This window comes from Scomber japonicus, chromosome 1 (assembly GCF_027409825.1).
Source record: "Scomber japonicus isolate fScoJap1 chromosome 1, fScoJap1.pri, whole genome shotgun sequence".
NCBI lineage: Eukaryota > Metazoa > Chordata > Actinopteri > Scombriformes > Scombridae > Scomber > Scomber japonicus.
The window spans coordinates 17,392,303-17,450,737 of NC_070578.1; the positions used below are offsets into that span (position 1 = coordinate 17,392,303).

Genomic DNA, 58,435 nt, shown 5'->3' on the forward strand with positions numbered 1-58,435 from the left:
CTGCACACACACACACACACACACACACACTGATGTAGGTATATACAAAAATATACACGTTTACATGTGTGCCCCCTCACAGCATAATCACCCCCGCCCTCCCATCCCCACCTCAATGAAGCCACATTCCTCTTATAAAACACATTTATGTCCCTCAACTTTTGTAATTAATCATTATTGGTTGATAAGACTTATTTAGTATATTGTGTATGTGTATGTTAGGCCCCTCTCATGCCCTAGCTCACACATACACTGTTACAGTCCCTCAAGCTGAGCTTAAACAGTCCTGAGCTGGATGTCTTAGCAGAGCTTTTCACATATCTGAGAGGGTCCTCTTTTGTTGATCCAAAGGAGATTTGAGGTGGGCTGAGAGGGGGAAATGTCCCTCATTAGGACAAAACATGACATAACTCTTCACCCTGTTTAAGAGAAAAGATGAGAGAACACAATTCTTGACATTTTACGTCTCCTCTCTTAAGCTCCATCAAATAAAGCTGATAGTTTCCCTCCAAAACACAGTGAATATGAATGAAGTCCTACTGGCACAGTATGGAAGATGCTCTTGTTCACTGACTGGTTTTCAGTTATACACTCCTATTTAATACTAATTATGATGACTGTCTGCTATTAATTTTCCTCCTTTTGAATGATGTGTTAAGCTACTTCCACAGTGTAACACACACCCAGAGTTGTTTCTGCATCCTATATTTTGTCTGAACAGGCACATTTTGCAAATAACATTAGGATGTGTTACATTCTGTAAAAACATTAAATTAGGAGGCTGGGGGCCTTTCACCCCTGGTCCATTGTAAAACTGACACCAGATCAGCAGCTAAGAGCCGCCCTCCACTTGGGCTGTCCTACAGGTTGAACAGAGACTAGAGGGAACAATGAAATACACAACATACTGTACGCCATGTGCACCCAACACTGAACGAGTCCTGCGTGACTTGAATTGTATTTCCGAAGACTTTTACCCCTTCTCATTCTTCTTCGTAGAGAAAAAGCAGGAAGGGACTTTGGCACATTGTGCTAAAGATGTAAACATTTAATCATCCAATCAAAATCAGGTGCTGGACTACTTAATTATTACAGTCATTATCATCTGTGTATAACATAAAAATAAAATAAAATAAAATAGCAAACTTTTCATTTTCACAAGAATAAGACTGGTTCAAAAAGAAAAGGCTTTAAACATATCTGAACCACAGTAGCAGACAGTGTTGCCATGGTCACTCAGTTGTGTGCAGTTTGGTTCAAATGCCTGTGCTGTGGCATAAAAAGGCTCTTTTTCCCTGCCTGGCCACATTAGCAGGGCTGAACGAAAAGTTTATCAAACAAAAGAAAGAACCAAACACTAAGAAAATGTGAATAAGAAAAAAGTTGGGAACAAAAGCTATGCCGGGGTGCATCATTAGTTTAATACTCGCTCCTTTTTCATATCCTTTTCTGGTTCCCGAATTGTTACCCACAAAATATGTGACAGTAGAGGGAGCTATACACCATTGCAAACCTTTACTGACATGTCTAGTGGATCAGATGCTTTGAATGAACATTACATTTGAAAAAGAAGAGTTTCAGGAATTTAAGGACATACATTAATACTTAAGAATTGCTGTGGCCATGGCACATGGTTAGATGCCAGTATAATGACACCAAATTGTGAGTCTTCTATATATATTTATCTAGCCCATGAAATAAAGACTTGACACACCCTTCTTGGACTAGTGGTGGAGATGTGAAGGAATAGCTATTAAAAACAATACTACCTGCACCCAAACTAAACCAGTTAATACTAAAATACTTCATGTGTGAAAAGATGGAAGCATGTCTCCAAAGACATGTCAAATACACTTGTTGCTTTTATTTTTAAAGTTTTCATTTCTTTCAGTCAGTTTGAAGGATCCGGCAGGAGTGTAGTGGTCCGGGAGGAAATGATGTGAATCAGGAGTCTGCCATCTTCACATACTTGGTCCACTAGAATGAGGGATTGAGCGTCTGCCTTTTAGTGTTGTGTACCCTACCTCGGAATTTGACCGTTTGCCCACACTGGCTGCACAATTGAGGAAAATTAACTTAAATTCCAACCAACTCTCCAACATTTACAATTACTGTATTGCAGCATTGATTAATTAGTAATTAAGACAACTAAAAACAAGCTTTCATTTTCTTTAGCACTTTTCAAACACCTTTTCCAGTATTTGAGTCTGAAATCAGATTTGGGCCTTTGTGTCTGGTCACCATGGCAACACACAACTTTCCTCACACCTATGCTTGCCCGTGGGTGAGTCTCACCCAGGCCTCATACCTGCGGGTCCTGTGCCTCACAGCACAATGCTGCAACCTATCAAGTCACAGGATAGGCTTTTCAACCAGCTGAAATTTCAGCTCCCCAAATCCTTTCACTTTGCTTACAGTTGGATGAATGTATAAGACAAGGCATACAAAGGAAAAAAACAAAGGCAGAAAACAAGAAAACTGACAACACAGCAAACATGAGCAGCTGTCTTTGTCAGATTTGGTAGCTTAGTAAAAGTGAAAAAAAAACAACAAAAAAACTATTTATGGAGCATTTATAAGTAAGAATGTGAGTGCATGTGTGTGTGCAGAGATAGTGAGAGAGAGAGGAGGGGGGGGCAGAATATTTGACATTAAAATACACTCGAGGCAGTAAATTCTTTAGTCTACTAGGAAATAGATGATGTGATTTTTAGGCGATTTGTCATACACAGTATATCTGTGCAAAGATGTTTGTGTTAATGTAGTTGCCTCAAAGCTGCCAAGTGATGAGTCACCTCAAATTTAATCAAAATCAATTTCCCCAAACTGCACCATTATTACTTGTCAATGATGAACAGAACGATTGATAATATCAGTGAATATGAACTGATGATGAACCCCAGGAGAGGCTGGTGCTGCTTAAGTTACACAACAAGGATCAAGTAGATTTGAAAACAGATACAGGTACTGTAAATGGTATCAGTAACACTGTCAAGTAACATGAAACTATGAAGTGGCACAATGCTGTTTGGTGACATCCAGTTTGAAGAGTACATTACAAAACATATGAGAGTGTTGTTTTGCTGAATAAAGTTGCTCGCCAAAATAACAAAAGAAAAGTGTTCATATTTTTACTTTGTATCAGCAAAAGTGGAACAGTCCTGCTTGTGTAAACAGAAAAGTCTGCATACCTCAAGCAGAAACAGTATGAACTCTAAAACCTTGTTTATTGCAGTTTAAGACTTCTGAACAGATGTCTCCTCTAAAAGGCACAATGAACAAAGAAAATGTGTTCATACAAAAGACCACTGGCTGCGTGAAACTGTAGGAACTTGTTGGTGATGTGTGTGCATACACATTTCAAACAGTTTGACTTGTCAGGACTGTTTAAAAGCTTTTCTGCATTAGATCTCTTTAATATCCCCACTGATACTGGATTTATAATGATGGATTTATCAGTCTGACTGATAGTATTTATTTCATAAGTAACTACAATTCTCTTATATTTGTTTTTTTTTTTAAATAATCAAATAAGTGTGACTGATATATGGTATGGAAATCAATCCATCAATTCATCATCAATCATTGTCATTGCTGTCTGACATATATAATAGTAACCGCTTCTAAATTTCCTTAAACTTTTTGGGCATTTCTGTACTCACATGGATATATTTGCGATAAGCTAATATCAGTCTAGCTCCGATCTGTTCACGGGCTGAAATAAGCAAGGTTTTACTGTGTCAACAAAAAGAGGGATCTGTAAGGTCTCTATAAACAAATACTCCAACTTGACTTTATCACAGATCCTTATCCTTATTATTACTCACATGTGAACACTGGTATAAACTTCTACTGCCATCCAAGTGTAGGCAGCGGGTGTTAAAATGTGGGAAAACAACCATCTCACTGATGTATAAGGTAGTAGATCTGTAAAATATAGGGCATCTAATGGTGGTGTTATAATGAATGTCACTATTATCTATCTGCAGCAAACACCTGTTAGCTCAAGAGAAGAAGCTGCAACATGAAATTCCTTGAATCCAGTTTGGGTGTGATTATAAGACAGTAACCAATAACGCCAATACAGACAGAGAAGATGTATGAACTAAACCAGTAAAGAAAATACATCTAATCGCTCCTCTGGTATTCCTGAAACACAAAAAGAGTCCTTTTGAAATTTGGTTAATTTTTCCTTTCTTTTTTTTCTTTCTGTGTATTGTTTCTTTAGAGACATGATGGTGTGGAAGCGAGGATGCTGCAGCAGCCAGTGCTACAGCCTGAAGACAAACAGTCAATCCTCAGGGTGGGCTTCGAGACACTCCTGGAGTTCCTCAGGAACTCCGCTTCCCAGGTCAAACTGAAGTCGATGCCGAACGACAGCAGGGAAATCTCCTCCCTATTAACCCCTTCCCCTCCCCAAGTACAGAGACTTCACACACAATTTGTAGGAAAAAAAAAACTGTAAAGAAAATCAGGCAGACCACATCTTTCTCTCCACCCCTCTCTCTTCTCCTGTAAACCAATGAGATTAAACGAGATGAAAAGCTCAGGGAACAGAGTCCTTTCCTTCCGTTTATGACACTCTACAACCAAAACCTCACAAAAACCACAACCTGAAGCCTGTCTGCTGTTACAGGCTCTTGCTCAGTGTGGAAAAACAACAATGAGAGAGCAACGGAGAGGTGCAACAACATCCGATTCTTTCAAGAAAAAACAAACAGAAAAAGCTCCTGCATATTCCAGAGAAAATTAACAGTAAGAAATAAAAAATATTAATAATAAAATAAAATAATTATAAAGTAAAAACATCAAAGAGTTCTATTTCACCAGCATTGAAGAAAGTATAAGAGAGAGAAAAATAAAGAATTCACACATCATATGCCTCTGGAACCATCAATGAAAAAACACTGAGGTATGTAGTTTGGATGGAAAGCCTCTTCATCGCTTTTATCCTCATCATGATCATCACCATCACCATCCAGCCACCAAATAGTGAGTTTCCTGTTTACTCCATTGTGGTCTACAAACCCCTCCCCCAGTGGGCGTGGCTCTTTGTTTTAGTTTGGGAGGGGTGAGGTGGGGGAGAGGGGTGTAGACATGACTGGCTTCACCTCTGTCTGAGGAGGAGGAGGAGGAGGCGCAAGAAGGATCGATTTATCCGTCAAGTTTGTCTTTCTCCTCGAGTCTACATCCATCTTCTTATCCGCGTCTCAGAGTCTGTTTGTGTCTCTATCCATTGTCCAACTCTTCCCGGGATGTGTAGCATCCCCCTATGATTGTAAATTGAGGGTGAACTTCCACTGTTGGTTGAGGCTGGGGCTGCAGACCTCCACAGTGAGTCCGCCCATCCTAGCACTGCGGCTGTCCAGACAAAGGTTACTGCCCACGTGACGAAGTTTCGAGTTGGACTCAATCTGCTCCCATTTCTGGTGAGACACGAGATAAACATGTTAAGAAGTTTGTGAAGGCAAAAAACTACAATGTGCACTTACTGCTGTGTCTTGTTATATAATTTGCTCTCATTTACAGCTAACAGTGTACAACCAGTCTCAGAGTATCACCTGTCTGCTGTCATTCTCTCGACAGCCTTGTAGTTTGATGAGGGAGCCGGCTGTTCTGTCCACTACAGTCAGACACAAGTCCATGTGTTTGACTGATTTATCCTTGGTCAGGGCCCATTCCTTCACAAAAAGAAATGCAGGTAAAATATGAGTCTAAACATACAGCATCACCGATTTCATTTGTTTTTTAATAACTATATACACAAACTAAAGAAATCAAAAGTAGTTAAGTTCTGTTACAGTACATGTGCAACTTACATTCAGAGTGCAACTTCTCAAAAAGGATAATAGCAGTGTAGTTAAATGACTTCATATCAATATCTCTATTGCATTATATCATACTTCACTCTATAATAACTCAATACCCACAGAAAGAAATGTGATCATCCACCAAATGTTATGGCTTTCCAAAACATATTGTCACTTTCATATCTTCTTAACATCTTTGTTTATATTAACATCTTTCTGTTAGTTTAAACAAATAAATAAAATTACATAATTGAAAACACAAAGTATGTGTCGAACATTGTAAAATGATAAACCAGACATGTAAAGCCAATGATCCATAGCACAGTGACCCAGGTTTTCTCCTGTTAAACATCTACACCTGTTGTTCTATTTCAGGAATGAACTATTTGAGAACCTGCAGGCATCAACACACTGCTGCTGCATTCCTATGAACTCACATACACACTCATATATTTACATACATCCTCCACATTCAGAGTGCTCCCAGAAACATTCACTTCCTCTAAGGAGATCTTTTCATTCTGTATGTAAATCGAGACTGTAATACACATCTAAGTTTGCAGCTGCTGACCCTAATAAAAAGGCTATTCAGCTATGTAAAAACCAGAGTCCACTTATTCTTAATAAACTCGGTTAGAGTTAAAAATGTGAAGTCTGACTATCTGTAAAGAGTGTAGCTCCCTTTAAAGCAAAGTAGATATGTAGGCATATGTAGGCACACTAACTGTAAAGATAAGTGTTTACATGTAAATCTAATTCTAAATGTCACTTACTATCAGATATTAGACAATAGTAGGCTACTAGGCTTTAAGTTCTACCTGATCTTTGCTGAAACACTTTGTTCCCATTTGTGTGTAACATCCAACCTAAAATGAGTTCAATCCTTTGATGTACCCTGTGTGCACTCACCACAAGTGCCACCACTTGCCACCCAGGTGTCTCTAGTCTAGAGCAATGATTAGACAAGCTGACCTGTGTGTATCGTCGTGGTAACGCTACCTGGTTTCCCCCTGCATTGTGGCATTCATAGACGCCAACCACCCCATCAGCAAAATGACCCAGCGTGTCCAGACAGTTTCCTCCCTGCTGCAATGCTCCGAATGCTATATCCTGGTGATCTGGGACCCTGAACACATACATGCGCGCACACACACACACACACACGCACACACGCACAAACACAAACACACACACAGAGAGAATCATATAGTAAAGCCTTTATGTCATCATGTCATAATTATTACAATGCAGATCTACATTTACATCATATAAGTGACAAATTACTAACCTGCCAAAGTTTAATAATGTGCTTGAGTCATAATTGCTACTGAGAGTTTGTCATTATTGTCACCACAGTTGCAGTCCAGGTTTTCATAAATGAACGTGTCATTACATAATATTATGTATTTTGTCATACCATGATACCTCATATTACATGAAATGCTCTCATTTCCTTACCGCAGTTCAGGGTAGACATTCTCCAGGTACCATTTGAACGGCTTACAGCCTAATCTCTTCTTCATCTCCAAACGACTCTGAATACTAAGGGAGAGAGAGTTAGACAGTCAGAGAAGGAGAGAATAACAGGGCTGATCTTGTGGTTCTCAATGTGTTTGATTTGATTGAATTATAGCCCTACACAAGGATTACGTAAGGGCAGGGAATAGATGCCCAAGGCATGTCTGAGACAGCATCCTTTGGGGAAAATAACTGCTGAGGCTGGCACAGGAGGCAGATGCCAGGAGTGATCCCACAAGGTCACACAACAAGCATTTCATCTCGAGCTACAGTGTACGAGTATGAGAAGGCTTCTTGTTGTGCAAAAAAGGAAAAGTATGAAAAGCACGAAGACACAAAAAGCTATTATATACATTTCAGAAAGTAATGGATAAAACACCAAACTAATACATGGATCAAATAATACATTAGAAACAAAAGACAATTAAATAAAACCAATAGGCTACATACAGTCACACAGATTATTTAGAAAAGCTTTGCTGCTCCTCACAGTGACTTAAATTCAACTCAAACAACTCGTACAACTATTGGCGATCAATCCAAGAGTTGGCTGGATGTCTCATTCCACAACCTCTTGATGTCACCATAGTCAAGTACTGTAATGTAAAAATACTCTATTAACATGTACAAGTTTTTCTTGAAAAATTCTATAAAGTGCCAAAATATTCACTGCAAAATGTACTTCAAGCTTTAAAGTAAAAGTACTCGTTTTGTCTATAGTATGACATGCATCAGCATCATTTAACTGTTGTAGCTGCTGGAGGTGGAGCTAGTTTGAACTACTTTATGTACAGTTAGCTAGTTTAGTCCAGTGGTTCCCAACCTTTGGAGTTGTGCCCCTCCAAAAGGTCACCAGATAGATCTGAGGGGTTGTGAGATGATTAATGGGAGAGGAAAAAAGAAAAACAAAGCTCTCATACACAAATCTATTTTCAGTTTTAGGACTTTTTCTCTCATCTTTGACCAGAGAGAGAAAAATCACAATTTTTTTTGGAGCTGTTAACAACTTAAAACATCTGAAATGTGACCCTGACTACAAGTAAAAAAAAATAAGGTAATGAAAAAACAAAAAAAAATATTTCCAGGTGAATATACACTAATGAATACATACATTTAATCATTATTTTCGATTTCTGATTTTCTCTGATTTTCTGATTTCTCATTAAATTCTCCACATTCCACTGTTAAATCTTTTGGAAAAGTACAAAACCTGCCAAATAAATGTAGTGGCGTGGAAGTATAAAGTAGCATAAAATAGGAATACTCAAGTAAACTACAAGTTCCTTAAAATTCTGTGCTGTATTTAAGTAAATGTACTTAGTTACTTTCCACCACCAGATGTCATAAGAGGAAAAGTCAGAGGATCACTGAAGTCACTTGGTATTCATTCTTTGTGGTCTAATAGCAGTTGAGATATAAGTCAACAGTAACTGACCAACATCTATAGAGTATAAAGACTAAAAGCTGTAAAACTATTCTGTTAAATATCCATCCTCACTTTTCATGGATCTTTGCAGTTAACTGGTGTTCACAATGTTCCTTTGTTTTGGGAAGTGCTGTCATATTTTAACACTATTCCCCTCAGCTCATCAAATCATATGGCAGTCTTTTGATCAGTGCAAATCAGGCACAGACATTCTGGCCTCTTTTGAGCCACATTAACTGCCTCATGTCACTTCAATAAAAGGGATAAATGGCTCCTTTTACAGCTGACATTCTGCTAATTGACAATCCAATTAATATGCCTATTCATGTGGCTGCCTTTGTAGTTTCCTTTTTTAGCCTCATCAGACTGCCTAACTCCTAGAGGGCTCACACTTAAGGGTACTTACTTTCCGTAGGGTACATTTCTCGCTGAGGGGACAGCAGCGTAGTAGAAGTTTTTGTACTCATCCATCCACACTTCTGCTGCTCTCCGTGTGTTCCTGAAGAAGAGGCAAGAGAAGTAAAAATGTGTGTGTGACTAGACAGACAGAAACACACACTCTATCCTGCGGTCATATTTCATATATTTGTTTTTTCACACATCTCTGCAGCCATAAGAGGGCAGAGTTCCACTTGGCAGAAAGACAAATCTGAACGCGTGTTTATTTGTCCAGTGTTACCGACCAAAGTGAAGTGTTGACATGACGACCAGAGAAATTTTGACAGATCTGTTTCTTCTCATTATGTAACTTGTTTATGTTTTCTGGATTACTGAATTCAAAATGGTTTATATTGGTTGTACTGTGTATTTTGTCTGTTGCCACCTATAGTACGGGCACTGTTTTATACAACTAGAGTTTGTCTCATTAAGTAGGATTTGGCTGCATGGTTCACTCCAGAATAACTTAATACATGATGTGTTTCTATTTCTGTCAGAGGTCTGAAGTGAACAGATACAATCAACCTGACCCGTGCAGAAATATCTGTAGTGATGCCATCAAGGCGTGACAAGGCACAGATGGAACTTTATACTGTCTAAACGGATTTTCCTCACACTGTAAGTTGGTCCTGTCTCAACACGTCCAGTATAAGTTGGATATCTGGGAAATGGAGCTCTCAGAGGAACAACTGTAATGTCATCCAAGCAGACAAAACATGCGCTATCTCTTCACTCTCCGGAGAGACCACCTTCAGACATGGAGAGAGTGCCTGGAGCTTTCTTCAGACTGAAGGGTATGGTAATGAACTGAAGCGGCCCCAAAGCATAGACGAAACTGTTCTGCTGTGTTGAGACTGATACATGAGAACACCACTAAGACCATGAATTAATAAATGATATCTTAAATTATTGGAGAGGATTATGACACACTATAGTGTGTGTTTAGAAAAAAAAAAAAAAAACATACTGGGAATGTAGTCCACAGGAGGCGCCTCAGATAAAAATATTCATATACAGAGCAACATATAATACGCTTTTAAACTGTTTGATATAATGTTGAATAGTATGTTTTCACAGGGGTCTATTTATTTAAATTCCACATGACTCGGGGTCTATTCTGGAAGATCTAATTCAATCTAATTCAATTATTAACCATTAAAGAGAACTTTCTTTGTTCGCTGTTGGATTAATTTGTTCTTGAAGAACATCCTGCTGATCACAACCTTTCTGCCACATTGTGCAGCTATTGGAACAACCTAGTAATAGTAGACTGCATTTATCATTGAAAAGACATCATAACCTCAGAACAATGGTTTCAGATACTAAAAATAGTGATGAGCTGACACCATATATATATATATTGGTGTAATATTCCCTTTGTTTCTTGTTTCTCTTGTTTTCTCTGTGCTACGTACATCACTGGGAGAAACCACAGCCATTTTAAAATCTCTGTTATCTGTTTGTTGATCCACCCATCCGTTCTTAATCAGGGCTATGAGGGTTTGTCAGGTTTTTTTTCCAGGGGTGGGTTACTTGTGGTTGAAGCGCTTCAAAGCGGAGATCCATATCTTTCCGTGTATCACTTTCCATATTTACTGATGTTCAGTGATTATGATGTCCCATTTATCAGCTCTCAAAACTGATCTTCCATATTTAACATTGTTTTTAATTGTCTGCGCTTGGCTTTAATCATGTAGCTCTAATTTAATTGTCAGAGCTGTAGTAAAACTCAATAATGTATGTTCCAGTGTTTATAACAGTGATTGATGCAAGTGGCTATAGTAATAAAAATAACAGAAATCATTTCAGTATGAAGAGAAGTCTGAAGAGTGTTGCAGGGAGGGTGAGTAACTAACCCAAATTAAAAAAAGATTACTTTAAGAAAAGAAAATCATTATTACAATAAAAACAATAGCAAAAGCAATATTATAAATACTGATATTATATATGATATTAGATAGATGTCATGTGCTAAAATGTTGAGACAAGGTGCAATTAGTAGCTGTTCTGTAGTTTTTTTTATCATAACATGATCTTCACCAGCAGATGGAGCTTCACCTATTGTCATGGAATTTTAGGAAATAAGCGTGTGTGGTTAGAAGATTGCCATCACTCTGTTTGTTCATTAGCCAGCAGCCGGTTAGTGTAGTTTAGAACTAAAACTGGAAAAGTGAGAAAGGTGGGGCTGTCTGACTCTCTTCAAAAGGTGACAAACTGTCTGATCATCTCATTATCAACTTTTTGTTCCAGGACCACTCATCCATGTTGGCTAAAAAGATGGGACTCAAAGTTCATTTTTGACCTTGAAAATGGACAAAAACAGTCTTTTAGTAGCTGTTGTGGAGCTTTCAATCATCAATCATATCACATGATTTAAAAAAAAAAAAGGAAGGAAATTTCAACATGTAAAATTGCTGAACAACTGGGCAAACTCCATCTGCAGTTAAAGATCATGTGACAGCTACTACATAGACCTTTTCCCACTTTAAAGATCAAACGTCTTGTTAACCTGGTCTTAAAGATTAAACTGTAATGAAGTCACAGTGCTCAATTTAACTACCAGATCATCACAGCCGACAATGATTGATTCTCAAAATAGTGTAAAGATGTTCATGTTGAATTTTGTAGTCTATTTTGAGCCAAATGAGAATTTTGCAAAATTGGTATTTGCTTCCCAAACATTAAGAACTAATAATGTCCTTAATATCAATGTTGTTGATGACATTAAGGGAGGAGGTGCAAGAGGGACCACGCAAATAACAGGTACGGGAATGAACAGGAATTCTGACTAAATAAATGAAAGAATGAGTGTGATGGGTGGAGCCTTTGATTAATGAATGTTCAAATGTTTGTGTTTGTGGGTGTGTGTGTGTGTGTGTGTGTGTGTGTGTGTGTGTGTGTGTGTGTGTGTGTGTGTGTGTGTTACCTTGCAAACACAGTCCCGCTGCCTCCAGGGAAGGTGTATGGATGTTGCTTTCTGAAGACGTGACCAACTCTGCTGCATGGAATGATCTCCAGACTGCCACTGCACTGCCACACACGGAACGAGATTTCTGAAACACACACACACACACACACACACACACACACACACACAAGTCATAAATACTTTCTTCCAACAAGCTGTTTCCATAACAATATCACAGTTGACTACTGTAAGCAGTAAGAGGTAAATGTTGACATTGTTAGGTTCCCTCTCCAACATTGACTGAATAAGTGTTTGAAAATGAGCACAAAAGTAAACCAATATCTGTATTGTCAATCCAGTTCTGAATCATTACACCTCCTGAAGAGAAGCATGAATCATTCAGTCCACTGTTTATTCATAACGATTTCCCAACTGATTTCAAACAAAGACAACGGGGAGACACAGCTGTTATTATATTACTGTAGTGTTTGCAAATTATCTCTATTTTCACTCAATACAGACTCATTATCACATTAACACTCTAATTTCTCTAAGATCAACTACACTCTGGAGGAATCTTTCACCCAGATATGACCAGCTCATTACAGGAGGATTTTCTGTTATTTATCATATTCTTGGCATGGAAACGCAGATGATCTCATTACTTCGAGAGCGAGAGGCATCCTCGTTGCTACTTTAGTACCAAATCTCATGGTATAATACGTGTGTAAGTGAGCAGAAATGTGTGGCTTTCTGAGTCACATAACACAAAAATATTATGAAACAAAGACATTTCATAGTGTGCTTTTTTGAGACTAAAAGTATCTGTAAAAAAAAAAAAAAAAAAAGCTATCACCATTTCACCTTCCGAGGCTGATAATCAGAGGGAAGGCAGGAAGGGTTCAGCTCACCACAGCAGCCAAACATAATAATTATTAGTGTGTGCAGTAGCTTTAGTATCATTTTAATTTGTGCTTTCCACAGGTAGAGAATTTACTCGTGGTGGTGGGTGCCGTCCTTGGAAGTTTTAAAAAATAAAACCTCCAAGGATCTCTTTATTGTGGACATTTTAGGGCTTTCATTCACATCTTTTGGCCTTCATGGGTGAATGGGGTTTGTTCATACAGCTGATGTCTGTTTCTGGTATTCATTCAGCTTCTTCTTCAGGATCTCCACAGCTGTCACTTGTGATGTCATGATGATGTCATACTCCAGGAGGATTTTGTTTTTAGAGCACCAGCAGAAGATGTTATGGTGTTGAATGGGGGGAGTACTTTCCTTTATTTCTGATTGTTTCATGGTGGTTACATTTAAAAGCAAAAGCACTCAACAAATGATTTACTGTGGAAACAGACACTCCTCGTTTCCTTTTCATTCATTGATTAAATCCAACTAATGCAGTGGTAAACTCAAAGACAACGGGACAAATCTGTGCTGTTTTGAATTTGGATTTTATCTAACTGTGTGGGCTGCTCAAGTAGAGCCATGTATGGGAAATGCTGGTCTTCCATTCCTGTCTAATACTTAAATCTCCTAAACACCATCATCAGTCTGGTGTGATTCTACTGAATTTGCATCAGCACAATAGCAGCACTCACCCAGGTTTTCTCCACCCCATACATCCATCATCATGTCATACTTCCCCAGCAGCTCAAAGTATTCCTTATCCATGACAAATAAACCCCCTGCTATCATCGGAGTCCTGGAGGGGCAGAGAGAGAAGAGGGAGATTAGTGTTTGGTGATGTGTCAGCTGTGTATGAGCATGTGTGTGAACATGGCTTTGTCTTAAGAGTGTGCATGTCTTACTTTATTGGGGCAATGGGGTTTCCTTGTCTAGCACGTCTCTGGTCCAGAGTCATATAGTCCCATTTAAAGACCAAATTCCAGTCAAAACCTGCACACACACATACACATATGCACGCGCACACACACACACACACACACACACACAGTACAAAAAACCCATCATCATGACCATTAGTTGGGATTAAGAACACTCTTTACATAATTACATACAGCAGGATTACAGTATATTAGTGAACTGCATATATCTGCAGTTGCCTGATGATACATGTCAGTATGAGTTTGTGTGTCAGCAGAGAGAGGATTGTTCACATGTGGAAGGCAGTTTTGCATCTCTGCAATAAAACCTACAGCAATTCTAAATGATACTAATACTATAACACATAGGATAGGATATTAATCTTTGAATTCTCAGTGTTCATGTCCTCAGATCCATAAAAATGTTCTGTAATCCATCCAAATATTGTCCATTGCACAGTTAGTGTTAGGGTTAGGGTTATGGTTAGAAAGTGGCATTATGTGCAATACTGCCAGATGGTGAGTGCATATATTTATTTAAATTGGATATCTAATATCCATATATCTGTTATATGTAATTTATGGACATTGCCTCTATTGTGCATCTGTTTTTAAGCACTTTTATTGTTTTAATTGTTTTAAATATGCTCTGCCACTTTACTGACCACTGGTCATTGTGTCCTGTTTTTTAGAAATAGATTAAACTCTGAGTACAACAGCAGAGGTAAAGTATAAATGACTCAGCCATGCATGAATGAAAGTGCGGCATATCAGATACTATTATGTAAATTAAAGCAAATTAAAAGACTGTATGGAAAACTTCTCCAACTAGCATATCATTAATATACTTAACAGGTTTGTGCTAACAGGAACAGATACTAGACGTTCCAGCAGATGTCAATCTGTAAAACGCAGCTGCCGGGAAACCAAATCAAAATGAGGGTCAGGTTTATTTTCAAGAGGGTTTTCATATGTGAGGAAAGTGCCTCGGTGTGGTTGCGCATAACAACCAAATATGCAAGGTAAGAGAAAATACAAGTACCACAAGTCAAGTAATCATAAATAAAGTTAATCAGTTAAAATATGTAAATTATAATCTGTTAGATTTTAAAATGAAGAGAATTTACATATTAGTCGGTAGTGTTCAAATGTTCATAGTATGAACAGTACATGCAATATGCAAATGCACAAATAATACATACAGAAGCTCATTAATATAACATGTTGTCTCAGATTAAATGAAATTGAATGAAATTAAAGAGAAAGTAAAATGTTAATCCAAAGATTTAATAAATTCTTTTCAGACAGGCTGCTGGGAGCCATCTGACTTCAGTCCACAATTTGTTTCAATTCTTTCCAGATGTGAGTAGCTCCGTCATTTCCGCATAACACTTAACAATTGAAAAAGTTAATTTACAACACATGGTACACTGATATATTATAGTGTACTTGTACTTGTCAGTCAGAAAATACAAAAGCCGAATTAAAACCAAGTTAGAGTGTATATGTGAGAGACATGCTTACATCCAGTCAGCTGACAGTGCTCAATGTTTAATAACCAGGATTGGGTGCCTTGTGTGTGTAAAAACACTCAAGTGAAAGCTGTTTATGAAGCAAAGCAATTTGGAAGCTGAAACAACAGGTTTCATTTCTGCTGGAAGAACAGCATAAACCTGTTATTGAAAGCATTACACACAGCCTTGGGTGTGTGTCATGTCCTTCTCTGCTTGTGAACCATACCTCCTTTCAGATCAGCCGAGGCTCCTACGTACTGGAAGTTGTCCATGTTGATGACATCAATTATAGGAGACACTACTCTGGTCTTATCCTGGAAAACAAAAAATAATTCATTAGAGCTTTTTCAAAAATGACCAGAAATAATCATTAAAAATATTGACTACAAGTTGTGTCAAAAAGGATGAAAATAAGCAGAGCTACACACCACTCTTGAGCATGTTTTGTGAAAAATCAGAGTGAAGTAATTATCCCCCTTAAAGCCAGTGATTCATACAATTCAGTTTAAATTCTTTATTTAGTTTATCACTGTGTTTATCAAGTAAATGAGATTTTTTTCCAAATCAAACCCTCATCTGAAACACAAAGACACACAGGACCTCATCACAGTTTAGAGAAAGGATTGCTCAAGTGACCACCAAGACAATTACAGAATCAAACTTCCAGACACTGAAAGAGTTTATTTATCTGAGACGTTTAGATATGACACACACTGATCTTTTATGTAGAGGGCGTTTCATTATTTAGCAGTGTAACCAAAGCAGAGAAAAGTCAACTAATCTGACGGCAAAATGTTTTAGATTTGGCTCCAGGCATTTATTAACTTGGGAATGGTGCGCACACACACACACACACACACACACAAAAAAAAAACATTTTTTGGAGGATCAAATGCAGAACCAGGGTATTTTCAGTCAGATCAGATAAATATTTAAAGCACAACCTCCATTTTACACGCAGTGTTCCACTTCAGATCAAGATTTTATTCAACCAAGAAGTTCCTTTTGAAGTCATTACTAAAAGGCTTCTCTCTAAATACAAACAGACAGCAAATCTATGATGGAGCTGTTTATGTTTATTCTGTTTAAGGGTTTTCTTTTTGCAGCTTGCTGAGGTAAATAAACACATAAACATAAACCGTTGAAAAGTTTGACTTGTTAGGAATGAATAAAAATTGTGTCTTAGATTGAGCATTGTGCCTTGTCAAAGACCCAAAACATCTCATCAATGAACAAAGTGATCCTTATTTCTTTCTAGAAATTAAGAAATGCCATATATGGATAAGTAGTGATTTTCCATATACTGGTTTATAATCCTACATTTCCATTTTGATACATACATTTCCAACTACAGAGTATTCATTTCTACATTTATCACAATGTGCTTCTACTGAGGGTCAGAGTGCAAACATTCCTGTGTTATTGAAGTTGTGTCATGTGCTCCTTGTTTTTCATATTCGTGTTAACTAGACACTGACTGCCAGCCAGCTCCAGGGGTGCCTCGCTGACCTTTGATTCTGAGTGAAGGAGGGCAGGGCAAAAACATTTCTACAGATATAAATCACCAAACTGTATCTCTTTAATGAGGCTATTTTCAGTGCTGTGATGCAGTAGATTTTTTTAAAAATACAGCAATACAGTAAGAGAACAATCCACCAGGACACTATTTTTGGCATTTCTAGGGCATGGTTGTGTCTGTGTATTTTTCTTACTGTTGCAGATAACTCAAGAGCAGTTGAAGACTGTTAGCATTCATTTTTCCCTTAAGCGTCACTTTTAAAAGAAGCCATGCTACTTTTATTTATTTCTAACACTCCTTAAAGAACAAAAGAGGTCAAACCAGAGTAACTTCACTGACTGGAGAGCTGCTCTTCAGGGTGTGTGTTGGCTTTTTAGACTTACAGTAATATGCTGTTAAACCTTCGAGCAACATCAATGTCTTTAGTGTCTCTCTTTACACCCTAATGATGCACTAAGCCTGAATTTGGCTTCTTCTTTGGAACGGTTGAGACTTATTCCTTCTCGGCCATGACAATATATTGTATTAATATATGAAGGTGTGTTTGTGCACTGTCTGTAGTCTGTCATAGGCTACTTTTGGGGACAAATTTCAAACTGGTTAATTGACCAGTTAATTGGCGATGGCTTGTCCAAATGGGGACAGAAGCCTTGTACCCAATTGGGAAAAGGCACATTTTTGGCAGTCTATGTATGTATGTGTGTGTGTGTGTGTGTGTGTATACCTCAGCCACTCTCTCCAGTAGCGGCTCTAGCCAGTGGTCATTACATTCACAGTGGGAGTCCAGGAAGGTGAGCACTGGTGCCGTGGCAGCGTCTGCACCACGAACCCTTGAACGCATCAGACCTGAGGAAAACATCAGTTACAAAAACCACAAAATCACCATCCAATACAAATTGATTTCACCCCGTATCAGAAACAAATGATAACATGAAACAAAACTTTCTTGTTCTTATTCCTTTAATTACCTTCCCTGCGGTCATTTCTCAACACGCGCACTTTCTCAATCTTCCCAAGCAGCGCTCCGTCTTCCGCTAGAATGCACACATGAAACAGGCGTCACACTAATCATACATACATCATATGAACATTTATTTTTGTATATATGTAGTATACATTGTGCTAAACTCACGGTTATCACTGTAGTCGTCAACCAAAATGATCTCTTTGACCAAGTTTGGAGGACTTTTCTTCAAGACACTGAAACGAGAGAAAGACGAAAGGTGCACAAATAAATAAATAAACAAAACATGAAAAAAGCCAATGGTGAGGTCAAAGTAGAAAAGGTCTTTAGGTGGACAGAACACACCATTCACCTACCTGACCACAGTCCGCAGCAGAGCAGAGCGGGCTTCATTATGGAAGGTGATGACCACACTGGAGGCTGGCAGTTCCGATTTCCACTGCTTGTGTCTACAACTATACAACACACACACGCAAATTATGAATAAATGCCAGGAAATATACATAAATGCATACAGACTCCTCCATATGTAAGCACACAGCTGGACATGCCAGCCAAGCTGCAAGCTGGAACCGCTCCCTGAACAGATTCTGAATACATGAACAGTGTGTGTCTCCAACAGAGACAAATCCTGTCAGACTCAAAAGTCAGGAGCATGGGTGATAGGACACGGGGAAAAAGTGACAAGACAAGGAGGAGAGGAGGAGGAGGTGGAGAAGAATAAGAAGAAAATGGAGCATTCACACTGTCACATCTGACCTCAACACTACAATCTGTTAGATCCTGTATATGAGATGAACTGCTGTATGTATCAAACAGAGCGGCAACAATTCAACCTGACATGCCAGATGTTGTTACAACAGAACCATCTGAGAAGTCGGCAGAGAAGGGGCAGCTACTTTCACAAAATACTTGGCTGTTGATTGGATCAAATTATCTGTCCATCACCATCTATTCCTGTCTTACTGTACAAGGCAGCTGGGTTCAGAGGATCACAAGATCGCGTGATATTTCTCATAGAACAATGATTGGTCCAAACTACTAGTGCATATCTTGAAGCCTGGCCAGATAGATTCTTGCGTGATTTCGTGAATCCAGCTGACTCACAGGGTAAGCAACAGTTTGTTGATTCACTAATTGACTAATTCATTTTTGAATAATAATTGAATGTTAAGAGTCATTTTTTAAGAAGAATTGCTAACATTTTTTTGTTCCAGCTTCTTAAATGTGAATCATTTCTGGTTTCTTCAGTCTTTTATGATAATAAACAAAAAAATTGGGATTGATTGACACTTTCAACTTTCTGACATTTTATAGACCAAAAAATGACTAATTGATTAATTGAGAAAATTACAGACATATTAATTGTTGCCAAAAATAATTGTCAGTTGCAGTTCTAGTACTAAATGTGTGTGTAGTCAAATTCTGTGTATACAAATGAACATTTATCAAACTTTAAGAGAATCTGCCAATTGATTTTTCCAGTTTGTCTGTTATGGTTTACACACACTGGATGTGGATGTACAGCATGTGAAGTACAAACTGAAGTTGCAGTTCAAACTGTCTGTGTGCTTCATGTAGGAGGTATTTTTCACTGGCCTCTCAAACCCTGGAAAAAGTAATGAATCTTCATTTGACATCTTCCTGTACGTTTATTGTGCAGTCAAAATTAATAAATGTGTGCATTATACAGCTGAAGAATAAGCCTACAAGTTCTTTTGATCCTGCGTTGAAAACACTGGTGAAGGGGGCCTCGGCCTGAAGAAACCCAACCAGTCTCTTTTTTCCCTCCACAATCAGCACCACTTCACTCTGAGCAAATGACACATATCTACCACATCAATAGGAGACACATCCATGCTCTGTTAGCAGGCTAATGGCTCTAGCTGACCAAGTTAGGTCAATACGTCAGTGAGGCCAGACCACTGTCTTTATGAAAACAGTCTTTGATTCACACAGTATGCGAGACATATTCTGTAGGAACAAAACCACAGAATGAATGGAGCCATTGTTATAAGATGGTAGTGGTTTCTTTTTGTGTTGAATCTCAGAATAGGTTATGAAAGCAAGTTCACCATCACCATCACAAAAATGCTCACACATGTATTACAATGTGTTAGATACTACAAACACTGAAGTGATTAGCATTTATTTTCCAAAAAGACCACAAAAGCCATTACAATCAATGTGATGATAACAAGTGTTTAAATTCTTTAAATATAAAATATTATATCTTATCAAAACAATAATTCAATTGAATAAAGAAATACAGTAAAACCTAGAAAAACAATAAAAAACACTCCACGATGTTCTCGTCTGTCTCTAAAGCAGGTTGAGGCTTAGCTGAAAATACAATGAGGATGTGTGCCTTTCACTTGAGGTATGAAAATAGGATCACTCTGTTCTCTGAGAACAGGTTCAGTGTGTTTTGAGCCTCCTTGTTGGCTCGACAGGCAAGAACAATCATCACAATCTCTCACTTGAAACCAGTCAGCAGTCGAACAGACAATAAACTGCAGGAATCACTCTGAGAGACAGTTTGACAAAGACGAGACACACACGTGAACCCTTTAACACTTCCCATTGTTTAGCTGTAGGCCTCAACGTCATAACATTTGTCCAAAATAGTTCTTTAAAAGGTATTTCTGCCTTGTTAAAAGATAACAGTGCAGAGTGACAAGAGACAAGTGTGAGAGCAGGAGCTGCGACATCTCACAAGACTCTGCTCAGTGAAAATCCTGCCAACTTCAGAGTGCTTTAAACCCAAACTATTACAATTAAAATTTTACAACGTTTGAGACTGCATCAAGAATTAAAACCGCCAGTTTATTTTTTGCATATGACCAATATCCTGTGTAATAATTAAGGAGGCAACCAAAAAATTTGGCAGACAAAATAATCCAGCCTTCCTAAAACGTAATGTTCTATTAAAGGGATCCAGCTGATGTTGTGCCTTGATTTATTTTTGTCCCCTCATCCATATAACATGCAGAACAATAAACAGTCATTATCAGGGGTTTGTGTTATGAATGGGGCAGACACGGGCACAGTGTGTGTCTGCCCTCCTGCTACTTCCTGGTGTCATCTGATAGACCACAATAGGGGGAGTTTCCGGGAGATCTTATCCATTCCAATTAGTCAAACAGACGGATAACAAGAGGACAGCGTGCACACACACACACAATCCCTGCAATCATACATGTAGTAATAGAGGCTGATAGAGAGAGCATTGTGTCATACAATCATATTAACCCTCCTATGTGTGCGTGATGCTCAATAGTAAAGAAACATACTGGTCATGTCTTGTGTCGGGCACGGCTCGGTCCATGCGAAGTTTGTCACTCTCCACCTGGTTGAACTTGTTCCTGGCGTACGGGTCCTGACCTGGTCGAACCACCGTGGCTCCAACGTACAGATCCTGGTCAAAATCCTGCCAGCGTACTTTACCTGAATACACACACACACAGAGAGACACACAGACACACACAGAGACACAGTCATTTTTTTGGACAATATAAACTTACATTCATTTCCTGACCATAACCACTACCGTACTACATTAAGCACAGCGGCACAGCCATCAAACTTCAAAGGCAGTTGACAGGATACACTATTTTGGTGCCATCTTTGTTTGTTTAATTTGCTGCATTTGTGGTTTTACCAGGATGGAGTACTGGAAAGATGATGGAAAGGCTCGAAAATGTTCACAAATTCCAGATATTTCAAAACTTACAATTAAATGCAGCCACCATGAACACAACATGGTATTTTGGGTAAAGCAAGCTTGGTTTTGGGTGAACAAAAAAAACACTACTTCTCCTCTACTTTACAATAACCCGGGTTTATTAATTCCTACTTTTTGGCCTAATTTATTTAGCTAATTATTATGTTGATTAAAAGAGGGTGAGGAACACTACGAAACAAAATTCCCACTTCCTCTGAGTGTTTTAAACTTTCAGACCCCGTAGAAAATAAAACGTCTATCTCCCAAACATATTCTAGGTACGACTCTCTGGTGATGTTAGACAAACAGCATATCCAAAAATAACAAGCCACTACCAAAGACAATGTTCAAACCTTCACAAAGGCTGAAAATATGTCTCAGCAATGAATGGGATTATACATCAGGGGAAATATAAAGTGTAGGCAGTAGCCCAGCTGATGCAATAACCCTTCACGATTGACAGGAAGGAAACCTTGCCGCTGCTTGGAGCTGCTGCTTGACAAGGCGGCAACATGGCACTGAGGAAAGCTGACATGAAATTTATGCTTCTTGTGACCTGAAATATTATGCAGAACAAAATTCAGGAGATTCAGGCAGGAGTGCTTTGACAAAGCTAGAAAACACAAAAGAGTATTTATTATGCAACACCATGGGTTAAAGTAATTCACTCCAACTGAAAATGCAAGTTTGGAAACCATCATATTTTTGGAAAGACACACCATGTGCACACTCAGAGCACATTATGTCTGCCTGACCAGATTACTGCAATCATTGCTCACTAAACAGAGAAAGTTGTCATGTTTAATTTCACAGTTTATCATTGACTACTGAGACACACAGACACGCAAATAATAATGCTACTAATTAGCTGGGTGCAGCTGCTATGCTAATGGACTTGTGTTAAACATATGGCAGTGTGAGATTACACTATCTCAGTATGGATGAGTGTGTGCATGACAGTGAGACACAAGACGACAGACACACAGACAGAGAGAGAGAGAAAGGAAGGGAGCCTGACGAGGAGAGTGTGTGTGTGTGTGTGTGTGTGTCTACCCTGACAGCATGTGAATGTGTCTGGCATGCTAATTAGCTGAGGCTCACAATGATCTGCCTGCGACTCTCTAACAGTGCCTCCGAGACACTGCTGCGTGTGTCGGAGTGTGCGATGTCCTTGCTGATATCTGTGTTTAGTGGCAGCAAGTAATTAATGTAGTGAAATTAACGTTTCAGCTTTGCACTTTGCCAATCTTAAGCTCAGTCTTTGACTCTTTGGAGATGAAAATAAATCTTTATTAGAGAGTTTCTCTTTGAGTCCTACTGCTCAAACAGATTAACTGTCCACTTCCTCAAAAGGGACTACTCATTCATTGGACATTTTCCCAATATCCTCCGCAGCCACTTTAGCAGGTACACCCATTTAGTCCCAGCTAGCGGTTTGCTGCTGTCCATTACATTGGTTTTCACTCTCCCTCTGCCTCTGCCTCTGCCTCTCATCACTAATTTGTTTCCACCCAAAGATGCTGACTAGTTACTTTTATTTGCTGCAACATTTTCTGGAAATCCCTTGACGCTATCGTGTTTCCAAATGATGATAACTGGCAGGACTCACACTTGCTATAGTTCCCTCAATCTGTGCTGAACCGTGAACTCTCCACCCACCAGCTAAGAGGACACCAACCCTGAGTGTGACAAACACTTCTTAATGGATTCACTGCAGAGAAGTTATCTAATTAAGTTGATGCATTTGAATCTAACTTCAACAACTTTTGGATTTGATAAATTGAGCTATGGAAATACTTCCTCAAATATTTTGACAATCTATCAATATTAAGTATTTATAGAAGTAATTTTTCAAGCAAACATGCCAAACATTCCTTCATTCAAGTGTCTCAGATTTGGGAATTTGTGGCTTATTTCCAATAATCTTTGGGGTTTGGATCATTGGTCAGACAAAACATGCAATGTGAAGAAACGGTGGGCTTCAGCAAATTATAATGCCTTTTTTTTTTTTTTACTACTTACTGACCTTTCATAAAATAAATTATTATTGATTAATGAAGAACTTCATTATCATTATTATTATTATAATTTTTTTTTTATATATATAATTGATGATGAAAGTAATTATCAGTTGCATCCCTAAACACATGTTACAGTAGCCTTTTGGTGACGATCTTCATCAGTGTATATGAGTAGGTTCAATTGTCACCATGTTATCTTTAAGACAGATGTCAAGATCGTTTCCATGTGTAAAATATGAGTTTGAAGTGATAAGCGTGTCCTGTCAACTTATCCTGAATAAATATAACATTAAAAACTTTAAAAGAGCCTTGAAGATCATGAAAACATTACTCCATCAATGTCTCCAACAATAATTGTAGTGACTTGGTGAATTAACGTTTTACACTTTAATTAGGTGAAAGGTTGAATGGTTTTAAGCAAAACAGTCACATAAGCCAAACTTACACACCTAATCTCAAGTCTAAATTTAAATTTAACAAAGCATTCATACACTTCAGACAACCTGACCTCTGACTCCTTCACTCTCAGCGTTCTTTCAACACTTTATCATCCACATTTTCTATCCTTTACTTCCCACATTTCCTTCTTCTCTCCAGCTCCCTTTTCTCATCTTACTTTTCAACACTGTCTCTTCACTTTTATCATATCTCTGCCTCCCTCTCCTCTCTTCTTTCCTCACTTCACTCTCCCCTCCTCTTATGTGTGTGTGTGTGTGCGTGTGTGTTGTGGGTAATGTTTTGATACACTGCCGTCGAATGTAAAGTCACCCTGAAGTTTAAATTTCCCCACTTCAACATTCAAATTGGATTCCATTTCCAGTGCCGGATCAGATAAGAGAGTGTGTGTGTTCAGCGGTCAGGGGCTTGTAAAGGGGTGGGGGGGGCCGCTGCGTTGAGTGAGGCTGCGGATGAGAGCTGAATGAGAAATTGCTGCTCACAGTCTGTCACTGCTGTGTCTTTCCTGCTCCTGTTTACTGTTGGACTCTTAAACCATGTTTCTCTGAGTGTGGGTGGAGACGCATAGCTGGGTTTCTAGGAAGAATGAAAATGCTGCACTTCAATCTTTGCCCTGCTGAGTATGATTCATTGTCTTCCGTGTCTCTGGTTATTTAAACGTTTAAACATGCAAAGGTTATACAGGTTGAGGATGTTTGATGTTTGATGTTCTCTTGGTCTTAAGAATCATTTTACTCCAAATTTAAATCATTAAAAATATTCTGTCCTTCTTTGCCTCCATTCCCAACACTGATGTCTCCATATAGTCAGGTGGTGGTGTGGTTGTGGTGCATGATAGGTGGGTAGTGGAATTGTCTACCTGGGGGCAGAGTCTCCAGGCTGTGAGTCTTGTCATCAGAGTTGCGAGCTTTGTTTTTGCTGGACAAGTCACTGGAGCCCCAATCATCCTGAAAGAAACAAAACACACACACACACATACACACATTAACATGAAACCCAACAAACAGGCTGAGTTGATTGTATGAACATTGTTAGAAACAAAAGTAGGGAATCTACTATTAATTCAAGAAATTATTCAGATTATTTCAGCTTTAAAAATGAATACACAATGAAGAGTGTCAGGAGAAAACAACTGAGTCATTATACAGTACGGGCTCGAATCAGCACACATTATAAATACAGCGCATACATTTCCATCATCCATCCGGTAAAACCTTAAATTCAATTTCAATTCTTAAAATATCTCCTCCAGACATTTTTAAATATATAAAATACTCATGCATATTGACTATGCACTCATCTGTTCCTTCATCTTTTCCCCCTGTCCATCACCATTCAGTGAGTTAAGAGACAGAGTCATATTAGTGTCCTCACCGTGTACGGAAATGGACAGATGGTCGAGCCACCCTTCCTCGTGTCCATCTCCGTTACCATTAAAACCCACTGGATCAATACACTGGGAGGCACGGCTATTATCTCCTGTTCAGACCGCTGCCCTTCATTTTAGAGTAGTATTGTTCAACTCCTTTATTTGCTCTGTGGTTCTCGTTCACCTTCAGCCTCTCTAAAATGCAGTATTGATCTGTTTTCTTCACCGCCTCAGCAGAACCAATGACAATGTGACGTTAGAAACCACCACTTAAGCGAGGTGGTCAAACAGTATTTAACTGCAGATTTCTACGCTTGAGAGAAGACGTGAAGGATAGGCAAACAATGTTTTTTACACCACTTGTGTCTGATTTATTGAAGAAGCTAAATATCTGCTGTTGTTTTCTGTGATCGACACCTGTCAACTCTCACAAGGTGTTGATCTCTTCTTCAACTGCACCACTGACTGACAACAACTCTCCAATATCTACATCTACTATAAAAGAAAAATCTTTCATGAAATCAATTTTTATAAATGTTCAGCCCAGTGTGTACACCGTTGGATGGTAATGCTCAGTGTAGGATGAAAACTAAAGCTGGCAGTATATCCGCTAGAGAAATACAGTTTGACAGGCTCTTAAGAAAAACAGACACATTCTCAGGTTAAAATAAAGCTCCAAATTGGCTTCGGACGTTTGCTTTGTCGGGATGTCTTGTAGAAAAAGGTTCCTCTGGGTGACATTTGCTAGTTACAAAATCTTCCACCTTTGTGAGTACAAAAAAATATCTTGTCTTCCTGAATCTCAGTGTCTCCACTGCTATTAAGAGTCAATAAATATATGCAGTGAGCAGATCCACATAAGATCTTTCATTGTGCTGTAACTCGTTGTTATAAGTAGAGTTTAACAGCAACACTATTTTAAGACGTTTGCAGGCTGACTTAGGAAGACATAAAGTCAGCCAGGGTGTGTATTTCCTTCTCAGATCGAACCGATTCTATCTATCATGTTTTCAATCTTTTCTGAGTCTCCTCTGGCCTCCAAAAACCTGTCAGCTGTCTCTTTATTTGCCTGGCTGCTTCACAGTCCACAGCACACAGTAGAAAAAGTTACATCTAGAAACCATGATGTGGAAACGATGTTGCACAAAGAAGCTACCCCTAACCTGGGTAAGTGCACCAAGATGGGATGGGGGGAGGGGGGGTGAGTGTATGATCTATGTTAACAACCCGCCAGTTCAATATAGCTCCGACCTACTGACTTCAGCAGTAAGATGGTTTGAGCAGCTGTTTGCAATTTATAGAACAACCAATTACCAAGAAGGCAATTTAAATGACTTCTTGGCTCACAACTCTAAACAACCGAGGATAATCTATATATGCAATTATTGTCTTAACAGCGTGTTGAATATCGGCCAGTGCATTGTGACGATACACTGGTTCCTATTTGAAATGCGCTATTATCTCTTCGTTACACAGATTTAAATTCAATTTTTAAAAAAAAATGCAGATTCGGGTGAACAAAATGTGTGTTTACGTACATGTATACCCTGAATAATCATATGGAAAAAAAACCTTATGGCTTGTAAATGTAAATATTTATTTCATGGCTGCAGAGCTCAAATTTGAGTTGAATTTGACAGATGGAGGAGTACAGCGAGGTGAGAAGAGGAAATAAACAAGAAATGGGCAATGGCCAACTTGGTGAAAAAAATGGAAAGAATAGCAAATGAGACAAGACATGAAAAAGACAGTAAGAAAGTATAATAATCCAGCAGCATCTGTGCCGCCTGCTTCCCGACTAGTCCTCCCAGTGATTTATGGGATTTATAGTCCATCAGAGATCTCACCAAGACAGAAGACATTAGGAGATGATGAGAACAATGCAGTGCTTTAGGGACCAGCGTGTGTGATTTATCAACAAATGGTTGCTATAAATATGACTTATCACTGGTTGAAACGTGATTTAAAAGGCTAAGTGGCGAGCAGATGTTCGAGAGCTATTTTTGTGATTCACATCACATGAACTGCTTTGAGAACCTCTTAGTGAAAATGGCCTCAGCCTGTATCTGCCTCCTATCTAGACACAAACATGATTGACTGAAACTGTGCACATAGATACTAAACACACAGAGAACAGCAGCTAAAAACACTGATGGTAGAAAATAGAAATAAAGGCAAACAGCAGGTTTTCTGAATGACTGTTAATCTATAATGTAACTTTCCACTTGGAACACTGTCTGAGAGTAGGACCATTTCTAACTTTTCACTGAAGGTAAATGACGTTTACACACTGACTTAAATATTCAAACTCAGGACTGTTTCTATGGGCATCATTTTATACACTTCACTCTATCTTTATACACTAATCTATTCAGTATCTCTGAAGTCCAGGATTTAAAGCAGTAGTTTAAAGTAGACATTTCTGTGGTTTTGAATAAAGTTTGGTTAACAAGCAAGAGTTCAATGAGCTTTACAAGTTGAATTTGTATTAAGGACCCATTTAAGTTGGACTTGTATTATTTTGAATAAAAGGGAAATATCTTGTTCGTTCTCTGGCAGAGGGCAAGATGAGAAGATCAATACTACTCTCTTGCCTAACCAACAATTATTTTACCATCGATTAGATCAATTGGCTAATTAATTAATTAATAATTCTGACTGTAGGTTCCTTATTAATGAAGCCATAGCTTGATGCTCTAATCATTCTCTCGTTGTAATCCATACCAACGACAAAAAAAAACCCTCCACAGATCCTCTTGATCCGGGACAACTGTTTACTTCAAAAATGAAACAGCGGTACACACATTAATCCAAGATAAGAAAATAAAAAAGAGAGACAAAAGGAGGTAGAGAGGTCAAAAAACTATGTGGCTCCACTTCATGCTTGCCTGACCGAATGACTCCACAGGCAACTCCACCCACACAGATCCTCACGTATTAAAACAAAGGCAATGAAATATGCAAAATGACTAGAAAGCCACAACGTACTCCCAAATATCACGAAAACAATACAGGTGAGAAATTTAAACATTTTAAATGATACACACACATATTTTAAGTGCAATGAATTAAACTATTAACTTTACTTACTGTTAGAAAACAGTGAAAAATGCCTGTTATCATTTTTTAGAGCCCAAGGCGATATCATTGAATGTCATGTTTTCTACAAAAATCCAAAGACATTCAGTTTATGATCATGTTTAACACAAAAAAGCTTAAAATGATCACATTTGAGTAGTTGAGTAGTAGTATCCCCGAAAAGATCAAATTTTACCTTAAAAAGTAACACCAGAGAGTTTCCAATGATTGTTTCTTACAGTTCAAGTCCACTTAACTGCTGAAACAATCTCTTCATTCATTAATTAGACAAACACAAACAAAAATCAATCACCAACAATGTTGACAATTGATTGTTTGAATCACTATGAAGCCAACATGCCAAACAGTCACCTTGCTTTCTGGGAAATATTGGAGGGGCTGTTACCTTTTGACATTTTATAGACTAAATAATTATCAATAAATCAGTAAAAAAAATTAAAAAAAATAAAAATAGACTTATTTAATAAACAAGTAAAAGTCCTAATCTACATAATGACACCCTACAGGACTTTCTGTGTTACATCCATATTAATTGGATATTACAAACAAAGACTTAAACACTGGACAGTAGACGTCTACCTCTCCTTCTTTGTTAGACTTTGTTATCCTAGTCTGTTGTTTAACAGGTGCTCATCCTGACACTGAGGCTAAATGACTCACTTAGGACAGTCACAGAATTTTAAAACTAATAAAAAAAAACCCATGTCAGCCTGAATGTGCCTGTTGCACATGACAAAAACACATATTTTTACATATCTGAATTTATATAGATACTGCACATATTTTACAGCTGATCCTAGTGACTCAGTCTCTGGCTCCTAATGTCATGTGAAGAAAATGGAGCACTCCTCATCTTTACTTCTGCTCTGAGCAATGTGGAAAAAGATATTTAAATTTCACTCAGAGGAAGCGAAAAAAGAATTTACATAAAAACAAGAAAAGCCACATGTAACCTTGTAACATATTTCAGAGGGCATAGTCAATTTATGCACCTTTTCACATTCAAAATACAAACTTGAGACTGTTTTGAACCATTTTTAAAATAAATTAATAGTCATGATTTTTAGGAACAATTACCAGCACGAATAAAACTTTTTGCTTCTTCTTCTGCCAACAGAGATCAAGGCAGGGCACACAGAGCTCTTACACCTGCTCCTGTGGTAATGGGATGGACTTTAAGCCCCCAACAGATCAGACCAAGCATGCGTGTGTGTTAACAAGTGTCAGCTCACATTTGTGTATGTGTGTGCGCACACACTCAAACACATTAGTGTGTCAGTCCAGTTACACACACACACGCTTTGTGCACTTATCAGCAAACTGTCTATGAGCACGCGCGTGGATGTGTGCGTGGATGTGTGTGTGGATGTGTGGATGTGTGTGTGTGTGTGTGTGTGTGTGTGTGTGTGTGTGTGTGTGTGTGTGTGTGTGTGTGTGTGTGTGTGTGTGTGTGTGTGTGTGTGTGTGTGTGTGTGTGTGTGTGTGTTTATCTTAGTGGAGCCTCTAATAGTCAGGGTATAATCCACAGTAATCTGATCACATCCACTGATAGATTACCTCAGATAGGAGCCAAGAGTTCACCAACACGCATACACACACATACATGCACACGCACTCAGTACTTAGTATGAATGAAGTCAAACACACAAATACATAAAAAACATGGACAGTCCTGATAAAAAAAAAAAACACACTACTTTTTTCCAGCAATAATTTCAAACTCTGGTTTTGATTTCAAAAGCGTAAATCCAGATTAAACCATATTTCTCATACAACCAGTAGTGCCAATGATCTGATTTGCTCTGTAGGATTAATTTATCACAAAATCCCTGAGAGACGACAGTACAGTGCAGCACATAAGGCATGAAGAGCTGCAGGGAGAGAAAGCAGTGAAATGCACTGATGGGCAGTAGCACACAGTGATGCTGGTGCAGAAGGTCGAATAGCCTGCTGAAACTACTGTTTGTTAATCTGTTATATCCTCTATTGGTAGAAAGCCAAGAGTCTCTGAAAGATCCTTGCAAAACAAAATGTATTTATCTACGGTACCAACTGTTAATGTTAAACTGAAAAAAACCCCCCCGCCAACAACAGAAAAGCGCCTCATTGTCCAATTAACATATATTTTCATTTAGAAATGTACCTAACTGTAGGAGTTTTAGAATTTGATTTCCTGTGTCTGCTGTGTTAATGTCACTCAAACTCCAGAAAAGGACGTTGTTGGTTTCTAGTCACTGAAGCATGTTGATTTTATGTCACAGTCTCCCACAAGCAGCACACAGCAGTGAGCGCCACTCAGCTTCACCATCAAGAAGAAAATGAATATGGTTAAATGAAGTATTTTACTTTCCCCAATTCATATTCAATCATCTGAAATTTCAGAAATCTCTACTTCTCAAACTCCCGTCTTTTTACTTTCTTTTACTATCATATCCAACATAATCAGGGTTACCCTCAGTGCACTGTGCTCCTCACGGCACCGCTAAGGGAAAGTATACCATTTTAAATGCTTTAAATGTGAATGTAAAATACAACCAAATGGAGCATTAGTCTACATTAAAAGGCAAAAATATTTCAAGTAGGAGTATAAAATATTAATTCTTGTTAATATTTTATATCCAACCATAACCACAGTCTATTGTGTGCTTTAATATAAATTACAGAGGAAGATTTTCATCATGGCCTAAAGCTGCTTCTAACTTCACTGATGCTGCTAAACTTCAAGAAACAAGAGTGAAAGACAGCGTCAACCAGCAAATCACCACAAAAGAAAAGAAATAAGGATTTATGCTTAACTTATGTTTTAAGTGTCATGAACTCATTTCACTCTCAATGAATGTTCATAATATTTTCTAATCAGGGGGAATTTAGCATGACCAACCTCTGAATGTTTGTCTTATCACAGGGTTGCCAAACATTTTCACAGACACAATTTTAATACTTTTCCATGACTTTTCATGTTTTAAGGTTATGTTTTCTGTCTTTTTTTGACAGTAGCTGGCAGAGGGGCTGACAGGAAATGGGAAGAGAGAGAGAAATAGGATCGACATGAAATAAAGGTCCCTAATCAGACTTGAACAAGGTATGCATATTAACTACTCAGCTCCTAGCTCCAGCTCCACATTGTACGAAAATTAAACAACAACCTTTTTCCTTTTAGTTTTTTTTCCCTCTTCTTGTCAGTTATTTTCATATTAACTTCAAATACTCCGAACAGGCACTGTGATTATGTTGTTGCCCTTTATTACAAACATATCTTTACAGCCACTTATACCAAAGAAATCTGTCAGTGGCTTTGAAGCATCAGGGAAAACTCAACTGACTTGTTAATACACAATTAAAATTGTATTATCAACTAAAAAAAGGCTTTCACATAAAATACCTCTCGCCCCAAAGGATGTGATAGAACTGCTCAAACATGCTATTGTATTTCAATTATTAACTGCACCAGCATGACTTTCCTTTGAAGTTATTAGGAACGGTTTGGCACAACACAGTTGTGCACACTGCATACAAAATGTACAAAGAAGAAAATGTTGAGCTCCACAAAGTATTCTTAAACAATTATAGACTTGCCGTTCACATGACAGCCGTAAGAAAACAAAGCAGAATTATGATAAATTCAAAACAACTAACATTTAATCATCATAGTTTCTCTTTTCAGTTTGAACTCAGGTCAAACTCTTCATTTTAGCTCTTCAATATTCTTTAATCTGACAGGCTTGCTTTGTTGTTTCTTGCTGGCTATTAATTTAATGATAAATTGAAACATTTGAGTCGCCTCTACAAATTCATCAACAGACTGCTCAAGAGGTTGAATGTCTGACTCGAGTTGTTTTCTCTTTGGCTTCAGTTCTTGAACCTTGGAACCCTAACCCTTCCTTCATATTCTCTACCATGACTTGCTTATTCAACAAGAACCCTCACTCCACAGGGATTATGCATGGGATATGATCAAGACTATTTGAATTCCATCCCAAAGACTAATGCAGCCAGACTGTGCAGCAATGGTCTTGTGAAGCAGCACATCAAGAAAATCAGACTTGGGTTCAAAATGAGCAAAAGCTGACGACTCCTCAACAACATCGAGGAATCGTCTAAATTCTCTTAAGACTCGGACACTAATTGATGGACTCACTTGGGTTCCAGTAACCAGTGAATGAAGGACTCCTTTCATCTCCTCCACACACACACACACACACCTTTCTCTGAAACCATCAGCCCAGGGTCAAGACATTGCCCTGAGAGCCAGAGTTTAATTAGGAAACTAGGCCCTGGTCTTTATTCTTATTTCTAGCACCCGCCTCTCTCTCTTTCATAAACTGATCATAAGTCCTTACAAATACAAGTAAGGCATACCACTGAAAGTGTTGAAGCAGGCAGCCTTAGCACTCCCACACATGTAAAAAGTCTAGTGATCTGCAACTGTGAATCATGAAAAGCTACTCTACTGGAGTCCCAAAATAAAAATATAGAGTTGGAAAAGAGCATAATAGGTCCCCTTTAAGTACAAAAAGTATTACAGCAAAGTTAATTTCACAGTAAGTGCCAGTGATCAAATTTAAAAAGCTTTGCTTTGTAGCTGTACTACTCTGGTTGGAGGCAGAGCCTGGTCCACATTCTGGCTTTGCCGAACTTTTCATAGAGTTGAAAAAAGTCTGGACTAGTGGACCATCTCACACAGTCTTCTTGTGTTGGATGAGCTTCATCCAGCAAGCATGACTTGTGAGGGCTGACTCCTCCATACTGATAATATTAAAGCACTTTCAGCAAAGTTTACACTTAGCACCGCCAGCATATTTTTTGGCTTCTAATCAAAGTTTATATTGGTCATTAGAGAGCCATGAAATATTAAACATACACTTGCCCAGCATGTCACAGAGTCAAACTGGCTAGGAATCCATTTCAGCTTGGTAGTATTAATGGGGGGAGAGATGGAGAGCAGCAGGGTGACTACTGGGTGAAATTAAAAGGAGCTTAATGTAGTCATGCATCGACACATTACAACATGCCAGCTACAGAAATTAGAACTGAACATTAAGTGAAGGATTACTGTGACACTGCCTCATTACAAACAACTAAATTCAATTACTTGACTTTTCCAAAACTTTTAATTTAATTTATTTCTCCACAGGGACAATGTACATCATTATACATTTTCAGAGAACTAAAAATGTAAATGCACCCAATTGCAGCCAAGGGCTGTTTTCCATTGGTAATTTTTGGTCAAATTAAAAAAAAAAAATTAACTACATTACACATAATATATACGAGGCTATTACAATAAATATTCACAACAGTCATAGCGTCACAGTGTAAGTCATCCAGCAACACGTTAAAATAGTACTGCACACTTCATGTTGCTTCCAGTACATTGTGCTTGTTTAAGCTTTATATCCTGTTACTAAGTGTAGCTGGGTAGTGATAAGGTATGGGGAAAGGGAGTGCTTGGGGTGTGTAGATGGATTGTGAGATTGCAACAATGCAGAATCCGGTACATAGGTGTTATTGTGGTTTTGATTTATTATAATGAATGACAGTGGTAGATATATGGACATTTAAGGGGTTAAAGTGCCATAATGCTGATTTCCAAGTGCTGTCAGTTACATAGTAAAGTACCCGATGAAAAAGGTATAGCGACAGAAAGGCATAAATAAGTAAATGGGAGAAAAGAAAAGAAAAAAAACAGAAAAAAAAAGAATAAGTAAGATTTAAAAAAATAAAAATAAAATAAAAAAAATAAAGAAGCAAACAAGCAAAACAGACATTGCACGTTAACAGTGATTACAGATTTGGTTCTTTTTAAGCCACTTCTTTAGATGTCATTTGAATGTGGCCTACGTGTTACAGTCCTGTGTCATGACGATTTTGCTTAATTTCATCATTTTTAAAAAGGCCCAGATTTGAATATCTCATTACTTTTTCAGGTTTTCCATGACCTTGGATTCCTTTTTTTTCCCCAACAATAACATAAAAAGGGAATAAAGTGCTATGGTCTCCACACACCTGAAGAAGCATTCAGGATCTGGAAATACAGTGTTTAAGATTTTGGATGAAAAGGTCTGGCTACTAAAAACTGTCTTTGCATTCTTCAAAACAAGACACACAACCTGCACTGATAGAAGAAACTTAAAAAAACCCCACTTTGTCAATCAGTTCTTCTTAATTTGCCTCATCGTCACAGTTCCGGAAAATGCCATTACATCCCCCCTGATGTAATAGCATAGAAACAAAATTGGAGACATGGTCGTGTATGTATTTTGCACCAAAATGCAACATCTTCATCTGCCCACGATTCAGTAAGAGCTTGCATGACCATGCTAATATCCCCGATTCAGGCTCCCTGCTGTGATGCTGTCCTCTCCGACTTACGCTGCAAGTTGTTTATCCAGGAGAAGAAAGAATCTGGAACAAGTCACATTTTTTCTCAGATACACACATACACACACATACATACACACATACACACACACTTCTGGCAATGGTTCAACATGAAAGGAGTGAAAGAAGCTTGTTGCTGAAAACAAGCCCAAAGAAAAAGCAGAGCAGCTATAACTGGGATGTCATTACACACTGGAGGAGAGCGAGGTTAGATGAGGAGGCAGCAGGGTTCTGTAGAGGATGCAGAGGGAGGGTTTTTGGCATTTGTGGTTGTTTTGTTTTGCCTCCCAGCAAGAGCTCGTCATCAATACAGTGTTGAAGTTCAACCTGCTGAAACGAACCATTTTCATGCCTCCATATGATGGCAAACGTTGGAATGAAACTGTCAAATTAAATATCACTGAACTTTGCACCCCCTCCCTCTGATTTCTTTTAAGTTCATCTCATTTTAATGCATCTCATCTCCCTTCTCCTCAACTCGCCTCTCTTCAACTCTTGATCACGTGGCGGCATCTCCTCACATCTCCCTTCTTCTGCCTCACCTCACGCTACCTCCACTGATCATCTCATACTTTTTACTCTCCTCTTCCATCCCTAAGTCACAAATTTCACATTTTGAATTTTAACCAGGTATATTTTCCAAGAGGCTGCACAGAACTACTTATGTAAGGGGGGGGGGGGGGACTACTTTCATGTTGAAAAAAAAAATCATGCCTAGAAAAGATCCAGTATTAACATTTCATGCTGAAAGCTCACACATCCAAAGTCCTTTTATTAACAATATGGTCCAATCGCTTAGAGGACTTTGAGTGAGATCATGAGGCTTTAAGTTGAAGCCTGTGCAAAATGAAAAAAATTAAAGCGTTTCAGGAACTTTGTTTGAGGCTGAGAATGTTTTTAATTTATCTAACTGCTCCTGCTAAATACTGCTGAAGGGAAATATTATAGCGGAACATTTTGCACATGATTAAACACTTGCCACGGCTGGTTGGCAAACATGTGAGAGCTTCTCTGGAAGAGATCGAGACAGACAGACAGAGAGAGAGAGAGAGAGGGAGAGAGAGAGTCAGGAAACTTATAAATGGAAACCAAAAGGAATAAAAAGATGAAAATAGTCAGCCGATGGAGGGTTTATCCATATTCATTAAGTCATACAAGCCTTGGAAGACCACGCAATCTTTAATCTGACATCAAATAGGGATTCTCCTCATGCACTGTAGACGCAATGCTTGAGGGTTAGAGGTCAGCAGCATGAAAACAACACTTCTATAGTCATCAGTAATGTGGATATAATGACCAAGTGGGTAAAAGGTAAATAACAGAACACCTAGAACAGTGTGGTAAGTTTAGAAAATGACATACTTTATTTAAAACCAGGAATAGACACACTGATGACATATCACGATATTACGATGTCCTAAATCTAAGACGATATCTAGTCTCATATCACGATATCGATATAATATTTCCCAGCTCTACTATAGTGTTTTTTCCCATGCTATATGATTTCTCTGTTTTTCAGAAATTCTGAAATAGTACTTTTTTTCATTTTTTACAAGTTTATAAACTACTTTTTAAAGCTTAAAATCATCCATACTGCACTTGTGCATATTTCCACATGACAGACACACACTATACTATCCCTAGGATGAAATTCCCCCCCTTAGGTCCAGCAAGTGAATAACACAACATCACATCACTGTGGCTCTGATGCTGCTCAATCTAAATTCAATAGGCGCTGTGGAAATGTACCGAACACTGCTCCTGGTCTCTGCACTGGAAGGAATTCAGAAATCCAAGCTCTGAAATTCCCAAGAACAATTAGGACTGAAACATATACTTTGATTGTTTAAAAAAAAAATCACTTACTAGTTTACTCGCATCTCATTATGTTGTAGAGATTCATTTGGTTTCCTCCTTCAGGCTTAATTAAATTTTTTTTTCTATTTCAAGAGCCTGTTAACACAAAGAACAATACAATCGTGTCTCCATACTCTTTCCTTCTTTGTGGAACAATCTGTATCTGCTTTTATAAAACCTAAACAAAGCTAAACAAAAGGTGGCATCAACACCAGTTATCCAACAGTAATTAAGCTGTCAGTCTGATGATGTACCTCATCAGGCAGCTTGTCGGCTTCAGTACAATCACATTTTTTTCTGCAACATTCGAAGAAACCCAAACTCACAAAAGGATTCACTATGTTCAAATATCAAACAACTAGATAGACAGATTAATAAATCTACCTAGACTTTCACTCTGTACTGTAGTGGATTTGTTCAGTCACCCAACACTGAAAAAATAAATACTTTTTTTATTTTAAACACTACCTCTCTCTCTGCCTTTGTGACTGTCTGTCTCTCTAACATTTCATAAGGCATGAGAGAGTGAAAGTCATCCAAAACCTCACAGAACTATCAGAAGTGTGTCAGATTCACACACATGCACAGCTGTGGGAAATGCCTGCTCTACTTCAAACATGTCAGGGAACTCATTAGAGTGTGAGGCTTTAAAATAATGTCACTCCATAATAAAACTTCTATACAAGAGAGAGAAAAAGGAAAAAGACGGAAAGAAACAACAAAGGAAAAGAGTTGTCAAAGACTTCAACCACGAAACCGCTTCAACTGCAGTCGTTTGTGAATTCAGACGTCACCGAGCAAACTGTGACAAGTCACACCAAGGGTGTGTGTGGGGGGGGGGGGGGGGGGGGAGAAAGAAAGAAAGAAAGAAAGAAAGAAGAAAGAAAGAAGAAAGAGAGAGAGAGAGAGAGAGAGAGAGAGAGAGAGAGAGAGAGAGAAGAGAAGAGAGAGAGAGAGAGAGAGAGAGAGAGAGGAGAGAGAGAGAGAGAGAGAGAGAGAGAGAGAGAGAGAGGAGGAGAGAGAGAGAGAGAGAGAGAGAGAGAGAGAGAGAAGAGAGAGAGAGAGAGAGAGAGAGAGAGAGAGAGAGAGAGAGAGAGAGTGAGAGAGAGAGAGAGAGAGAGAGAGAGAGAGAGACGAGAGAGAGAGAGAGAGAGAGAGACCGAGAGACCGAGAGACCGAGAGACGAGAGAGAGAGACCGAGAGAGAGACTCAGGGGGTGTAAGACAGCTCAATGGAGCAATTGTGTGTGCTGGCCCCCTTCCAAAACCCATCTGCATCCTACACACACACACACAGAAAAGAAGACTCAAATAGATGCAGACACATTCCCAGAGACACACACATCATCACCAACGTCAAAGCACACAAACCAAAAATCTATTTGATTGTGTTCAGTTCCCGTCAGGCTGAGGTGGGTGACGGCTAAATGATCTGAAGTGAGGAGGACCTAAATGAAGATGTCCAATAATGGAGTTCACTCTGTCCCACCCTGCTGCCCTGCTGCAAAACAGTGAAGTGGCAAACTTCAACCATAAGAGTCAAATCATTTAGGAGAGATTAAAGCTCAACCATGCCTTATATGTTTATGGTCTTACACAGATTGTTTGTCAGAAAGATAAAAAGTTCTGTGACTTCCACTGTTTTGTCGTTCATTAGAGCTCTTAATAGTAAGTACAAATGCATTTGCACTGCTCAGAAAATGTCTGTGGAGTGGAACATCTCTCTCAGGGGAAAAATCAAATTCTAAGTATCCAAGCTCTCTGCGCTGAAACTGCAGCTCAATGACACTGGAGGGAAAGTGGGCGGACTACTGACTACTGTTCAACTGCATTTTACAGAAAGATGAAAATATTTCAGTTATAATTTGAACTGCATCTACAAATGCTTTTAGTCATTTAGCCTCTAAAATGTTAAGAAAACAATGAAAGAGCAGTTCATTAAACCCCAATGATATTCATAATAATATAAAACAAAGCAGCAGCTATTGTTCTATCTTTAATGACTGACTGTAATAAAACTGTCTAACCCTAACACACAGAGGAAACACTGAAAGATGTGCTCTTTTAGAGAAGATCCACCAGAAGTGAACATATCCACCACTTGTCACTATCAACACGCCGACGCTACTGACATGGATGCTGTTATTTATGTCAATTAAAAAGGGCCACAACATGTGCTCCAAGGGTAAGTCTAGAAGAGCCTCGTGACTTAATAACCCTAACCCTATTCGAGTTAGCCAGGGGTCATCTTGACCAGTAGAAATCTGTAGTGAGCATGTTCCAATCATGCACTGGGCCCATAGCACGTGTGTAGTATGTTTTGATCTTGGTATTTCTATTGCAGGAAGGGGCTTTTTTGGTCACTAAGCAACTTTTATAGCAATGAACGTGGCTCCGCCTCCAACGCTGTATCCAGTTCTCTTTATGCATGCATGGTGGGATCACTCTCCCAACACTCTTCCTTTAAGATCGGCCTGTTACCCGGGACAACAAGTCATGTCCGTTCTTCTATCTCTCTGCCTGTCAGCGATGGTTGAACAGACACAATAAACAGAGCTCAGGTTAATGGTGTCTATTGTTGTGGCACTGTAGCTATCCTTTACACACACGCACGCAGGCACACACATACACACACACACACTTTCATGTTCAATGAGAAGGGTCAGAGACAGGACCTTCTGTGTTTCTGTCCGGGAGTGCAGGAGGACAAGAGAGCATCAAAAGCTTTAGATAAAAAGTGAGAAAGAAGAAAACGAACCCTGAAGAAAACTGTTGATTCACAGCTGTTGACAGAAGCTATGAAGAAATCTGTGGGGGTGAAAACCTAGACAGGAGACGACACCTGTTACATTCTTCTCACCGTTCTATCTGAGTTTAAAGATAATCATTTATACTGCATGAGAGTCACAACACTACTACTGTCACAACACCCCAATCTCAAAGCATTAAAAGAATCACAAATGGACAATCGTCAGTCTGAAAACTAAATGTTAGATTTCAATTCCTGGAAAGTTTAAAGAAATTACAGATTTTCATGTGGCGGTAATGATTATTCAGCATTGTGAAAGCTGCTTATTCTCCCGCTGTTAAACGGCGGGAGTTTGAGAATTAATTTGAACAAATGACTCCTGATAATGGGCAAGTTCAGATTCAATTTTTGGAAAAGAGCGAAGGCGCTGCTGGAGACAACAAAAGAGGGAATGCAAAAACAAGACGGGGTGAGAGGGAGAAGAGGAGAGAGGAGGGTGAATGATGAAGAAGGGAGGGAAATGGATTGAAGTGCTGAATCATCTGTGTGTCAGCAGAGGGAAAAAGTAGGTCAGGGTGGTGGGGTTCACAGAGTGGGGATGTTAAAATCCAAAATTTAGTCATACAAACTCTTTCATCAACCACTTGCTTCCTCTCTTTTCTTTTCCTGCACCCCCTCTTCCTCCATGCCTTGTTTGATGCCTTCCCTCCTCTTTACTGCTCACAGTAAATGATTGTCCCCTTCCTCAACCACAGCGGTGGTCTTAAGTACTACAACACAAACAAATGTTTCTTCCAGATTTAAGACTATCTGCATGTTTAGAGATACTTTTATTAGATTGTTTATTGCATGAACATTAAAAAAAAAACCCAGCAGCTGAAGTTTCTTTACGAGAGGATATGATACCGAATATTGAGAGGGATGTTGGACTGAAAGAGGCAGAAAGATTGATGAATTTACAGTAAGACCCCCAAAAACAAAGTTGAGGTCACTAAAGTTACAGTACTGATAGCCACTAAAATGTTACCTCATATCATAGGAGTGTGTGTGTGTGTGTGTGTGTGTGTGTGTGTGTGTGTGTGTGTGTGTGTGTGTGTGTGTGGAGACAGTTTGGTTGGAACAGCAAAATGCTGCAAGTCTATAAATATTTTCTTTCCCATACAAGGAGAAAAGTTCTGTGAAAGGCCGGAGGGGAAGGTGTGTTTTCATGATTTCATGTATGGATGTGAGCACTAGTAGTGTGTAATGTGTGTATGTTGCTGTGTGTGTGTGTTTGTTTGGGCTGAACCTCAGCCAAGATTTCTACAGTCTCTCATCAGTTTTCTTTACCTCAACTATGTAGACACGTGTGCTGCATACAACGTTATGTCTATAAGACTAAACACAGAAATGTGTGCACGTAACCTTTGCTCTAGATTTGAAAACCCTGTGTTCACAGTATTCCTTGTTAAACATCTGTTACTGTTAAATTAAGCACATGTGCACAAGCCTGATTCGCCATCCCTTGGTCGTCTATTAATGCATGTCGGCAAACTCCTGTTTGGACATAAACCAGACCTGTTCTGTTTCTGGCCTGGCACCAGTAACATCCTCTGAAAATGCCATAGCAGCCTTTCTGCCATTACACAATGGTATAGATTGTGAGCCTGCTGGCAGGTTGAATCGCTGGTTATATTCCAACATTAACACACAATGTGGGCGATAAAATAGAAGCAAATGTATTCATGAGTTAGAGTAGAGAATTCAGAGTTGGGAGTTCAATGTGTAGTAATAGTAAAGTATAGAATTGTGTCAAAGGGTGCAAGCCTGTCTACATAAAAACACAATTCCTTAGATGCATTTTGAATGAGCTTTGAATTCATTTCCCCTCTAAATTGAACATCTGACAGGTTTCGTCTCCATAGCAACTGTGCCAATGACCATTTGAAGTAATCAGAACCGCCCACCATAACAGAAGCTGAAATAAATAAAACTGGTGGTCAAAAGTATAAAACTATATGATCATTATGTTATCCAGATGAGTCTCATGTCTGTATGTAAAATAAAACTGATGCTAGAGGTGAGAGGAGATTTAAATACAATATATACACACTTGTTATATGATTTTCCGAAAAGATGAAGGCGACAAAATAAAAGTCACCAAAATTCTCTCTTTGATGTTGGCCATCTTTTCACCACATCAGGTTGCTGGAGTTTGTACTCAAACAACCCCTCACTCATTCAAGTTTGTGCACACATGGTGTAAAGCTGATCTTTCTGACCAGTGATCCCTTAAAATGAAACCACGTTTCATAACAAAAAAAAAATCACATATTAAAAAAAAATACCCCTAATTTAGTGGAGCAGAAACATACTTTTCCAAGACTGTCTCTCACTTCCTCACTCTTCAGATTTATCTTTTGCCCCCTAGTAGTGGTCTTGACCCTCTTCATACAAGTCTTAGTGTGACAAGAGATATGCTCGTTCTTTTTGTGCATCATTAACACATCTGTTCCTGATGATGAGTCCTCTTTGATGTTTAAGTGTGGTCGCATTTGTGTACATGTGAGTGTGTGTTAGATAATGTCAAATCTCGGCTTGTAATGCATTAAAACACAGACATGTTGGGCAGGTGACGTTACAGACGAGGAGCAGATGGAAGACTTTTAAACGAAGGCTAATTACACAGTCTAACTTTTGTTGTGTAACTTTTTCTGGCACACACTGGAGATTTTTTTTTTGTAATGGGATACAGGCTCTTTGAAACAAATTGCTACTCTCATCATGGAGCTCTCCCTGAGGAAAGGCACACGTCTCATTTTGAGTTATGACCTGTAGTTGAAGTAACCAGACAGTGACATATTACAGACCATTATCAAGCTGTGGGTTGTTTTTTTTAAGCTGGCCTGACAGTTGAAGGGTGTGGATCGTTTTCAGGGTGTGTTTTTCACAGTTTAGTTCAGTTATCATGAACATTTGGCACTGACCCATTTTAAAAAGGCTGTGGGAAGAGTCCTCATCATTACATTACATCAGTGACACACAAGTAATAAACACATCTACTGCTCATTTCTCAAGTTATCAAAGATTGAAAATGTGTGAAAATGTGTATTTTGCTCAGTTTGGTGACGTGATTTGAGTCTTTTATTTTGACTTCCTGTACTGTGATACAGAGAAATGCTTCATGTGTAACATTTGATCTATATCTACACAGGCGAGTCCATTTTAGAGTTTAGATTATTCTATCTAACTTAACCCCATTTTAATGTTATTTCTGCCAAGCATTTTCATGATCATCCTACTGAGAAATTAGCTAAATTAACTCAACAGCTGCATTAGCTGAAATCATCACACAACACACACACACAGGTTCACTTGAGGCTGAACTAATTAGAGTTTTAACAAGGTTTCTGCTCACAACCCTTAATACATCATCATTTGCCACGGGTCACCAGTGTTATTGCTGTGTGTCTTTTGGGCTGCATTTTTGTGGTTTATTTCCCTTGTTGACAATGTTTCTGTGCCCTATGCTCATTTCTTGAATCAATGCAGAAAGCTGTGAAAGGATTAAGTAAGTATGAGCCGGCAGGAAAAGTAAAAATCTGCTCCTCTGTAAAACATCATATTTTGTTTTACAGAGAGACAACATGATTGGATGTTGATATTAAAATTAAAAGAAATTGGCTTTTTTTTGGGGGGGGGGGGGGGTTCAGTGACCAAGGATGGCATTTTTCATTTCATCTCGACTTTAATGTAAATTGAAGCAAATTTAATTTTAAAATGAAACACTACATACTGCTAATATTGAAGGTTCTGTTTCTGAACTATTAGGATGATCAGATGAAAATGCTTAAAGGTTATAAAATCAAAGTTGAAATTGGCGGTTCTTAAAGTGACGTGATCACAAAGAGCCACCTCTCTGTTGGTTCCTGATCAATTACAGTACACAGTCGGTTTTACAGTGGAGGGTGATGTCACTTCTCTAACATTGACCTTTCTTAACAAACAATCATTGGCTGTAAACCAGCTGAACAGAGCACACCAACAAGAGCCAAACACTTTACTTAAGTCCTTACAGAATTAATGTTAATCAGCTACAGCTGATCTAATCTGCACCTGCTGTCTCTTATTTCAATTTATGACAGCAACGCTCTCCTGAAAATGAGAAGCTACCTTGAGTATATGTTTTCTGCTCCTCTTTGCTCATAAAAAAGTGAGATAAGACATTTGTTATCTTCAGAGCTTAAAGAAAACGGATGTTCTGCGGACTGGGAAACAGATCCAACATGGTGCCAGCTATCAGAGACCGTCTCTACATCAACAAAGAGACCACGTCGCAGTGACTACAGACCTTTACTTTCGCTACCATGTTCAACTGGTATTCTGTGAGAAGTCAGTAATAGAGAGCTCAGTAATCAACTACAACAGCGCAGACATCAGTCCAACCAGAATATAAATCCTCTGGTGCCACAATTTATCTCTGCCCTGAAAATGTAGTTTTGTGAATGTAATTTCATTTGGCTGAGTTCATAAGTTGTAATCAGTCAGCTGACACGAGCCATGCACACAAAGCCTGTCTTTGCTGGTTGTTTATGGGTCTAGATCTTTACACTGCTGTAGTTACACACTGTTGGGTTAATCATTCACAGGCAGGGTGCAGGTACGGCAAAGTTTCAAATGAACAAACCTCTGCATCCGCCACATTAACGGACAGCAGCGGAAGGAGGAGTGGCAGCAGAGAAGAGAGGAGGGCTGTGAGGTGAGACAGGTTGTGTTGGGAACAAACAAAGCTGGCAGACAGTACAGATTGTACTTTAACAATAAAACAGCATGTAAGTGTCCCGCACTGTACACCATCCAACCGCCTGGGAAGCTGTACATGCGTCAAACTGCATGTTAGCAGCAGACTTGGCTTCATCTCTAGGATGACGTTAGACCCCAGAGCATAATAACAAGCAGCAAGACAGGGTGCGAAACAACCCATTTTGAACCAACCCGAGCTAAGGTGTTGGATGGTTTTAGCTATTCTTAGCTCGTCTTAATGAGGTCTGACACAATCACATCTGCTCCACCCCTACCAAGCTGAGAGCACAGATAAATCAAACCGACCTTTTAAGGCAGAAACACAGACAGAGACGGAGAAAAAGGCTGCTGGCCCAAGAACTCACGATAATTCTGTTACTTTCTTTACACAAGTGGTTTCTAAAACTGCGGGTTATGGCCCAAAGTGGGTCACAGGCCTGTTTCTAGTGGATCTGTACATGACAAGAATATTTTGTTTTCATAATTGGCTCCCAGGGTGACCGTCTGAATTTACTTCAAAAGAACAAAAAAAACTAAATAGAAAAAACAAAAAAACAAATTGTGTGAGTGAGCAGATGTTCACGAGAACAGAGAAAATTCCCAAAGAAAGCAAATAACTGGGAGAGAAAAGGAAGTGGACACAGAGACACGCAGGGAGAGACGCAGGGAAGTAAGTGTATTACCATATGGCTTATTGAAGAGAAACTGAAGAGTTTAACATCATCACACACTATGAAATATGGCCAGAGTCCAGGGAACAAGCATCACTATACACGCACGCACGCACGCACGCACGCACGCACGCACGCACACGCACACACACACACACACACACACACACACACACACACACACACACACACACAGGGTGAGCGTGTGTACACAGTAATAAATGGATGTTTCCAGGATACAGGAAAGTGCTCTGACTGCAAAAAGTGTAAAAATCTATATATGATCATCAATAACTGTGGTGAGCTCATATCTGGACAATCACTAAGTTCCCCCCTTTCGCTTTCTCGTATATGCAGATTCACCACTTAATTGTTGTGAAACAGTGGCTTTCTGGTTTCAGACAGAGGCAGACTTCTCATTTCAAGTCTGCAACCGTTTATTTTTGCTGGCTGAACTGACAACTTGCTGTCAGATTTTATCAGCTGCTATCTAACTAATTAAACTGACGTTAGCTCCGTGAGCTGACAGAAAACAGCGTCTCCGGCCAATTTTATAATGTTTCCACATTGTTTAAAATGAGACGCCTGTAAAGGAGTCTTAAATGAGCACTTGCTACATATATTATATAATGTGCGAAAAGCCTTAGGATGAATTTAAAGCTGCAAATCCTATCTTCAAACAGCATTTTATCCACTTATAAATGCCACAAGCTACAATGTGTTTGACAAATGTTACGCTATTTTTGTGTAATGCTGCTTACGTTAGCCTGCTCTCTGATACAGCATCCAGGAGCAGAAATACTGCTAAATACTACAGTATGAAATAGCCTTGGATTTAACATTGGGTTATCTTACTACTGTAAGTAGTAAGCTAGTTAGCCAGACATGCTAGGGTTTGCAGTTTGAACAGTTTAATGGTTTAGCAAGCAGTTGGGGCTACAACTTATTATTTTGGGGCCATGTAAATCAAAAGGGTGATGGTGTCAAGACCATATACATTACATTGAATCATTCCCTTTGAGACCCCCAACCCACTTCCCAATGCCACTCTTCCTGCTGTGGTACTAAGGGTTATAACATACTAAAATAATGAAATCAAGTTTTAGTCAAATGAAAGAGATAGGAAAAATAAATAAATATGTAACCAAGTAAAATATCATATGTAAATAGATCATAAAATGAATAAAAATAAGAAATAACTCAAAATAATTAAATTCAAAAATGTATAGTAACAATACTTTCACATTTGCCACTCAGCTACAAACTGCTGGCAGCGCTGGTCTTCCTGACTGAAACCAATGGGCACAGCAGCTTATTTGGAGTAACAAAGACTTTCCTACCATAAATCATTGTACATGAACTCATACAATTACGACTGGCACAAGCTGTGCAGTCCTGAGGCAGCAGAGCTAGTCTGGCATTGAGGAAATGCTGTAACACGAAGGAGCCTCGGACTGAGTTAATGTTAAAATGGAAGGTTCATGTTGAAAGAGTGGCAGCCTTTAGAATCATGTTAAATGTATGCCTCTATTTAACAGAACCACAGTCGTAACACTCTGTTTTTAACACCAGTTTTGTTGCCCCAGGAGTCTTTTTTTGTAAGTGATGCAAATTTCAAGCTTTTTCCAGCAGATTTTCATCCATTTGGACAGATGGCTCTTATTCATACTGCATTCATAATACCTTTTTGCAGCTTTCTTTTCAACCATCCAAGTCAGACACAGCAACTTAACTGGAGGGGATGAATGGAAACAAACAAAAAAACACTGTCTCCTCTGCGCTGCCAGATTGTGTAATAACTATGTTTTCATAAACACAGGACAGTCTCAGGCACAAACAGAAAATGTTCACAGAGTCCAGCATCTGATGACGTGTCTGTCAAGGGAGAGACGAGCCCACAGGAAAAGGCAGCAAAATGGGAGAACATGTGGTTAAAGGCAAACTCAAACCAACTCTAATTGCTCATTTCATTTATTTCAATCCAAAGCTCTAACAGGCTGTAAATACGCAAACACAATGGAGACTGTGGATAAAATGGTCCGTTTAGTTTCCAGTGACGAGTTTTGATTTTTAAATGATTCCAACAGTCAGCCTGTCTGTCAGTCATTCACTACAAATCTTCCTTATTTTAAACTAGACGGAGCTGGTAGAGTCGAGTCAGCACCTCTGCTTCCTGAAATCCGTTTCAACATTACTGTAAAAAGCCAGTTTACAAGCTTCTTCTTTGCTACTATTGACCAACATCGCTGTGGAATTTGGACCTTTTTTATTGGCGTTTCTGTGTGAATGTGCAGTGTAACACACATCCATTCATTCCTGCACAGCAGTGTGTGTGGTTATGAGGGCAGAGAGGTCACAAGTGGCAGCAGTAGTAAGAGGCAGGCACAGATCGGGGCCATGTTTACAGATGTTGGTTTCAATCCAAATCTATTCAATGTAGAGCTGAAACTATTCGATTAGATGTTGGAAAATTAATCGGCTATCAAAAAGTAATTTCTGATGAACCTTTTAAGTCATTTTTCAAGCAAATATGGCAAACATTACCTAGTTCAAGCTTCTTGGTTGTGAGGATTAGCTGCTTTTCTTGGTCTTAAGTGACAGTTTTGACTGCTGGTTGCACAAAACAATTCATTTCAAGATGTAATTTTTGACTATTTTCAAGACCAACTGACAAAATATTAATCCAATAATATTTTTTGACAGCTTCTTGTTACATACAGTTTACTTCACTTTAACTTTAATGACTTGTGTCCTACATTTCCTAGAGTTCCTTAAGGCAACCCCTAATGAACTGAGTGTCAGAGGAAGTGATAGTGACAGTTATTTCAGGTGAAAGAAACTGATAGTTGCACTTAAACACAAAACACAACCCGTCTTTTGACTGCATTTCATTCTGGTCTACTGAGGCTGCCGTCAGTCATACATCTGCATCTTCTTCTTCATCCGATTTGTCTTATTGACATGACTGTTGCAAAACGGTAACATGGCAAGACAGAAGACCTTGCTTATTTATTCTGACAGACCGATATCAGAACATGAGCGTAAATATTGTAAACAAAAATGAAAAAGGTCAAGAGGTCATGCCTAGTTTGTAACCCTTCATTACAGATATCAATCACATGCTCGGACAGTCAGAGGAAAAGATTAAACGTTTTTTACTGGAGCTTACATGAGTGTTTTGGGTGGACTTTTCCTCACAGCATGACATTTTTACTGAGCAAAGCAGAAACAAATGCCAGTTCATTATTGAATGGCTGTGATGTGATGTAGGGTGAGGACTTAACACCTCCGACCAGACCAGTGCTGAAAAATCTATCTAGCTCACCACTTTGGCAGAAGTCCAGACATTATTTGGACACTTCGTCCATATGAAAAACCAGTTTGGCTGCAGAGTTTCAACACAGGATTGTGTGTGTTATATACAAGACTTCTTATGGGTTTCTCTGTCTGTAGTTCTCGTTTGTAAAAGTATGAATAAAGAAGAAATTATTATCATGTTGTAGCAGTATGATACTTAAAAATCTCTTTAAATAATATCTGAAATAACTTCGAGAAAAATACTTTCTATTGTAACCCAAAAGGAGTGACAGATCTGCACCACAGTCATCGTAACAGGAGTTTGAAGCAAACACACACTGTCAGCGTCAAGATTTTGTGACCCAAATGTGACAGATCCATATGCATCTACTGTGGAGATTTCTGGATGAGGATGAGGTGGGTGGGCCAGGATGCCGGTTTATATTTGTTCCGTAAGTTGCCGTTAAGAAACAGCCGAGAGCAGGGCACGCAGAGACTCTGTATCCTTCAAAAGACATATGCTGAAACAGGCTGCTCCTGATAACATGATAAAAATGTCCAACACAAGCCCCATTTCAACTTCAGGTTACAGGGCACAAATCTGCAATATCTATACTCCTGACAAGCCATTATACATCCCAAAAGGTAGAGCTCAACTCTTTTGATTTTTCACACGGCTTCTCTAAGTCATCTGGTATAATGTCAGGGTGGCAATTTGTCCTTCAGCTCACTGAATATAAAAATAATATTCAAAACAGTGAATCCTGAAAGAGACATCTGGGTTTTGAGTGGAGCTACATTAAAAGAGAAACAGCAAAAAAAAAAAAGCTTGCATTTGCAGAGATCCACATTCACTTTCAGGTGATCTGCACTCAACAATTAAACGTGTACTTTTAACATTCCAGTCAGGCAAAAGACAGAGTACATTATTTCTACTAACGCATTATCACAGTCCAGTAGCGGTGACTGGAAGTTCACCAGCTAATTTACATGGGTGGTTGCTGCAATTACACTTGTCATTTATTTAGTGATTTGAATGTCCTTGCCACAAAGAGGACACATGCAAAACATTATGACTCCCTGCGCTCCCTATCAGGCCAATTTGAATATTTGGCCCTGATAACAGGAACGCAGATTGCTGCTGACCTGACCCTGTTTTCACTGCGAAGCTCACACGATGTCAATTTAAGTGTTGTGATGCAGCCATAATAGTTTGTCTCTCGGTGACAAACTGAACAAATGGTTTTCTCTTGGTGTTTAAATTTTAAGAAAAGCTCTCCTCTAAGCATTGGTCTTATGAACAATGGATATCCTCATTCCTTCCAACTTTTCCATGAATACACATCATCTGCCAGAGAAGAAAGTCATCATCAGAAGAAAATAATCTGGTTTCACACCCTCAGATGCAACATGCTGTTGTGTTTAACCACAAGTACCCTGCCAATAACCAGGATGGGTGGATACAAGAGACAGAAAGATTGAATAAAATGAAACTAAAACTGAAGGCAGTAAATAAACTACTCTCATGCCACGGGATGTTCTGCAGAAAAAAAAGACAGCTGGAAATCAGCAGAAATAAACATTCATGGTCCTATTAACCAAACTATTTGTCTTCTTGGCAGAGTCTCAGTGTGTATCTCCTGGTATCTACACAGCTGTCTGTCTGTTCACTGCAGCCAGTCAGTCATCACGTTTCAGGCCTGGCACATCAGGACTAACTCCTTCTGACTGGTGGAAATAAAATAAAAAAATGCCAAACCCAATGCAACCCACCATTCTCCTCATCTGGACCCAGCCAATCCAGCGTTTTTTCTCCTACAACCTTTTTCCCCCCATCGTCTCATCATTCTCCCTCTATCGCTCCCTTCTTTGGGGTATTTTTATCAGCGAAGAAGAGATCATTCATTTCTTCAAAGAAACACGCAGTCAATACAAGAACTGTGTTTCTGAAAAAGGTTTAGCACCCAGGTATCCCTCAGCTTAACTGAAACCTTGTATCGATCCAGTGTTGGCTCTGTGGCACCACATTTAGTTAGTTAGCAACAATAGGTCTCCTTACTGGCTGAAATGACATTGTATTCTCACATTATAAACATACTGTACTGAACTGCTGAGACCTCAGATCCACAGGTCTTTTAGCTCGATGACTGTAACAAGCAGCAGGAACTCAGCCATGAATGTGTCATATGCGCAAAGTGTGTATTACTGTAAGTAACTGTCTAGCAGTTATGTCATGGTGGGCAAAGATGTTGTGTCTGTCTACAGTAGCCAGTGCAGGGTTCCTGTGCAGAGGAGCAGAGGCGAGCATCCACCGTGTTCTGCATGCTGCACACCAAATAACACCAAAGACTGAACACAGAGAGTCTCATCTACTCCATAATGCAACACTATTGCTGAGGGTATGATCTGCAACTGCTCTACTTTTCTGAAAAATTCTGCTTAAAAAAAAAAAAAAAAAAAAAGTAAAGTGCTCAGAGCCAGCAAAGTCACGCTGCCTGCGATGAGAGACAGATGTATTGATAAAACCGGAGTGTGAGACATGCGCAGGCAGGCAGAAGCTGAACGCCTAGAGCAGCAGATAACAGGAGACTAACTTTTTCACTCACGAGTTCTGGACCAGCCAGCGTTACAAACTCAGAATCCCTACTGAGCCGATTCATGTGTGCTCTTCCTCTCTCCCAAAGTCTGCCGGAAGAAAAGCACTGAACTCCTGCAGGAGCATCAATCCTTTGCCACCAACTAGAAACTAATCCAAACCTCTGGCTGCTCGTAGCACACTCAGAAATACTTGCAATTCACTGTTCTGATCTATCAGGCTGAGAGCTTCATATCAACAGTGGACACTGTGCACGTTTAGTCATTCCTCTAAAAGGCATCTTTTCTCTGTCAATGTGAACGTAATGATTTGAGAACATTTTTTATGCTGGTCTACATGTTTTAAATAGACATTTGACAATTATTCATGCCACACACCTCATCTCAAGATGGAGAATATCACTCCATTTACAACTCTGATAAATCCAATTACTGCCTTTCTGCAGCTTTGCTCAAACATCTGATAACAGTCTTAATAAAGTCTGTTTCTTGGTTTTTTCCTGTGCTTTGGTGCCACCCTGCACCGCACTGCCACTTATCTTCACTCTCATACCGCTTATTAGCAGGAAAGTAGACTCAACAGAGGGACGTTGCCTTCTCGAGAGTTGGCAGGAAAAAGCCTCTGAGGTCTGTCCAGCAAGGAAGACTTTAATGGGGCATCATGGTGAGTGAGCAGGCTCGGGTTTGCAACATTATCCTCCTGTGTACAACAATGCACATACAGAGACATGGATTCATACTGAGTCCAGCTGCTGGGAGTCTCCCAAAGTTTCCTGTCATTCTGCATGCACACTGTGGGATGTGTAAGACGGGAGGGGTGAACAACACTGTTGGTTGATCAAGTACCCATTATGTAAAGAAATGCAGAAAGGTATTTCCAGTTTCCAATTTTTCATCTTGTCTGCATTAATGAGTGACCAAAAGCTGTGTACAGCCTGTTAACAGGTTAGGTATCCTCACGTGGCACTCAGCTCAGGTCTCAGCTCGTTCTCTCAGCTTACACTGCAAGTCAACCATATTTAGGGCAGTAAACCTGAGAAATGCACACTTGTGTCACTGTGTACACTGTTGATTAGAATAAAGGAAAGACAAACTTTGCTGCTGACGCAGATCTGAAATCATGATTAAAGATATCGGGAACACTGTGTACAAAGGGTATGCTCCATACCGTTTGGAGATACAGACTTTAATTTTTTGCCGGACCAGAACAGCTTGCAAGAAATTTGTCATAAATGGTCGCTGCAGTAGCTCACAGCAATGTCACAAGGCACTGTTACAGACTTCATATCGTGAAATTGGCATAAAGACTCCAACAAGTGACACATTCTTCCACGTTCAGTACATTTGAACTGATAATAGTAGAAATGCTGTTTGGTGAGTGCTTTGATCTTTAGTGCCACAGTATCATGGTTGTGTTCGACAGAGCTGGGAAAGCTAGTTGAACTAATTCCTCTGGCAAAGACCCTGTTCTTCAGATTATTCAGAAGTGGGCATTTTGAATTAGCTGCTATGACAGTGTGAGTCCTGCTCAGGCTGGCAAGCAGCAGGGCTGCTGGACTGGAAACTCTAAATTCACCACAGTCCATGTCAGCAGCGATGACACAACAACGTTTTGCTTTGTGAGGTGTAATGTTGGATGGACGCCCTATCTGTGAACAGTAAGAGGGGGTCCTGGCTTTCTAGGCTACATATAAATATTCATTGTTTTTGTCACTTGATATGAGTTGTTTGGAATTTTGTACAGTTAAAAATACATCCACTACTCGCGTCTTATCTGATTTTCTTTGCACTGCTCAACACTGGACAGACAGTTTAATGAATGAACAAATGCATTTTGTATCTCATATCAAAAGGTTTCTGTATTTGTCCGTATTTGGAAAGTTTATGACTTTGTAACATAATCAATGAATTACTTTTCCCATTCAGCCGTTGGCAAAAAATAAGGCTAAGACAATCAATTGATGAGTTGATGGCAAGTATAGTAGTGTGAAAATTATGACTTTAATCATTTTTAATCATTGGGTTAGAGTCATTTAAATATGTGATACTGTGTTGCTTTTCTTTTGGGATTTTGAAGTGTCTGTCAACCAAAACTAGCAATTTAAAAGGCATGATAATAAACAATGAATTTAATAACATTTGATAGACAAAACTAAAAAAAAACAACATAATAAGCATATTAAATGTTCAAGGAAATAATATTTGACAGGTCACCAGCACAACTAGTCACAAAGTCAGAATTTTTAATTTCCTGCTGATTTAAAACAGGATGCATCAGTCACCTGCAAGTGCTTAAAAACTTGGTTTGAATGGGTTTCATGAGCCTGAGGTCCAGGAAATTTTGTCCATCTGTGTAAAGCCTTTGTGTAAGCATAGAGGACTTTTGAAAAATTCATTAAATAATAGCTCGAAAAGTTTGTTTAATGTCAGCAGTTAGCAATTATTAGATGTATGGGCTTTCAACGAGGAGGAGGATATAATGGAAAACAGTCACCTGAGCAGCTCCGCCCTTCTTTACACAGATTACATCTCACTCTGTGTAAAGACAGCAGCCAGGTGCAGCCCATCATCCAGTCTCCTTATATTAATGCTGCCCACAAAACCGGAGAGGGAGAAAGTTGCTTATCATGGAGTGTCACTTTGACCCCCTTAACAACCACAAAACACACACGTTCACTCACACAGCTATCAGCTTAATGGAAAAGTAAAAGAGGCTGCTCTGGTTGACTGGAGCAAAGCAAACACAGAGAGACAGATAGGACAAGACAAGAGACAGGTGGAATACACACAGGGCATTCACACAAACACACAACCAAATTTAGAGGGGTATGTGCGCACAACCACAACCCACACAGAGCAATTCATACATAGACACAGCAGAACACAATTACACTAGATTATTTCACACACACACACACACACACACACACACACACACACACACACACACACACACACACACACACACACACACACACACACACACACACACACACACACACACACACACACACACACACTGGTCGCTCTCTTTCCCTCAATCACACACACACACTATATATTGCGGGTTACAGTAAAGTGTCTTCTTCCACATGTGAACACCTGTAGGATATTTTACTTCCATTTAACACATGGCATACTCTTACAGGTCTGGTACATCATGGCTGGAATCCACACATCCACATCAGGGATAGGAACTGATAAACTGGGCTGTAATCTGAGAGCTCCATGTAGCAACTGTCTGTCATCATGTAAAATGAAATATTTGTACAGTTTTCATTTTCATTTAGGTTCTCTTAGTGAAAGGAGAAAGTCTTCCAAGTCTTCCTGCATGGCACTGATGTGTAACATAACATTATTTACTCTCTGTAACGGACACGCTGCTATGTTAGGAAGCAGTGGTACTTGTGTGTAGAGTCAAATGTATAGCATTCCTGCAATTTAAGCCCATGTTGCCTAGAAAGATATTTCAGCACATTCCTGGTGTTTCCATCTTTACAGGAAATGATGTTATAACTATACATGTTATATAGTATCTTCCTTCATGAAGACACTTTTTGGAACCGTTCTTCCTCTCCGCCATGACTCCTCCATGTTGGAAGTTCTCAGCAGCATTGACGTACGAGTTTGACGTCATTGTCTCGAAACATGCAACTGTCACAAAAACACACTGGCATCAATAAAAAGGAACTGATAAACTCGGATGCATGTGATTACAGTAGATTGGACTATTTGGAACCGGTTCTCGATTCCCATCCCTACTCCACACACGCCAAGTCAAGTTCCAGCTATTACCACAACTTCTATGACTAACAATGGCTTCAATAGTTCATGATGTGTAATGACATTCCAGTAATTCAAGACTAAGGAGTTTCAGAAGTTTCTGTAAACTCAACACATGACTCACAAGTAAAAACAGGATAATCACATAAAATGACTTGCAGAGAATGACACTTAACTGAAACTTAAGGAGGGCAGCAATAAATCCTAACTTCATAATGCTATAATATTCAGTTATTATTAAAACTGATTTAAAGGTAGTGATTCAACTGTAGAGTCAGTTTAGAGGCTGTAAGTTATGGTGCTGTTGAACTGTGTGTGACACCTCGAGGTTTATCTAACAGGGCTGCGACTAATGATTGTTTTATTGATCACTTGACTGTAGAGCTACAAACAGTAGACAACAGAAAATTACTCAGCAAAGATTTTCATCATCCGAATAATAATTTAAGCAATAGTTTTTTTTTAGCTAAAATAACAAAATATCATGTATTCCAACTTCCCAAATATGAATACTTTCTGGTTTTGTACTCCACAATGATAATAACCAGGCTATATTTGGATTGTGGGTTGTTGTTTGGACACAAATATTTTAAAGAGTAGCAATGGCTCTCTGGGGACTTGGGATGAACATTTTCCACTATTTTCTGACATTTTACAGACCACACAAACAATCGATTGAGGAAATGATTAGTAGAATAATAGATATCAAGGAGCCCTGCTTGATGTATAAGAATCAGAAAACTGAAAATTCCCATTCCTAGTGTCCACAGTGATGTCTTCAAAAACCCAACAGTTCAGTTTACTCTCATTTAAGAAAAGTACTGCACGTTCTTACATTCAAGAAGCTCAAATCATCAAGTATTTGACATAATTTGCTAGAAAATTACTCAAATAAGAGACTGATTATCAAAATTGTGATTCAATTTCTGTTGATCAGCTGATGGATTCATTGTTTCAACTCTAGTTTCTAATAGTCCACTTATTGGTGGGTTGGACCGACTATCAGACATAAAACTGAATCAGCCTGTCTTAAACTGTCTAAAAATGGACAATAGAGCAGGATTTATGACAGGGCTGTTTTACTGGGTCAGTACTGTGTGCCTACTAAACTGAGTTTGTATCCAGTCACCGTGTAAAAATGTCTTCACACAGCAGACAGACAATCTGGACATCCCGGCAGACACATTTAACCCAATCTAGGCTGTTTCCATAGTAGAAAAATTAACTAACGTTTAAGGCCACCACACACTGACATCATGGTATATCAATGCTGTAACTCTGCATTAATCAGCACACTTCCTGATCTCTGTGAAATTCTCCAGCAGCAGCAGCAGCAGTGCTGACGTGCTCTATAGGCTGAAACCCCCCCGGCCCTGTGAGCCAGGCCAGCAGCCTCACATTAATAACAATCACTACATGCTTTCACCTTCATCCTGACTCCCATATTAACCCATTAATGTGGTTAACAAGCTGGCCGGTGTAGTCGTGGTCCGCTCGCGCTGCCACGAGAAGGCAATCACCGGCACAGCGGGAGGTCCGTGCACGCCGACCGGCCAGCCTCTGCTATCTACCCCGCTGCCCGTGTCCACACTCATCTTTCCCAAATCAATGCCTGCCCACTGATACTAGCAGGCCTTTTATCACACTCCTCACGGCATCGGTGTAGCCGCAGTCGAGCCCTCCGCAAAAAAAGAAAAAGCAGCAAACATCTTGGCTTTGTCCTGGAAGAAAACCGACACGGACACCGAGTCTGATCGTGTGGCCGCAAAAAACAGCTGAGGAACGGAAATCCTACCTTTCGACTCAACGCTGTCCCCGAGTAGAAGTAGTAGGCTATTCCCAGCACCCACAGCACCGCAAAACATAACAATATCCTCGATTTCCTCCGCATGGCTGTGTCGTTTTTCCCGTCCGCCTGCCCGTGTGCGTCGTGGCTCCGGTGTGGCTGTAACTCAGCGGCTCGCCCCGGTCTGCTGTGTCCGTGCAAGGCGCTTCACCGTGCGGCTTCGGCAGGCTTCGTCAGTCGGTTAAGGGGAGCGAAGGGAGCAGGAAGCAGCCAGCCAACATCAGCGGGGTTAGAGGGCAAAGGCTAGCCGACTCTAATCCAATCAAACACCGGCTCAGGAAAGGCAGCCCTGGAGGAGGGAGGGCCGGGGCTGGCTGAGAGTCGAGCCGTGCCGTGCTAAAAGAGCAGAGGGGGTGGGGACGGTCCCTGGAGGAAATGGTTGTTGTAAAATGTCAGTTTTTGTGGCTCTGGAAGCTGGGAGAGAGGATCTGTGATTATGTGATTTCACTGTCTGCTGTGGAGCTGTGCTCTAGGGGCGCCAGAGACTTTAAACCGGGTTAAATAAGAGGAAACACTTCTTGTTTTGGCACTGAATTCATACCAAAAGACTGGAAGGACATCAGTATCATATTGACTCAGATTTCACTTTGTGCCTATAGAATATTTTGTTTTGCGTCAAAAAATATATTAGCAAAGAAATCAAAGAATATTACCTACTTTAAAATTTAGGCTAGTATCCAAATCCAAAATGCAATAGGACTAACCATAAACCCCAATTTATCAATTATATTCTAAAATGAAACCAAGAAGGCTCTGAAGTCTGTGCTCCTCCTTAAATGTATTTATTTGAATCAATTACATCCTCTGCCTTTTGGTATTTTCACTGTCCTCTCTATCTTATTTATCTTCTTTGTTTTGTGATTGATTGATGTCACTTGGATGTTCTCTGTGTTTAATTTTGTATAATGGAGAATGTAAAAAAAATGAAAAGTTTTAAGTAGAAATTGTATAACAGTATGAGAAGTGATATATCATCAATGGTCTTTAGAAAACGGAGCATACAATGTAAACAGATTTATAACATAATAAAAGACACAAAATAGAATAAAATAGCGAAGGGGTTTCCTCTAATATTTCTTAAATCCCCAACAATGTTCAGTAGTTACGTATGAACCACAAATAAGGGTTGTGGCTAAATATATTTACATTTATGGATTAAAACATACCTAAAATAAATAAAGTGTTCAACAGAATTTCAGTTTTCTTAATGCTCATTACGATTCAAAATCTAATATCACATCTGGTAAAGTGGGAGAGAGAGAAACATGTTTGATTATCACACCAGATATCTATGATTGTTATAAAGACAAATAAGGAAACCACTTTCACTTTCCTTTTCTTTCTGTGCTGAGTGTTATTCTGGTGGAAACTTCAGGGACGGCAATAGAAAAAAGTCGAGGACTTTTTTGCTTACGCCCCCTCACCCCAACATATTTTATTCAGAAACAGCTTAATACAAAAAAATAGGTTCCACATTGAACATTTTACTCATGTTCCCTCATTTTCTCTGTCTTGAGTAATCTTCTTCCCACCCATAAAATTAAACTGACACACACATTTATAGCACGGTCCCTGTCCTAATCTATAAGTCCTAAATATGAATAAACAAACATGAAAGAGAGAACAATGTTTTACATTTGATAAATAATGAAAACACAAATAAACTATTAACAGCTGAGCAGTCATTTGACAGAAAAGTAATCACAACTGCTTTGGTAATTGAATAATCATTGAAGTCATTTTTCAAACAAAAACAAACATTTTCTTGTTCAAGCATATTCATTTTAGGAATTTGCTGCTTCTCTTTATCTTATGTGACAATAAACTGAATAAAACTGAGTCTAAATACAGAGGAGGTTTTATTGCTCTACAGATTGCAAAGT

General features: G+C 39.1%; 1 protein-coding gene across 1 annotated transcript; it reads right to left on the reverse strand.

The window, feature by feature from the left end:
* Window positions 1-3,495: 3,495 nt before the first annotated feature.
* galnt2 (UDP-N-acetyl-alpha-D-galactosamine:polypeptide N-acetylgalactosaminyltransferase 2) lies at window positions 3,496-56,733 on the reverse strand. Its single transcript, XM_053316917.1, has 16 exons — window positions 56,502-56,733; window positions 24,981-25,068; window positions 21,214-21,367; window positions 18,277-18,375; window positions 18,089-18,156; window positions 17,925-17,990; window positions 17,681-17,802; window positions 15,664-15,751; window positions 13,909-13,996; window positions 13,699-13,802; window positions 12,119-12,245; window positions 9,161-9,253; window positions 7,269-7,352; window positions 6,810-6,936; window positions 5,562-5,681; window positions 3,496-5,426 (listed from the first exon to the last, which is right to left on the reverse strand). Exons 1-16 carry the CDS (start codon window positions 56,595-56,597, stop codon window positions 5,271-5,273), a joined length of 1,680 nt encoding a protein of 559 aa, XP_053172892.1. The 5' UTR covers window positions 56,598-56,733; the 3' UTR covers window positions 3,496-5,270.
* Between the last annotated feature and the right edge of the window lie 1,702 nt (window positions 56,734-58,435).

Bases quoted from the DNA above. Each gene is read 5' to 3' on its own strand.
- galnt2 (XM_053316917.1), bottom strand. From the start codon at position 56,597: ATGCGGAGGAAATCGAGGATATTGTTATGTTTTGCGGTGCTGTGGGTG. The intron at 21,368-24,980 runs GTAGACAATTCC...GTGTGTATTCAG, and splicing joins CCTGGAGACTCTGCCCCCAG to GTAAAGTACGCTGGCAGGAT. The intron at 15,752-17,680 runs GTATACACACAC...TTTGTTTTCCAG, and splicing joins TACTGGAGAGAGTGGCTGAG to GATAAGACCAGAGTAGTGTC.